The sequence below is a fragment of the Macrotis lagotis genome, chromosome 1 (assembly GCF_037893015.1).
Source record: "Macrotis lagotis isolate mMagLag1 chromosome 1, bilby.v1.9.chrom.fasta, whole genome shotgun sequence".
NCBI classification, from domain to species: domain Eukaryota; kingdom Metazoa; phylum Chordata; class Mammalia; order Peramelemorphia; family Peramelidae; genus Macrotis; species Macrotis lagotis.
The window spans coordinates 826405076-826477164 of NC_133658.1; the positions used below are offsets into that span (position 1 = coordinate 826405076).

Sequence of the window (72089 nt, forward strand, 5' to 3'; positions counted from 1 at the left end):
TTCCCTGCCACCAATTTCCATCCCTTTTTGGTGGAGAGGCTGAGGATAAAAGCTGAGAGCAAATAGTGAAGAGGTCATTGGGGAAAGAAGAAGCTGTCTAATCCATCCCTGAATAATCAGAAATTAAATCCCCTATAAGTGAATTTCATTTTCCCCCATATAAAAGATTATCCACAATGCAGGTTGACTGTAAAGAGGACTTATAAAGTAGTTCTTAACTAGGTGTTCTAGAGCAATGGGGAACAATAAATAATTTAGGACCATTGGAGGCTAAGGCTCAGACTGTTCTGTAAGTTCAGTTGGTCTTGGGAAGTAGGTGTGAAAAGATTTCCATTGCTTTCAGTATAGTCTATGAAAACTATACTCTGCCTGGATCCTCTTCATCTCCCATAATACACTTACCCTGTGTTAATTTCACAATCTGTTTTACTCTTTTTGATTTGAAATAAGGATTTCAGAAAATATTTCCCCATATACAACTGTAATCTTTGTCCTATCTTTTTATATGAAACTCCATAAAAGTATACTTAAAATTATCCAAAAACCAATAATCCACATTAAAGGGAGCCAGCTTCCAATTTTTTATTCCAAAAAAGGGAGAAAAATTTTTGAAAGTATATATTTATTCTTTAAATTGGGACAGAACTACTATATGTGAATTTTCTTCACATTAGGACATATCTAGTAGAGGATCTTATAAGCAATGTTTCAGACCCTCAAAATGTTTTATGGTCCAGTTGTGAGCACCAGGAATATACTTTATAAGTGAAAAGGCTGATGTTGCCTTTGTTCTAGCTAGGTCAGTGTCATCACTATAATATTTTAAGGGGTCTCATGTGAACATAAAATATGGGAAATCACTTAAAAGGACAAAGTCACATTTGGAAATACTGAGATCATGATGTATGTGATATTACTTGGGAAAGAGAAATTCACATGTGGAAATGCACTCTTTTGGACCAAAGTAAAAAGAGAGAGAGAGAGAGAGAGAGAGAGAGAGAGAGAGAGAGAGAGAGAACTATCATTTGTGTTTTCATTCATTCAGTTTCAAAAAACAGGATTTTGCAGAAATTATTTTTGTGCCATGGAATGATTCAATAGTAGGGATGAGAGGGATTATACATTATCTCAGAGAATATCTACTCTAGTCCCTTCATTTTACAGATGAAGAAACTGAGGCCCAGAGAAGAATAGTAGCTTGTTCAAGGTCATCAATCAAGACAGCTAGTAAGTGGAAGAACTAGGTCTCTTACCATTTTCTAATTCCAAATCTGGATCTGTTTTCATTCTGTAACACTTCATTCGGCTAGAGTATTTATCCTTCTCTTCAGTTTTCCACTTCAACAAAAAGTACACTCAAAATGGTAACTAGCAGAAATTTTACCCGGGGTAAATTCAGTTCAGGGTTGAGGATGGCAGAGACTCAACATTATCTGAAGTGGCAGATGGGGGCAGTTAAATCTCATACTTCATGGGCCTCAAAGATGAAGCCTGAGGATAACAGTGACTTCAAGGAGGAACTATATCTGCCCCAGGGAGGAAAGGCTTCTCTCATTCCCACTCCTGAATGTTTGTATCAAGGGGATAAAGCCAATATTCTTCCCATTTGTTAAAGGAATCAAAACTTTGAAGAGAATAAAAATAAATGATGGTTTACTCTTGGTCCTTCCCAGTTCTTCCCATCTCCCAAACCAATCTCATTTCAATACAACCCAAGATACAAAATGAAAGAGACCTAGTCGAGTCAGGCTTATATCTGATGGACCAGAAAGAAGATTCTCTGAGCCTAAGTGGAAGGTGGGTTCATTCAAGAGGCAAATCTGTGACTGCTTGATAGATGTCAATAAAACAAAATCACGTATTAGTGATTTCTACTTTCTCAAAATATGTTTTATTTACCTGTCTATGTAAACAGTGTAATCTCTCTTCCCCTTTCCCATTTCCTTTAAGACATGGAAACATTTTTTTTTGCTTTTTTTTTGGAGGGGGGCTTGGTTTCTATATCCCTAGCTCCTAGCATAGTGCTTTGCAAACAGTTTAATAGATGTTTATAGAATTGGATTGTAATCAGTCTTTATGGCAAATGTGTAGGACAGATAGAAATGTCTCCAATTTACAGATAATAAAATTGAGTACAGAGAGACTGCCTTGCCTAAAGTTATGCAGTTGGTCTGAGAAGAAGCTCAAATTCATCCTACTCTAAAGACCCAAATTATTTCTCTTCTAATTGTGAAGTCACCAGGTTTTTCGTCAGCCAGGTTTTGGTCTTCAGCAATGCACTGCTTCCCCAACAGATTCTCTGTCTCACCCACTCTAGTTTGCTACTGGGGAGAAAAAAAAATTAATTATTTTTTTTTAATTTTAAAAAGAAAAGAATTGGAAATTGAGGGGATGCCCATCAATTGGGGGAATGGTTGAATAAAGTACAAATAAGAATTGTTCTGGAGTACTACTGGTCTATAAGAAATGACAAGCAAGATTGTTTTAGAAAAATCAGGGAAGGCTTTTATGAACTTAGGTAAATTGAAATAAGCAGAATCAGGAGAACACTGTACACAGTAAATAGCAATATAGTACAATGATCAACTGTGAATGATTTAGTTATTCTCAGCAGTACAATGATCCAGTATAATTCCAAAGGTCTTGTGATGAAAAATGCTATTCTCCAGAGAAAGAACTGGAGTCTGAATGAAAGTTGATGTATATACTTTTAAAATTTTTCTTTACTTTCTGGGTTGGGGAGTTGTTCTGTTTTCTTTTGTAACATGTATGACATAAATATATTTTGCATGACTTTACATGTATAATTTTTATCAAATGGTTTACCTTCTTGCCGGGGGGGGGGAGAGAATTTGGAATGAAAATTCAAAATAACAAATGTTCAGAATCGTTTTTACAAGTAATTAAGAAAAATAATTTTAAAAAAGAACAAAAAGGTAATAAGGGAACAAAAGCAAGGGCAGTCTTGTGATGCCCATGATAAATATAATATGCAGAAGTTCATAGTTTCACATACAATCTCATTTTTGTTATTTTTGTATAATGAAACACTCATATTTGTTCACAAATGTTAAATTCACAATTAAAAGAAAATTTAAATGGAAGTGAAAAAAAGTGCCTTACCAGGATGAATTGGAACTTATTCCAATAAATGTATTCAATGAAGCTCAAGTCCTCTCCCCTCCCAATCTATTTCCCACAAAAGCCAGAAGTCATAACATCTTAGATATGGTCTGGAAAAACCTTGAGGATTTTAGTTTAACTCGAGCTCAATAGAAGTCATCAGTGCAATACAGCAGCCAAAAAACCAAGACAAAACAAGACCAACAAACAAACAAACAAAAAAAAAAAACAGCAACCTATTGGAATTTTGGACTGCATTAAGAGAGACATTGCTTCCAGGAAGGAGATTATGATAGTATCTTTGTAGCCTGTCCCAGTCAAACCCCTTATGGAGCACTGCTCAGTTCTGTATGTCATAAATAGGATAAGGAGGACACTGCTAAGTTGAACAGCATCCAGAGGACATCAGCCGGGATAGCTGGGACTTGGAGTCTGTCTTAGAAAGATCAGTTATAAGAATTTGCCCATCTGTTCCTACTGTTGTATTAAGTAGCTATAATATCCAGGGCAGATAGGTGGTACAGCAGATAAGAGTGCCCAACCTGGCATCAGGAAGACCTACATTCAAATCCTTTGGCTAAGTCACTGTTACCCTTTGCCTCAGTTTCTCCATCTGTAAAAATGAGCTGGAGAAGGAAAAGGCAATCCACTCCAATAACTTTAACAAGACAACTTCAAATATTTTCTCATGGGTTTTTTCCCCTTATTTCTAATTTGTCTTTCACAATACAGCTAATATGGAAATATGTAAAACAAAATTGTTCAAACACAAATGTTACCAGATTGTTTGCCATCATGGGAAGGAAAGGGAGGGTAGAAGAAAAATGATGGAACTTATAAACTTGCAAATAGATGAACATTATAAACTACTTTTGCATGTAATTAGGAAAAGTAAATAAAATTAAAAAAACTAAACCTCATACAGGCTCACAAAGGATCAGATATAATTGAACAATGAAAATAACAATAAGGGTAAGGCACTAAGTTCTGAGACTAGGAGAAATATGACATATGCATGCATACGAAAGATTTTATAACTCAAAACATGTATAACAAGGAGAGAATGCTACTTGGATAAACATAGTATGGTGACAGTAATTAGGGTTTTCTCCCTTTTGAAAATACTGTAAATAATTTCATAGCTATTTTGTATTTACTTTTCTCCCCATTGTCCCTGACCCCCAAATTGAGGACAAAGAATGGTTTCTTTTGGGGTTTTGTGTTTCCAAGATCTAGCATGGTGTCATGATAGCCATTTAACTGCCTACTGAGCTAAGGATCATACTTGGGGATGTTGTCAAAATCAAAATGCACTTGTCCCACTAAAAAATGGGAGCTGTGGATTATTTAACACATTAAAATCCATAAAAGACCATAAAAGAAGGATCACAAAACCTTGTATAGTTCTACAGCCCGTGTCTTCCTCATTTGCAGTTTGTCATTTTTGATAAAGCAAAGTTGATCATGCAACACGGTTCTCTTTAAGAGGAACCTGAATAAAAAATGATTATGCCCTCCTAGTTGAGGTTAAGAAACTCCTATTTGTGGGGCAGCTAGGTGGTGCAGTGGATAGAGCACCAGCCCTAGAGTCAGGAGTACCTGAGTTCAAATTCGGCCTTAATAATTATCCCTTTGTGTGACCTTGGGCAAGCCACTTAACCCCATTACCTTGCAAAAACCTAAAAAAACCCAAAAAAACTCCTATTTGAAGCAAATCTGGCTGTGCTTTCGCTGTAGTCCAGTTGTATTGGCCTATCTATTGTTCCTCACAGGTGACCTCCCTCATCTTATCTCTGTCTTTGTGGAATGAGTGAATAAACAAAAAGAATTTACTAAACATTTTATTTGTTCTAGGTAAGCAAGATGGTATAGTGGATAGAGTGCCAGGTCTAGAGTCAGGAAGATCCCAGTTCAGATCCAGTCTCAGACACCTTGGGCAAGTCAACTTTTTCTTTTGCTTCAGTTCTCCCATAGGTAAAAATGAGTTGAAGAAGAACATTTGAATGATACCCTAGAAAATTCCAATTGGAGTCATGAAGAGTTAGGCAAGAATGAAATAACCAAACAATTCTAAGTGCTGGGGAAAAAAAAGAAAAAACTAAAATAAATGCCTGCTCCTAGGAACTTTTATTCTATTGAAGGGGATAACGGAGAATAGCACTCATGAATGATAGGCAGGGAAAGGAGTTACGATCAGGGAAATCACAAAGATGGTGACTGGGAGAATAGTAAAGAATAGTGTTTGTTAAGAATCCTTACCCACACTTGTATAAAAATATTCATAGCAGCCCTGTTTGTGGTGGCAAAGAACTGGAAATTAAGTGAATGTCTTTCAATTGGGTAATGGCTTAGCAAACTGTGGTATATGTATGTCATGGAACACTATTGTTCTATTAGAAACCAGGAGGGATGAGAATTCAGGGAAGCCTGGAGGGATTTGTATGAACTGATGCTGAGTGAGATGAGCAGAACCAGAGAAACACTATACACCCTAAAAGCAACATGCGGGTGATATTCAACCTTGATGGACTTGTTCATTCCATCAGTGCAACAACCAGGGACAATTTTGGCATTTCTGTGATGGAGAATACCATCTGTATCCAAGGAAAGAATTGTGGAGCTTGAACAAAGACCAAAGACTATTACCTTCAATTTAGGGAGGGAAAATTATCTTATTTTGTAATTTTGCTCTTATACTTTATTTTTCTTCCTTAAGGATATGATATATCTCTCAACACATTCAACTTAGATCAATGTATACCATGGAAACAATGTAAAGACTAACAGACTGCCTTCTGGGGGGGGGGGAGCAAGAATAGGGGGAAAATTGTAAAACTCAGTTAACTAAAATCTTTCTTAAAAAAAAAAAAACCGCAGGGGTGGCTAGGTGGCATAGTGGATAAAGCACCGGCCTTGGAGTCAAGAGTACCTGGGTTCAAATCTGACCTCAGACACTTATTAATTCACTTATTAATTACCTAGCTGTGTGGCCTTGGGCAAGTCACTTAACCCCATTTGCCTTGCAAAAATCTAAAAAAAAAAGAGAGGCCCCTAGATGACACAATGGATAAGAGCCCTGGCCCTGGAGTCAGGAGGACCTGAGTTCAAATCGGGCCTCAGAGACCTCAGACACTTAATAATGACCTAGCTGTGTGACCTTGGGCAAGCCACTTAACCCTATTGCCTTGCAAAAGAAAAAAACGAACCTAAAAAAAAAAGATTCCTTTCCCAAAGGTGACAACCATGACATCATTTTCTCAGAAAAGGGGCCAGGGTGAGGGGTTTGGTGGGAGGGGTGGGGAAGAACTGAAGGACAATAGAAGGCAAAAAATAATTGAATGACAGTAAGACCTCAAACTCCCAAAAAGCTCAAAGTCCTCCAACAAGAAGCCTCTTGAGAACAGGGCCTAGTTTCACTTTTTTCTTTGTATCACCAGGGTTTAGCCTATTCCTGGCACAGTCTTAAGAACTTTATAAATGTTTTCTGAGTAATTTATTCCAGCTGTTCATGAATGGTATTTATTCTAGGTTGACATTTTTGAATATTTTACAGTGTCAACTGCTTACCAAGTGGTGCTTTTATTATTTACTTGGCAAACTTGATTCTTTATGATGAACCCATTCTAGTAGTATAGAGGAGACAAGTGAATTTTGGGGGGGGGGAATGAACAATGCATTTAATGATCTCATGTTGCATGTTGACACTAAAATCCATTCTTTTTATGTGTTCTCATGACAATGTTATATGTTTATGACTTGGATCCCTGACCAAAGTTGTAGGTGACCCAAAGGACAATCCTATGATAATCAAGTGGTCAAGATGAATTGTGTTATATGCAATCCTAGGGAATCATACTAATATTCTCTGTTGGGGGGGTACCCAAAATCATCTCCAGAATTCCTTCTGTTCTACTTACATTATGTTATCCACAACATTTGAATGATACCCTAATGGAAATACTCAGGAAAGAGGAAAAGTAGATATATGGTGATGATATGTCCCAGATTTTCCAGGAAAGAAAGATTGCATGAAAAAAAGTACTTTCTTTGTGAAAGGAATAGTCTTTCTTAAATACTCTAAAAACCTTGCTTTAGTATTTGGAAAACAAAGTCACTATAAATTAAAATATACCTTAGAACCACACATTTATAGTGACCTTATGATTAAGATCAAGAATCTCTGTATCTCTGAAAACAACTGGATTTTTATCATTCTTCTTCAGTTGCCTTAATTTAGCTAAAATACCACCTTCAGCAGTTAAGAAAGGAGAGGATTCAATTAGCAAGATTACTAGATATCAATTGTGATAATTTTCCCATTGGTTATTTTTATTATATAGCTAATGGGTGGCTAGAGTAGGTAGACTTGAGTTTTGTGGGTACATAGATTCTCTAACACTGTCCAAGAGCATCTGTCCCCCTAAACCATGAGGCTGAGCTTAGGGTTGTGAACCCACTTGACCCGGGATGCTGTAACATTTTGCAGGAAAATTTGCAACAAAAACAAAAACATTTTGCAACAAAACTGCACCAAAAAAATTTGCAGCAAAAACAAAAGTGGTAAAGAGGATAATCAACTCCAATACTTTCCTATTTGTTCCAAAGACCACAATACCACTGAATAATGACCTTGACCACAGCTTCTCATGGAAAAGTCAGCAACTAAGTTAAGGGAGATATGTGCTTAATTGAAGGACCTGGAAATATTCCTGGGGCTGCTGCAATAATTGTGAATTCCCATAATAAAGGGTCACTGAGACACCACAGAGGCAATTTAATTTAATTAAATTGAAGGGCGAGTTCAATTGTATCAAAAATATTATTGTCATCATCTTCCAGGGATTACTAGCTAAAAAGCTGGATGGGAAAGAAGAAAATGTCTTAACTGTCCATCAGATTCCTGCTAAAGACTAAACTGAACTAAGTTACGGAGGAAATATAATTCTAAAAAAGGATCAACTCACACTGTATTAATTGAGGTCAATAAGTCTAGAATATTTAGTATATATATACATATATATGTACGTATATATATATATATGTATATGTCTAGAATAGATTAAAAAAATAACCAAAATTTGGAAAAGTTAAATTAAAAAGTACTGTAATGAAATTAATGGTCTTAATAAATTCAGTAATCAAAAGGGAGCAAAAGGGGAGGGAAGAAGAGACAGAGGAAGAGAAGAGGGGTGAGTGGGTAAGGGAAAGAAGGGGGGGAGGTCTTTCAGCAATTTTGCCTAATGCTAATTCATCTCCCTTCATTCCAGATAATCATTTGGAGACAATTCATAGACTCATAGAATTCCTAATTTGAAAGGGACGGTAGAGATCATTTATTCCAGCTCTCTCACATTTTCATTTTCTTCCTCCAAGAAATAATCTTCCAAGAAGGAAGTTGCCAACATCAAGATTTCCAAATAAACTGAAAACTGAGGTATGGTGTCTAAGAAACATTTCAACTTCATGTACAAAATATAACGTAAACTTTTGCAATTTGAGAACAGTGAAGAAGTAGCTGACAATATAACCATTTGAGGGCTGCCTACAAAACCAAGGAGCACATCTCCCAGCCAAGCACTGGAGCTGTGATAATGGTAATAATAATTACAAAAATAATAACAATTTGTTGTTGGTACTGTTGTCCAATCACTTTTCAATGTCTGATTGTTCATGACCCCATCTGGGGTTTTCTTGGCAAAAGAAACTGTCATGGTTTCCCATTTCCTTCTCCAGCTCATCTTACATATGAGAAAACTGAGGCAAATAGGTTAAAGGTGACTTAATCAAGGTCATATAGCTAATAAGTGTCTGAGGCCAAATTCTAAGTGTTCAAAATAATAATAGCTAATATTTATTTAGCATTTACTGTGAGTTAGTCACTGTGTCAAGGACGTTACAATTATTTTCTCATTTGATCCCCATGAAAACCCTGAGAAGTATGTGCTATTTTTATTCTCATTTTACAGATGAGGAAATTGAGGCAAAAACAGAGGTGAAGTGACTTGCTCAGAGTCAAATGGCTAGTGTCTGAGATCAGATTTTTTAAAATTCATTTCATATTTATTCTCATTTTGTACAAATGTTTTTTTAACATTACTAAAATATTCTTGTTTAAGACTAAATGAAATACCCCCTCCCCCATAAATATAGACTTGCTTGAGCGATAAAGGGGAGAAAAAAATTGAAATAAAAAATAATAGTAATAATTGTAGTTACAGGTGGCACAATGGATGGAGCACCAGCTCTGGAGCCACGAGCACCTGAGCCTACATCTGGCCCCATACACCCAACGATCACCCAGCCATGTGATATACAAGCCACCCAAACCCCACTGCCCTACAAAAAACAAAAAAAAAAAAGAAAAAAAGACCCAAAAATAAAATAAAATAGTAATAATAGTAGGCGTGACTGGGTGGCAGACAGAGCATTGGCCCTTGAGCCAGGAGCACCCAGGTCCAAATCCAGCCTCAGACACCCAAAGATCACCCTACTATGCAGCTCCAGGCAGGCCACCCAGTCCCATTTGCCCTGCACCCTCCCCAAAATAATAATTATAAAAAATGTGCTTGAGTCTTTGTTCCAACACCAACAACTGTCACGGGTGGATCTCATTCTTTATGGTAAGTCCATCACAAAAGTTACTTGATATTTTTCCACTGTTGCCATTGCTGATCGCAACTCCCTCCATTCGTACTTCTCCACTACCATGTACGATGTTTTCTCTCTCCTTTCACTCTGACTCTGCTGTAGGGTCACTGAGTGGCACAGCAGACAGATCCCTGGTCCTGGGGCCAAGAAGCTCTGAGCCCCCATACCACCCCTTAGGCCCAGCATCCACCTGGCCCTGTGGTCCTGGACAAGCCTTCCAATCCCAGCCCCTTGCAAGAAGTAAAAAAGAAAATGTGTTACATCTGGCCACTCTCCCCCCATGGTCCATCCTCTCCTCCATCACTCATGTACCCCCCTTCCCCCTGTCCCCCCCCTTCTTACTCCAGATGCCTATACCCCATTGAGTATATTTGCTGTTTCCTCTCCTAGCCACCTCTGATGAAAGGGAAGTTTCCCTATTTCCCCCCTCTCCTCCACTCTCCATGCTTCACCTGAGTCCTGTATCTGAAGATCAAACCTTCTGTTCAGCTCTGGCCATTCCAAAAGGAACATTTGAAATTCCCCTGGTTCATTGAAAGTCCATCTTTTTCCCTGGAAGAGGACATTCAGCCTTGCTGGGTAGTTCATTCTTGGCTGCATTCTAAGCTCTTTTGCCTTCCGGTATATTGTATTCTAAGCCCTATGAGCTTCCAATGTAGCTGCTACTAAGTCCTGTGTGATCCTGACTGCAGCTCCACGATATTTGAACTGTGTTCTTCTGGTTCCTTGTAATATTTTCTCTTTGACTTGGGAGTTCTGGAACTTGGCTATAATATTCCTGGGGGTTGGTTTTTTGGGATCTCTTTCTCAGGGGGATCGGTGGATTCTCTCCATGTCTATTTTGCCCTCTGCTTCTAGAATATCAGGGCAATTTTCCTGTAGTAAGTCTTTGAAAATGATGTCAAGGCTCTTTTCCTAATCATGACTTTCAGGCATTCCAATAATTTTTAAATTATCTTTCCTAAGTCTGTTTTCCATATCAGTTGCTTTTTCAATGACATATTTCACATTTTCTTCTAATTTTTCATTTGTTTGGTTTTGAAGTAATGAGTCCTGATTTCTTGTAAATTCATCAATCTCCTTGAATTCTATTCTTTGTCTGAAGGATTTGTTCTCCTCAGAGAGTTTTCTTATCTCTTTTTCCATCTGGCCAATTTTGCTTTTTAAAGCATTCTTCTCCTCAATACCTTTTTGAACTGTTTTATCCATTTGACCTAAGCTGGTTTTTAGCATGCTATTTTATTCAGCATTTTTTTGGATTTCCTTGACTAGGCTGCTGACTTCATTTTCATGTTTTTCATGCATCTCTCTCATTTCTTTTCCCAGTTTTTCTTCTATCTCCCTCATTTGATTTTCAAAGTCTTTTTTGAGCTCTGTCATAGCCTGAGCCCAATTTCTGTTTTTCTTGGAGTCTTTAGATGCAGGAGCTTGTGGAAGCCAAGATGGCAACAAGAAGGGATCGAGTCTTAGGAGCTCTATGATAAAATTCATCAGCTAAGGACTCTAACTAAACTTTCGAGAGACAGAACCCACAAAGGGACCCAGTGAGGCAGTTCTCCTACTCAAGGTAACCTGGAAAAGAGCAGAAAGGCTCTGCTCCCTGGGGTCGGAGGGGCAGCACGGCAGAGTGAAAGAACTTCAGCCTCCTGGAGGCAGCCCCCAGGGCACTAGGAGCCTCAGCTCACAGCAGCAGGGGAGTCTCCTGAGCTGCACCCCAAGGAGCACCGGGCACAAAGTGGGGGAGCAGTGGGGGACCTCTGCCAGAGCAAGCACGTGGAGCCCAGCCCTCAGGGCACACAGCAAGCAGCTTGGTCTTTCCCCAGCCCTGATCCAGGAACCAGAAGCAGGCGAGCAGGTAAGCAGGAGCCCCCAGGGCATGAGCCCATGGAGCTGAGGGAGGGGAGTGAAGAGAGACTGCCTAGCTCCGTCCTCTGCCCCTGAAACAGGACTCTGGGGCTCTGACCACATTCAGATCCTGATCCCAGTCTAGGCTCCCCCAAAGAACAGCAGGGCCCCCCCACCTTGGCCGCGTGGCAGAGGGGGGCATTTATGTTTATTCACAGACCAGGAGGGAGGACAGAGCCTCACACACTGAGACCCTTGTGGGAGTGTCCCAAAAGCTCAGGAAGCACCCCAAACCAGGCCCAGGCTGGGAAAGAAAATGAGCAAGCAAAGAAACAAAAGGAAGACTATTGAGAAATATTTTGCAAATGAGCCCAAGAAGGATCAAAATACTCAGTCTGAAGATGAGGAAGCACAAGCTCCTGCATCTAAAGACTCCAAGAAAAACAGAAATTGGGCTCAGGCTATGACAGAGCTCAAAAAAAGACTTTGAAAATCAAATGAGGGAGTTGGAAGAAAAACTGGGAAAAGAAAGGAGAGAGATGCAGGAAAAACATGAAAATGAAGTCAGCAGCCTAGTCAAGGAAATCCAAAAAAATGCTGAATAAAATAGCATGCTAAAAACCAGCTTAGGTCAAATGGATAAAACAGTTCAAAAAGTTATGGAGGAGAAGAATGCTTTAAAAAGCAAAATTGGCCAGATGGAAAAAGAGATAAGAAAACTCTCTGAGGAGAACAAATCCTTCAGACAAAGAACAGAACTCAAGGAGATTGATGAATTTACAAGAAATCAGGACTCATTACTTCAAAACCAAACAAATGAAAAATTAGAAGAAAATGTGAAATATGTCATTGAAAAAGCAACTGATATGGAAAACAGACTTAGGAAAGATAATTTAAAAATTATTGGAATACCTGAAAGTCATGATCAGGAAAAGAGTCTTGACATCATTTTCAAAGACTTACTACAGGAAAATTGCCCTGATATTCTAGAAGCAGAGGGCAAAATAGACATGGAGAGAATCCACCGATCCCCCTGAGAAAGAGATCCCAAAAAACCAACCCCCAAGAATATTATAGCCAAGTTCCAGAACTCCCAAGTCAAAGAGAAAATATTACAAGCAGCCAGAAGGACACAGTTCAAATATCGTGGAGCTGCAGTCAGGATCACACAGGACTTAGCAGCAGCTACATTGGAAGCTCATAGGGCTTAGAATACAATATACCGGAAGGCAAAAGAGCTTAGAATGCAGCCAAGAATGAACTACCCAGCAAGGCTGAATGTCCTCTTCCAGGGAAAAAGATGGACTTTCAATGAACCAGGGGAATTTCAAATGTTCCTTTTGGAATGGCCAGAGCTGAATAGAAGGTTTGATCTTCAGATACAGGACTCAGGTGAAGCATGGAGATTGGAGGAGAGGGGGGAAATATGAGGGACTTAATGAAGATGAACTGCATGTATAGAAAAATGATACTGATAATATTCATATGAGCCTTCTCAGTTACTAGAGCAGGTAGAGGGAGCTTTTATAGTTGAAGCACAGGAGAAAGTTGAATTCGAAGATAAAATATGGTGTAAAAATGGAGTCAATAGAAAAAAAAGGGAAATGGAATGGGAGAAAGAAAAAGGACAGGGGGAATAGGCCAAGATATTTCACATAAGATTTTTTTTTATTACAATGAGCTATTGCAATGATATGGAAGTGGGGAGGCAAGGGGGAATGAAGGAACCTTTGCTCTCATCAGAGATGGCTAGGAGAGGAAACAGCAAATATACTCAATGGGGTATAGACATCTGGAGTAAGAAGGAGGGGGGAGCAGGGGGAAGGGTGGGGATGTGAATAAAGGAGAGGATGGACCATGGGGGGACAGTGGCCAGATATAACACATTTTCTTTCTTACTTCTTGCAAGGGGCTGGGATTGGATGGCCTGTCCAGGACCACAGGGCCAGGTGGATTCTGGGCCCAAGGGGTGGTATGGGGGCTCAGGGCTTCTTGGCCCCAGGACCAGGGATCTGTCTGCTGTGCCACTCAGTGACCCTACAGCAGAGTCAGAGTGAAAGGAGAGAGAAAATATAGTACATGGTAGTGGAGAAATAAGGAGGCAGTTGCGGTCAGCAATGGCAACAGTGGAAAAATATGGAAGTAACTTTTGTGATGGATTTACCATAAAGAATGAGATCCACCCATGACAGAGTTGTTGGTGTTGGAACAAAGACTCAAGCACATTTTTTTGTTATTATTATTTGGGGGAGGGTGCAGGGCAAGTGGGGCTGGATGGCCTGCCTGGGGCCACATAGCAGGGTGATCTTTGGGTGTCTGCGGCCAGATTCGGACCCAGGTGCTCCTGGCTCAAGGGCCAATGCTCTGTCTGCCACCCAGCCACCCCTACTATTATTACTATTTTATTTTATTTTGGGTCTTTTTTTTTTTGGTTTTTGCAGGGCAGTGGGGATTGGGTGGCTTGCATGTCACACGGCTGGGTGATTATTGGGTTTACGAGGCTGGATATGGACTCCGGTACTCGTGGCTCCAGGGCTGATGCTTCGTCCATTGTGCCACCTGGCCATACCTACAATTATTATTATTATTTTTTTATTTTAATTTTTTCCTCTCCCCTTTACTTTTTTTGCCCAAGCAAGTCTATCTATATTCATGGGGGAGGAGGGGTATTTTGTTTACTTGTAAACAAGAATATTTTATTAATGTAAAAAAAATTGTACAAAATGAGAATTTAAAAAAAAGATGCAGGAGCTTGTGCTTCTTCATCTTCAGACTGAGCATTTTGATCCTTCTTGGGCTCATTTGCAAAATATTTCTCAATAGTGTTCCTCTTTTTTCTCTGCTTGCTCATTTTCCCAGCCTTAGCCTGGTTTTGGGGTGCTTCCTGAGCTTTTGGGACACTCCCACAAGGGTCTCAGTGTGTGAGGCTCTGTCCTCCCTCCTAGTCTGTGAATGACCATATGCGCCCCCCCTCTGCCACGGGGCCAAGGTGGGGGGGCGCCCTGATGTTCTATGGGGGGGCCTGGACTGCGATCAGGATCTGAATGTGGTCAGAGCTCTGCAGTCTCTCTTCACTCCCCTCCCTCAGGTCAATGGGCTCATGCCCTGGGCTGCTTACCGGCTCCACCTACTTCTGTTCCTGCATCTGGGCTGCAGAAAGACCAAGCTGCTGGTTGTGTGCCCCGAGGGCTGGGCTCCACGTGCTCCCTCTGGCAGAGGTCCCCCGTTGTCCCCCACTTTGTGCTCAATGCTCCCCAGGGTGCAGCTCAGGAGACTCCTCCACTGCTGTGAGCTGAGGCTCCCAGCGCCCTGGGGCTGCCTCCTGGAGGCTGAAGTTCTTCGGCTCTGGCGGGCCACCCCTCTGGTGGGCCACCCCACCGACCCCGGGGAGCAGAGCCTTTCTGCTCTTATCCAGGTTACCTTGAGTAGGAGAACTGCCTCCCTGGGTCCCTCTGTGGGTTCTGCCTCTCGAAAGTTTAGTTAGAGTTCTTAGCTTATGAGTTTTATCTGGGATCAGATTTTTACCTCAGATCTAGACCAGGTGCTCTATGGCACTGCCTAACCGCTCAATAAATTATGGAAAATTAAAAAGACAGAAGTAGTTTGCATTAATTGAAAATATAAATATGACTACATATTGAGAGAAAAGACTATGGAAGTTACCTGGGCCTAGGGAGAAAAGCTGAGGAATCAGTGAGACGTCTCTATGAAATATGGCTTTGGGGGTGACTAGACAGTGCAGTGGATAGAGCACCAGTCCTGGAGTCAGGTGGACCCAAGTTCAAATTCGGCTCAGACACTTAATAATCACCTAGTTATGGGCAAGTCATTTAATCCCATTGCTTTGTCAAAAAAAAATGATCTATGAAATATAGGATTTCCATGACAGACATGTAAGAGGGGATGAGCTGTCTCTTCTCTGCTGCTCCCACTTTGGCTATGGCTAGCATTAGCATGTCATCCATTCTTGAAATGAACCACATCAAGGAACTGATGTCATGATATGCAAGTGAATTGGATTTGAGTGATGGGGGGGAGGGGGCTCTGAAAAATCACTGCCTCACTTTCTCCTCTGGAGCCTTTACAATCCAGTGGCCAAATGTGAATCAGGACAACTGCAGATGGCCCTGGATGCAGGGGGAAATCTTGGCCATTTTTTAGCTAAGATTCTTAAAAGGTCTCAGTTTGACTGAAGCTATTTACTGAATAAGGCAGGGAAGAAGTAAATGAAGCAAAAAAATTGTCTCTTCTGTCAGTGATTAGGGGTTGGTAAAGCCCAAGATAACTGACTAGACAGAGACAGAGACAGAGCAAATGAATGGGAATGAGAAAGGAAGGAGAGAGCTGTGTTGTCCACTGGTCAGCAGTGGATCATGACATCAGAGAAGTGATGCCATGACATACAAGTGACTTGGAGTTAAGTGCTAAGTCTCCAGCCTCACTTTCTCCTCTGCAGTCATCTGGGTCCAGTGGCCTGATATGGATTAGGGACCCCTGGAGATGGTCCTGGCTGCAGTGGGAGACCTTGGCTTTTTTAAGCTAAAGTCTTTCCCAAGTCTCAATGGCAAAGCTCATTTAGTGACTAAGGTAGTTAATAAAAGAAATGAAGCAAACAATGGCCTGCTGCAAATACATATACCTATAATGTTAGAGTATTATAGACTGAGACACTATTTATTGGACTATCTCCAATAAATAGATTGGTTTCCTGAGTAAACTCCAAAATTGTCTATCACTCAAGCAAATCAACAATGTTGGCACAAAACTTTGATAAATGGAGTTTTCATTATTGTGCTGAATTCTCACAAACTTGGAAGCACACTTCTACAAAAAAACTTTCTCTGTTCCTCCCATCCACATGTTATCTATGTTACTATGTATTACAACAATACAATAACTTACCACTGAGAAGTTCAAGACCAATATCTGGCCCCTGTGGCTCCCTCCTTTCTCAGTAAGTACTTGGATCTCACTTATGAGAATCCCCAAGGACCCAGTCGAGTACATCCTCTGTGATGCTCTTAGGAATTGGCAAGGCTGGCACCTCTAAATTTAACTAGGATTGCTCTACATGTCTCAGGATTCAGAATAAATCCATCCTTTGTGTGCAAACTCAAATAGTAGCATGCAAATCACCTATTTCCACTTTAATGTCTTGTATCAAATTTCTGGGTTCCAGTGGAATTCGTATTTCCACCAGCTCTATTCTTCAGGTATTTTGTAATGCTTTTTGGAAGGGAAACAAATGAAGCCATGAGCATTACCAAAGTAGACAAGCAAAAAAAAATACAGCATTGTCTCTATGACTGGGCCAAAGTGCTATTGTCCTTGACAATCTTTATCACTATTAGCATGGGACAGATCAGATCTTGTCTTCCAAAAATGAAAGGTAACCAAGTCTAATCTAGGTATCTTTCCATCAAGTCAACCATTGTGTGAAGTAAATACACCTGGGAAAATGAAGGCAAGGGCTCTCCAGGGACAGAGGTCCACAACCTTGACACCAGGACAGAACTAAATCAAGATGATACTTTTTAGTGGTATACTGGGATTACTGATGAAGAGGACCAGAAGGCAGCATTGTCTCCACTGACGAGAACTAGCACCGAGCAGTGCTTCCTATTGGGTGTCCAATGATGATTTGAAATAGGTATCCAAATAATTCTTGTTCACTTAAGGTAGATATTTCTAGGTGTGAGGTATGTGAAAGAAATAAAAAATAAAGTCATGTAAATCAGAGAAGTCCAATCCTAATGGGTTGGATTAAAATATTGTTAGGGATGCATATACATCTATCTATATAGTGTAAGCTGTATATTTTGTGATTTTGAAGAACTAAAAACAAAGTAGATGTTTTCATTTGTTCATCAATTAGGGAAAGACAACACACACACACACACACACACACACACACACAGAAAGATCCTATGAAAGCCAATAGCTAACAGTCAAATACATTACAAATCTTGCTTCACAGAGCTTCATACGGCATTCTGGTTATTACAACTATTTTATTGAGAAAAATAGAAAATAATTAGAAAATAATTTTATTGATTTTAGAAAGAAAACAAAATTCGTAAGAGCCAAGTGATCTACCTAAAGTCACACAGCTAGGCATCTGAGACATAATTCTAAATCCAGTTTACATGACACCAAATCCAGCTTGTCATGGAATATGATTGCAAGGGAAGAAATGAAGAATATGAAAATTCAGGGTAGCATGAGAAGTCTTCTGTGCGTTGTGAGAAGTCTTCTATGTGCTGATAGAGGAAATAAGCAGAATCAAAAAGATACTACATCGATGGCTGCAATAGCATAAAGGAAAATAACAAAAACTAGGACTACATTTTTCGCTCCAAGGGAGAGATGTGATAGTGTACTACTCTTCATTCTTGGCAGAAATGGAGAATGACCAAGATATATTATCTTGGTCGATTGACTTGGCATTTGATTTTACGAAACTGCTCACCACGCATACATTTTTTTATTCTTTCTCATAGGATATAGCTTAGTGGAAACTGAGTTAGGGATATATATGGAAAGGAACTTGATGTCAAAACTTAAGATATAGAAATAAGTTGTAAATGATTGCAACAAAAAGAAAATTTAATTAAAAAAAAGAAACTGGGCTAAAATAAGAAAAGAATATTAGGGACCAACACCATCTAATTCAATTCCCGTTACAGAAAAGGAAAGAGACCTAAAAAGGGGGAAATGATTTGCTCAAGATCACAACACAAAATAATAGAGTGGACTCAAATTCGAGTCTCCTAACTCCAAAAATGTTTTCCCACTGAACTATACTGCTAATCAGGACAGAAGACTCAAATCTTCAGTTTGTAGAATTATTGAGCCTTCCTCTATACATACCAGAAAGCCCTCTCCATTCAAATGTAAATTCCTTGAGTACCTTCTTCAAGAACAAAGGACAAACATCACCATCATCATCATCATCATCATCATCATCAAATTTCTTGAGGGCAAAGAATGTTATCTTTTTTTATTCTTCAACATTTAACAAAGATTTCCTATTTTCTTGATATTCATGTTACCAGTTCTTAGCACATTGTCTAGCATATAGTAGGTTCTTAATATATTTTATTTAATTGAGTTTATTGTAGAGGGTAAGAGTCTGAGGAGCTAATCAATAACCACATCATTCCAGATCTTACAGGGAGTCTATTTCAGCATAAATTGACTAGTTAAAAAGACCAATGATGAGGCGGCTAGGTGGCGCAGTGGATAGAGCACCAGCCCTGGAATCAGGAGGACCTGAGTTCAAGTCCGACCTCAGACACTTAATAATTACCTAACTGTGTGGCCTTGGGCAAACCACTTAACCCCACTGCCTTGCAAAAAATAAAAATAAAAAGACCAAGATCAAGTGTGTTTGAAAGCTCTGAAAGCTTTCAACAAACTGAAAGAGACCATTAGGAGACATATTAAGACAAATATTTAGAACATCCTCCCTAAATCAAGGGGTTTTAGGGAACTGTTTCTCAAGGGGAAGCTAAAAGAAAGAAAAAGCATTTTAAGAAGCTTTATAAATAACTCATTTGAACCTCTCAATAATGCTGAAAGGTGTGATTATTATCCCCATTTTACCACTGTAGAAATTGAGGCAGAGATTAAGTAATTTTTCCAGGTTCATACAGATAGTTAAGTGTCTGAGGCTGGATTTGAAATCAGATCTGACTCCAGGTCCATCTCTATCCTCTGGCACCAATTTCCCTCTAAAGACTCTTTTGTGCAGTACATAGGCAAGGAAGAGAGAAAAGACAGGAACCCAATACAATCCTATGGAGAACAAAAGCATCTCAGGGTCGTGGCTTTTTTGTCAATATGTTCATTTTTCTTCTTTATAGTTTTTAAAAAAGTAAACAACAGGATTCATTGTTCAGAACTAAACAAAGTGATTTTCCCAAGCACAGGTAACCCTGGTAACTCCTCAGAAAACATCAGTGTTCCTATTACTACTGTAATTATATATATATATATATATATATGTTACTTCCATACATGTACTCTATTGCTCTGCCAAAATGGCAGGCCTTCTTTCTTTTCTCATTACAGCACTGCATCCCCTATCTCCTTAATGGCTATTCCTCATGGCAGTCCTCTCCTTACCCTTCATCCTCCTTAGAAATACTCAGTGTTTTCCCCCCAAGACTCCCTTCTTCAGGCACCATCTTCTTAGGGGAAGGCTTTTCTGATCCTCCTAGAAGCTAATGCATAGCAAGCACTTGATAACTATTTGTTTGAGCCCACTGCTATAGCTTTATAAAAGCTGTTGAACTCTGATGAGCCTCAGAGAGGGGTATATGTGGATATATGTTCTCTAAGTCTATCAAAATTTGACTGACTACAGAATGCTGAATCAGAGACATTCTCTCTGCTTTCACTATTCCTAAATTCTAAAAGAAATCATCAGCATGGCTGTGGCTAAAGTCTCGAGTTTTTATTGAATATAGAAAAGGACAGCCAACAACTACAAAGCTTTGATATTTGACTTCCTTTAAAGTTATTTTGGTTGTTTTTCCATTTAAAACTTCTTTATGTGGTCTGTTGGGCTGGGGGTGGGGGGAGAAGGGAATGAAGGCAGGAGGCATCATAGGATGGTAGGTATCCAACTAGAAAGAATCTCAGAATACACAAAATACAATCCTTTCAATTTTAGAGATGAAGAAACTGAAGGCCAAGAACATACTTGGTTAACTCTGGTTTTCTGGCTCCAGATCTAGCCAGTGTGCCACCACTGTCTTTGGAACAATGAGGATAAGGAAGGAAGAAGGCAAAACTCTGCAGGAAAAACTAGCCATGTTGAGGAATTTTTGGTTCTAGTCCAGTTTACTCCTGTTCACTTGAAAAAGATCCTTCATGGCCTTTCCTTGAAGTATGAACAATCAGGAACTTTTGATTTCCTGGAAACTCCCTCTACAGAAGCAAATCGCCACCTGTCTAAAGTGGACTGAACTTAAAGACTATTAACTATGGACACAAACTAATTTAAGTGGTAGAGACAGTACTCATCCAGAACTCTATCCCTTAAATCCCATTGCCAAAAGCTGACAGGGTTCAATCCCATCAGTTCTGGAATGGGATGACTAAGGGTTTGCTCTGCATATCATTGTCATTGAAAGAAACTCCTCCTTGAATAACTCAGTGGGATCAACTGTACATTACCAGCAGACTTCTGACTTTCACATAAGCTTTAATACCTATCCAAATGGTTATATTAAATAGGTATCACCATTGTGACAATTACGGGTTTTTTTTAAGGTTTTTGCAAGGCAAACGGGGTTAAGTGGTTTGCCCAAGGCCACACAGCTCTAGGTAATTATTAAGTGTCTGAGACCAGATTTGAAACCCAGGTACTCCTGACTCCAGGGTTGGTGCTTTATCTACTATGCCACCTAGCTGCCCCATGACAATTATATTTTAATAAATGTTTGCGGAATTGGGTTTTTAATTCCAGGGGATTAAGTTTCATATTTGAGAATATAATCAGTTTTTCCATTCAATTAGGTATAATAGTCTGAAAAAACAAAATTCTAGAAAAACTGAAAAGCGTATGTAGGAAAAAAAGTATAACAGGTCCCATATATGCCTATGAATCAACTGATCTAGCTTCTATGTATTAGAAATGCAGAGGATGTATCTCAAGAAGTATCAAAAAGTTCCTTCCTTTTGTTTTTTCCTTTCTGTCCCATCTCCATTGTTCAGACTCCATCTTTCTCTCAGAACTTAGTTTTACACAAATATTCTTTTCGGCAAATGTATGATTATCTGTAAGGGGTGAAAGTATGTACCAGGATGCTTATCTTGGACCACCCTAAGGAGAGAGAGGAATCTGGGAAACATGTCCATGTGGTAGATATACCTGCTGTAGTTTAAATGAGCTGTCCACACTCTCAGAGCCAAAATCAATAGAAAAACTAGGATTCTGGCTGTTTATTCGTGGGAATACGCAGCATTTTTCCTCACTTCTAACTATCCCAATCAAACACAATTTTCTAATTTTTTTGGAACTAAGGTACACTCTGAAGTTTTATTCCCAACTCCTAAATTTGATACTGTTTCTAGTAAAGTGTTAATGGAATGTTAGAAGTTTAGCTGACCTCTATTCTGGGCAGTGTGAATGAAAACTGCAGGAAACCTAAGAAAAATTAGCAATGTGCCTATCGGTGCTACTCAAAGTTCACAAAGACACCTTTTCTCCCTTCTCAGCTGGAAATGTTTAAGGGAAGCTGGCCCATAAACTCACTTCTCCCTCCTCTTTTTTTTCCACACGATTTCCTACTTGAGATGTACAAAAACAATTCTAAAAGGAAGCTGAAAATTTTCATCTCAGGCTGTAATAACACAATACTTTGTTTTATTTAGCATATTTTATTCCAAGTACCTTGAATGAGATTATCAACACTTCCAATTTGCAAATCAAGGTAACAAAGAAAAAAAAAAATAAGTCATTTAGTGTTGCCAAACATTCATAAACCAGAAACAAGAGTCAGAAGTATTAACAGAGTCTTCAAATATCTAGAGATTATTTCTTTACTAAGAAAACAAAATAAATGGACACTCTCTTTTATACATAGCAACAGAGAATATATATTAATTATCAAATATCACATTTAAGGCTCAGACTTTTATTCACAATAGAGCTTTAGCCACAAAAATAACCCTAATTAAACAAATAGGCTTCTATGGAGAAATATATATATATATATATATATATATATATATATATATATATATATATATCAGGTCAAAAGGAAATATCAGATATGAAAAATAATGAGTTAAATCCAAATCCAGTTATGTAACTAAAGCAGCCTATACTCCTATCCATAACAAGTCAGAAAAATGCAAAATCCCTGAGAATCCTAGCTTCCTATTACTGATTGTTATGCGGATAGAATTCTGAATGGTCTGAATTTACAGCCCTCAATTCTGCCTGTTGTAATGATGCTCAGGTCTCCTTTATCTTCTTGATTAAAGCTTATAGTCAGAACATGAACATCAGGGAGAATTATGGCTTGAATTCACATAACAATAACATTTACAGATCCAGAAGATTATGGAGAACCTGCCTCAAAGCAATACAGGACATAGCACTGGTATCAGCAGGAATGCTCATTACTGAACGGAGCAGCTTCTTGATGATGTTCTTCAGGCACTGGTAGGCTTCATTCAAGTCGCGGTCAAACAACTGTCCCTCCAGTTGTAGGGCCATATGACTGCAGATGTTTCTAAACTCCACACTATCCTTTAAAAAAAAATAAAGCAAAACCAAAAGACAATAAGTTAAAACAAGGTAAAGTAAAAAATGGATTCTATCAAATTCACATCCTGACCAGGATTAAATAAAGCAAAACCAAAGCTAGGAAGTCAATACAAGATAACAAAGTAAAACTGGATTCTACCAAATTCAAATACTGAACCACTTTGAACAGGAAAGGAGGAATATGTGTAAACTTGTATTTTTTTTTTACTATATTTCAATATAATTGATTTCCTTTGTAATCCTATATATTTTATATATTTAAAAACATTTTTCTTATAAAGATTCACAAGTTTCATCAAACTGCCAAGGGGATCCAGACATAAAAAAGGTTAAGAAACCATGACCAAGAGTGAATTTTTTCAGTGGTCTATGGAGCAATTTAATATTTCTGATTTTTTTTAATATACTATGGGGGTGCCCATCATTTGAGAAATGGCTGAACAAGTTGTGGTATATGTTTGTAATGGAATATTAATGTGTAAAGAATGACAAGCAGTATGATTTCAAAAAAAATTCTGGATTTACATAAGCAGAACCAAGAATCACTATACCAGTAAGAGCAATATTGTAGGATGAACAATTCTGAATGACTTAGCTATTCTCAGCAATACAATGATCCAAGTAATCCCAAAGGATTCATGAAAAAAATGCTATCCACTTCCAGAGAAAAACCAGATAGCATCTGAACACACACCTACAGATACTATTTTTTCACTTTTTTTTTGGTTCAAGATTTCCTCCACAAAATGATTAATGTGGAAATATGTTTTACATGATTGTATATGCATAACCTGTATCAGACAGTTTACTGTCTCAGGGAGAGAGGAAGAGAAGGGAAGGATAAATTTAGAACTTAAAACTTAAAAAAAAAAAGAAATGTTAAAAATTGTTTTTATATGTAATTGGGGGAAATCTATTTTAATTTATTATGAACATTCCAAATACTATCCCCATATATAAAGAACAGAAAGCGGGGTTGATTAAAAACTACAAACTTCTATTTTGTACAGTTTGTTTCTAAATTGTATTAATTTAACAAAGTAACAGTAAAACTAATATTGACAGTATCCTCTTCTCAATTGCTTGATTATATTTTTAAATATTTCATTGGCATTTTCTTTCTTCTTTTTTGCTTAAAAACTTACTCACAATAACAACCCCAATCTCCCATCCCTAAAGCCTTCCCTTTCCAACAAATGGGTATAAATAAGAAAAAGTTAAACACTTTTACTGTTTGGAAATTTATCTCAGTCTATACATAGAGTCTATCACTTTTCTGTCAAGAGATGGGAAACATACTTTATCATAGGTTAACTATGATTTTAGAGCTTGGAAGAATGGAGGGAAATGACTATTGCTTCATTTGCTGCTTGTGTTCCATGACCAAGAGCACAGAAATTTGTCTCCCTCAGTACTCAATGTGAAATATGCACTTATTAAAAGTGCTTTTTGACTGAATTTGACATTTTCCCCCCAATCTGCATTTGAAAAACCAAGCTTCCGTACAAAAGGAAACCAGAGTCAAGGCAACAAGTAAACAGACTTTCAGAATAGTCAGATAATAAAATGTACGGCTAACATGTGCCTAACAGCCAGGTTCTAAAAACTAAAAATACCTTTAAAAATAGATTTTACAGGCTTCACAGAACTCCTAATATAATTCAAATTTTACTTAGAAAATCTCAGAGAAAACATCTTTGGGGAAGTCTCTCTGCTCTCCCCCTCCCTCTCTCCACACTCATATGGACACAGAGGGAGACACACACACACACACTCACAGACTTCAGCTGCTAAACTATATTGGCTGCCTATACCCTCGGGAAACTTTGGTCTCTGATGAGTTCTACAAGACTCTATTTTACTATTTTGGTATTTCCTTCCAATTCCCTCTAAAATATATTAAAGGTCAAAGAAAACAAATTAATGGGGGAAGCCTTTCCATAGGATTATTAGGACCCAAGTCAGAGAAAGAAAAACAGGTGATTGTCTCTCTTCCTTTCCATAATTGAGAAAAGCCAAGTTTGGGGGGCCCCTATTCAGTAATGACCTTAAGCTGAAACCCCTACTGTTTTCATTGCAGAACAATGGAAGTCCACAGAGATATCATTTAAGGAACAAGAGTATTAACTGGCCCATATTCTTGTTAGAGACTCACATAAAAAATATTTGTGATGATTTCATTTAAAGTGTTTTCCATTCAGCCCAGGAGCATATCCCTCCCAACAGCTTTTGTTTGTCAAATCCCATATGTTCACCCAGACAAGTTAATATCCTAGATGGTGATGGGAACCTCCTTGCCAAAATTAGAACTCCCTGGTTTTTTGCTTTTTGGGTTTTTTTTTACATTTTGATGAATTAAAGCCTGGGTTCAGCCTGTCCTTAATGTTGATGACAATTTCTGAAACTGAATATGAAATGTTGAGCTGTGAGAACCATAACACATGGCCATCCTTGTTATAACATGATGAACTGGAAAGGTGTCCCTCTCGATATCTCCTCCAGCCAAGTTTTTTGGTACAAGGAAGCAAATCTTAATGTTCATCTCAGAAGACCTCTTTTTTTCTTTTTTTCCCCCTAAATACATTTTTTTGACCTTTGTTTTCTATCACCGTTTTATATCACCTACATTTCCCCAATATACTCTACTTCCCTAACAATCATCCCCTAAGAGAAAGTAACTACCAAGTCCAACCAAGACAACCAGTATCACATTACTTGCATTATTCCACAACCAAAGACTCAAAAGTCTCCACAAAATGTGGGGAGGAGTGTCTTTTGTTATTTTTTCTATGGGGTTGAACTTGATTATTCTAATTTCACAGCATTCAGTTTCAATTCTCTTATCATTATTCATTGTGTCTATTATTTTTCTGGATCTACTTATTTCACACTTTGTATCAATTCATATAGAATCTTCCTATGCTTCTCTGTATTCATCATATTCATTTCTTCTAACAGTCATATTCCATTCCATTTGTTTAGCATTCCCCAATCAGGTATCTATTTCATTTCCTTACAATACAAAAAAGTGCTTCTGTAAAATTCTGTGATAAATGAACGTCTTTTTTTTTAATCATTTAAGTACTGATTACTTTCTGCAATACTGACTCTACCTTCTGAACAGAGGCTAAAGATAATAATAGTAACTTTGGTGACTTGATAAAGAATAACTAAAAAGAGCTGTCTGTGATCAGTTCCAATACACAAAGCTGTGAATTATTTACCTGTTTCAACAAGAGTGGTAGTCAGCCCATAGTCATAAAAGCCTCTAAACCTAGTCTGGAGTCATTCTCAGATGCTCTGAATCCAGTATCCTCTTAGGTCAGGTTTGATATAACAAAAGGTAACATTTAAAAAGACAGAGGAAGCTGACAGACTGGGAGTCAAAAAATGATCTGCCTACAGTTGGCTCTTTCTGATACTCTATGGGTGTCAAGAAGCATAGGGAAGAGGAGAGAAAAGATTGAATATTTCAAGAGTGATCTTAAAAGACTAAAAGGTTTAGTATAAGGAATGAGTATATTTTGCCAGGAACTGACTGTGGCTGAATTTGATCTTGGGTCTTTCTGACTCTGGGTCAAATGCTCTATCAATTATACTGCCTCTAATGAATTTTAAATCATCTTAAATCTCCAGTTCCCTCTTCTTTCCCTAACGACTAAAAAGCAATCCTGAGACAGATAATCCTAGCATCGGCAGCTAACTCAAGAACATTAAGAGGACCTGTGGCTGGTTTTCCAATTAAAGTGCTTTCCTGTAACTTTGCCTTCCACTAGGGAGATGCCCAGAAGATTTGAACCTGAACTCAGTGTCTCAGCTCCAAGTTCAAAATGATATCCAGAGTGTTCCATAGTCTCCCATGAATCTTCATGCCCTAAAAAATTATCATAAGATGATGGGATTCTTTGAGTACCTCATTTATTTCTATATCTGATATTTGGGCTTCTGTAAGTACATTGCAATGAGTTATTGTTTGATTTTTTAAAAAATATTTTCCAACATTCTTATAAAGCACTTTTTTGGTAGAGAAATAAATAGCTGCCCTATACTCAGTGTGTTGGTAAACAACTAGCTCTTTTGGGGGGGGGGAGTATGAATGTACAATTTCATGTTCAATCTGTATTATTACCATTTTCTCCACCACTTTCTTAAGTCTAGATAATCAAGAAAACAATAAATCAAGTCTTAACTTGTACCATATGCAAATTTGTGAGAGGTAGGTGTTCAAACTGAAAATTGGTTCTTGAGGGTTGGTTAGAGCAGGCTCCAGTAAACTCTTGCACAAGGAGAGCAATTCTAAAAAGTTTTATTAATCCCTTTGACAAAGAACCTAGACATGAGCCAAGCTTTGTCTCTAAGAGTGAGAGAAGAGTCAGGTTCCCTAATAGACTGCTTTTTGTTAGCCCAAAGCAGAAGTCCAATAATAGGGAAAGGGTGGCCCTATTGGATATATGATTTAAGTAAGTCAGATGGGCCCTGCTCTTAAATGAATTTATATTCTATAGGGGAAGGAAGGAGAGGTTGAGGAGAGAAGCTGCTGTAAAATGTGGCTAATGAGTGGAAGAGAAGAATAGGATTTCAAGAATATATTCAATTCAGCGAACACTTACTTAAACATCTATTTTTGTGAAAAGCACCATTCAGAGTGCTGGTCTTGGGATAACAAGACTCATTTTCCTGACTTCAAAACTGACTTCAGACCCTTACTAGCTGGGTGACCCTGGGCCAGCCAATTAATCCTACTTGTCTCAGTTTCCTCATCTGTAAATTGAGCTGAAGAAGTAAATGGCAAACCACTCCAGTAGTTTTGCCAAGAAAACCCCAAATGGTGTCATGAAGAGTCAGACACAATGCAAAACTCCTGAACAATATTTGATGCTAGGGACACAAAAGTTGAAAAATAACAACAGTTTCTATCCTCAAAGAGCCTAAACTATTCAACCGCATGCATGAGTTCTTAGTCTTCTGTGTGTCACAGACCCTCTCGGACAATCTGGTGAAACCAGTGGACTCCTTGGAATATTTTTAATTGTCTCCAATAAAAAGCACTAAGAATGAAATCAATTATAATGAAATACAGGCATCAAGACAGTTTTTAAAAACAAGTTCATAGGGAGAGCCAGGTTGTACAGTAAATAGAGCACTTGCCCTGGTGTCAGGATGATCTGAGTTCAAATCTGACCTCAGACACTTAATAATTACCTAGCTGTGTGTAACCTTGGGCAAGTAAGATTGCCGAGCAAAAAAAAACAAAAAAAAAAGTTCACTGGTCCAAGTTATTATATAAGGATATGGCATATTCCAGATAAGTTTAATTGTTAAGAAAGTGGGAGAATCAAACATAGTGATCTAGGAGAGTGGTATCAAACTCAAATAGAAACTTGGCTAACTAATCCATACATTAAAAATGCAGGGTTCAGGGGCAGCTAGGTGGCACTGGCCCTGGGAGGAGGACCTGAGTTCAAATCTGATACTTAATATTTATTAGCTATGTGATCTTGAGCAAGTCACTTAATTCCATCGCCCCACAAAAACAAAAAAAATTAAATTAAAAAAGTTTTTTTTAATTTAAAAATGCCGTGTTCTGTTTTGTGGTGCAGAGGGTAGAGCACAAGCCCTAGAGTCAGTGGGGCCTGAATTCAAATTTAACCTCAAGACACTCCACACTAGCTGTGTGACCTTGGAAGTCAATTAACCTGAATGCCTCATATTTAGACCCATCTCCAGTCATCCCGATCCATCTCTGTCCACTGGACCCAGATGCCTCTGGAAGAGAAAAATGAGGCTAGGGAATTGGCACTGCACCCCCACACTCAAATCCAATTCATTTGTATGTCGTGGCATCATCTTCCTAATGTCATGCTCTTCTTTGAGACAAAGGACAACTATCCTCATCTTATTTTATTTTGCTCCATTTTTCCCCAATACATTCTAATCTAGTTTGGGCAATTCTGGGAAGTGATGTGTGCTTTGGGTTTGAGCCCTCTGCTCTAGGAGAATGTGAGGAGGGATGGATTACTTTCAGCTAAGGGGATGAAGAAAGGCTAAGCTAAACTCCTTAAAAAAGGATCTCAGTCAACAATGAAATTAGGAAGGAGTATTTTCAAGACAAAGAAAATAGGCTATGTGATGAGCAGAGAGATGGGTATGTGAGATCAAGGAAAGACTATCCTACTTGGCTAGGATGTAAAAAGAATAAAGAATCATATGAAATAAGACTGGCAAGGTAGGTCTCAGGTGAACTCTAGGGCAGTCTTAAATGCGCAACATGGGCAGAGAAAATTCTCAAAGGTTTTTTCCTCACTAAGATATTCAACTTCTCTTCTAGAAGAGCTCTCACTTCACTGTCCTCTCTTCCCAACCTTGTTTCATATCTTGCTGATTAGTTCAAGTTTGGACCACTCTCTGCTCTCAAACCCCTATCCCACTTGTCTTTCTGACAAACCCCAACCCCAATCCTGGCTTATATCCCTATCAGCAGCCAGAGAAATCCCAAATTTCTGTTATCTAATTTCACCTATGCCTTCACTGCCTCCAGGCAATCCTTCCATGATTGACCATGGCATTCTTACAACATCCATTAATTCAAACCTCTCAATAGCCTCCATTTTCCTTCTTAACACACTCATACTACTCTTCTCAACAACACCAACCTTTGTGTTTTTACTAGACCCTCTGCTCTTCAAACCCAACCCCTCTACCAATTATACCCTAAATCAAAGTCTCCCTTATTTGCTGGTATTTTTTTTTTTTGCAAGGCAATAGGGTTAAGAGGCTTGCTCAAGGCCACACAGCTGGGTCATTATTAAGTGTCTGGGGCCAGAATTTAACTCAGGTCCTCCTGACTCCAAGGTCGGTGCTCTATCCACTGCGCCACCTAGCTGCCCCTATTTGTTGGTATTCTTGATAACTAAACATGCTTCAGTCTATTCTTTTTAGGTTTTTTTTGGTAAGGCAAACAGGGTTAAGTGACTTGCCCAAGACCACACAGCTAGGTAATTATTAAGTGCCTGAGACTGGATTTGAGCTCAGGTATTCCTGACTCCAGGGCCGGTGCTTTATCCACTATGCCACCTAGCCGCCCCTCAATCTATTCTTTCAAGCTATCATCCTCCCTTTCTTTTCCTCTTCCACTCCTGTCTCCCCACACAAATTCCTTAAAAAAAAATAAGGCAATCTACAGTGATTTTCTCTAACGCCATCCTAATTCAGGTAATATTTTTTTTTGCTTGTAGTAACATTTGCTTGTAGTAACCAGGGCACTTGTTACTACTCGCAAGGTGGTATAGCCTGAAAAAATAGTTGCATCAAAAGAAAGTTTTGTTTGGTTGCCCCCCAAAAAAAGTCACAAATAAAATCAATGTTAAGAAATAAGGTACTCCCAATTAATGGGTCTAAGACTCAAAGAGATTCATCCTTCCAAACAGGTCAGAGCTGCAGGTGTCATTCTTCCAAAGTATACGGTAAGGAAGGGTTTCTAGCCCGTTCACCCTTTCTGTCTGATCCAATCTGATCAGTTGTGCTTCCAACCCCTTAGGATACAAATTCCCTAGGAAATAAATTATACTCAGCTAAGGCTACTTGAATCAGAACTCAGGATAATATAGGGGTGAAAGGGAGACAAATGAGGGTACCACCAGTTAACTATGCTCCATTGGTCTATCAATGTGTACGTTATGTAGACTTTTAGGATTTTAATACATAAAATGCCCATGGAAAGAATATATGTGTGGAAGCTTGCCTTAGAAATGGACCTGAAAATACATACACACACACACACACACACACACACAAAATCAATTAAAGAATATGGACAAAATGAACTGAAAGTTATTGGCTGTGACTCTGGGCAAGCCACTAACTATATGTCTGCTGCAGTTTATAAAATGCAAATAAAAATGACACTTCCTGGTTTATTTGTGGAAATCAACTGAGATAATATTTTCAAACCATTTTGCCAACCTTAAGGTTTTACATAAATGATTGCTAACATATATAAGAAATGTGTATAAATAAATACATTTATTTCCTATACATACTGTGTGTGTGTGTGTGTGTGTGTGTATTTCCAGCTGTCTATTCCAAAGGCAATATTCAGTCTGATTATCTGTTGGATCTAAGTTCAGGTCTATCTATGAAAGTCTTTTTATTCATTTTACTGTGTTAACCACTATTTTGGGGGGCTCATTCTACTTTTATTTTAAAGACAACCCTAGAAATACAGTAGATTTCAGGAAAGCAAAACCACTGGCACTTACATCTTCACCAAATCAACATGAAAAGTCAGGTTTTTGTTTTTTAAACAAATAAACCAAAGCCTATGCTTTTAAAAATGTTTCTCTCCCTATAACCTATGTCTCTGGGTTTTAAATAAAGGTGTCCTAGCCTGCTGCTCACTGCCTGCACCCTTTTCTGGGAATTTTGGCCATGAACTCAATTACTATCCAATATGTGACCTCAAGACAAAAAAAGGACCCGAATATGTACACCCAAACGATAATAGAGAAGCTAAAACGACATCTGGCTAATATTGACCAAAGAAACAAGAAAAAGTATCAAATCCCTTAGGAAAGGCTATTTAAACTCTCCAAAGAGTCTTAGTTGCCCTTTTGTCCCACATTCCCTATAAGTTATTTGTATGGTGAATGTTCCAAAGATCTGCCAGCTCATATATCTCTACACCAGCAGTACTGCAGAGTCGATCTTGCTTAATTATAATTTCATGTTTAATCTAAGTGTATGATTGACCCCAACTGTGCTCTTCAGCCTATCCACTCAAATCTTAGTAGGTATTTATTATAGGGAGCCCACTCATTTTCTTTAGCCCACTGAGTCTCAGATGGAAAACTGGAAAACTGATAAGGGTTCAATTCCTTTTCTCTTGATCATTTTCCCCCCAATGTTAAGAAACTCATATAAATGATGGAGCTTGAATTATCATGAAATCTCACCCAAATTTAACAATCAGCATATGGGCCAACCTTTGTCTTGGCAGTATAACTTGTAGGGCTTGGTTAATTGGAAAGAATTTAAATGATAGGCACCCAAAGAAGCAAAGCCCCAAGAAAACTCTACCCAATCTGAGAGACCTTCCAATTTGAATTCTCCCATCTGAGACCTAAATGAACCCTCATTTCAGCTGAGCTTTTCAGGCACCTATTTGACATGCAAGTCATTTCTTGACATTTCTTTTATAGGTTGATACTTGTGGCATGATTCATGCGTTTTATGAAGATATTTCTAGAATTCATGTGCAGCAAAATATATAAGGCACTCCTTATAGCTGAACTATCAAGTTCAGAAGAAAGGTCAGGGTAAGGGAAGGTACCCTATTGAAAGCAGTTTGTGTCTACTCAGAGAGGTTGCCTAAAGAAAACAATATCAACAGAACCAGTTTTAAGGTTGAATCACTGAAACCAGCATAATCTATGTTAGTAACAACACCCTTATTTACAATTTTATTTCAAAATTAAGAGTCCCATCATTAACCAAAACAATGCAATTAGACATAGAAATGGGTTTTTGTGCTATAAAAGAGCAGGATCACAGAATCAATATGGCAGAAAGGATGAATGGGAGCTGTAAGAAAACATTTCCAAGGATGACTACAGAAGAGGGACAGCACTGTATGAAAAAAAAGAGCTAATCATTGAGTCAAGAAAGAACTGATTCAAATACTATCTCTCACATGTATGAGTAGAGACAGCAATTTGCCCCGATTCTGAGTCCTATGTAAATTGAAGTCATTATATGTAATAGTAATATAAATTATTATAAATATATAAATTAGAATAAAGTTATATATCATATAATAGTTATATAAAGTGATATACACCACATATTAGTGGCACAACAGCTCAGAACCATAAACTTAAGAGCTGGAAAGAACATTAAAATCCAACTTCCTTTATTTTACAGATGAGGAAACTGAGGCCTAAAAGGATTACGTGATTTGCCTAAGGTGATACAAGTAGTAAGTAGCAGAGTCAAAATTCAAACCCAGGACCTCTTTTGCCAAATCCAGTTCCCTTTCTACTATACGCAATACCTCGAGCATACCAAAATAGTAAAGGACAACAGAGACTTTCTCCTGGAATTAGCAGGGTATCTATTAAAAAAAAATAAGCCAGAGGAAAGCCTCCAGATCTTGGATAGACTCTCTCAATAGAAGCTAAGCTTGAAGTAATCATTTCATTTTTTGTCTCTTTATTTCCAGTGTCTGGTACAATGTCTGGTATTTGTTGATTATGAAAGATTTACAGAAAACATGGAAGGCACAAGTATTCTATGATTGTCAATTCAGAAGAATTCACACCAATAAAATCATGACTCCATCTAAAGAATCCATGGAGATGGCACTTGATTCTGGAACCAGGGGACATGAGTTCAAATTACACTTCTGACACTCATGTGATAGCTAAGGAATTGACCCTAACTACTTAACTATTATTATCTCATGTGATCGTCATAACAGTATGTGAGAGGTATTACCCCCATTTTGCAGATGAGGAAACTGAGGCAAACAGGTTAAGTGACTCACCCAGGGTCTCAAATCTAAAAATTTGATGCCAAATTTGAACTTAGGTTGACTCCAGGCCTGGCTCTCTAACCACAGTGCCATCTAGTTGTTTGTCCTAATTTCTTGGTGCCTCAATTTCCTCCCTAGATAGTCAGTATTTTGAACTCCCCCCCCCCCAAAAATGAACGTTACCCCATCTCGGATATATTCGGAGAAATTTAAAGAATGAAAAATTTCTTCCACGGGCCCCTACAACAACCAAAGTCATCACCCTCTGTAGTCAAAGAGAAATAAGGGAGAAAAAAATTGTTTTTAAATCAATTATGGAATATGAATTCTACAAGTCTCCCTCAGACTATATAGAATCTATAATTGACATATCTGAAGATTAAAGGCCAAAGTCTAGCATATCAACACTATGACTGAAATAGATCAAAAATGTATGTTCTGGAGTCACAGGACCTGGGTTCAAATTCCAACTCTATTTAAAACCTTCCCAGTGCAAGTTTCAGTTTCCTCATAAATATTACAAAAGCACTGGACTAGATAACTGCTAAGGTCGTTTAAAGCTCCCAACCTGGAACTTACAATATTTGCCTTCCGTAGGAGTTGAACACTGTGCATGGGAAAAAAGGTCAGCCTCAAGACTGGGTTATGGCCATGCAAAAAATGAGGCTCCATGATATTGCCTGCTGGGGCGACCCCAAATTACAAGGAAAAGGGGCCACAGCCCTGGAGTCAGGAGTACCTGAGTTCAAAACCAGCCTCAGACACTTAATAATTAATTACCTAACTGTGTGGCCTTGGGCAAGACACTTAACCCCACTGCCTTGCAAAAAAAAAAAAAATACAAGGAGAAAACCAAGCCTGGGGCAATTCCCCGAGAACAGCAAAGGGAGGAATCTGCCTGTTCAAGATTGAGACTCAAGCCTCTAGGGAGAAGCTGCTCATCCCAGAGTGTCCTTAAGATCGATTTTACTGTACAAAGTTCTATTTCATTTTCTTTCTGTCAATAGAACTTGGTGATATGAATGCTGGAAAGGGGGACAGTAAAATATGCTTCCAAACTATCATGATGGGATCAGAGAACTCAGATCCCCCTAGAACCCTCTGGGGTCAAGAGAGCCTCTAAAGGAAGGAGCACATGTAGCTAAAATTAGCACAAAGAACTAAATATTAGATTATTTCAAATATCAATTAGCAGGGCCCATATATCTCTTTTGGATCTGGGTCCTGAGAATCTTTTTTCAATTCCCTTCTCCCCCCTCCCCCACCAAGGGGAAAGGCTAAATTAAATAAATAAACAATAATTTAGTCCAATGTTTTAGTCAATTCCAAAGAACTTTAAAAAATTCTTAAGAATCAGAACTTCAGTCATTAGGTAGAAGTTACCTGAATGGTAGGAGGAAAAATTCCATTTCAAAGGACAGGTAATACTAACCCTTAAAGAAAATCAAAGGCAAAGCCTAAAGCTTTTTAAAAACATTAATAAAAAAATCTAGTTCGACACTTCCAGTTAGATAGTTTCACTACAACCTAGAAGAAAAGCACAGCTAATGTGATTGCTTAATAGCCAAATCCCAAGGACTCCAAGAGAACATCCAATGAATAAAAATGAGATGTGTACATGTGTACTATATCTCAAGCAGGGTATTTTTAAAAAAAATAAAAGTAAAAGATCATCTGAATCTATTGTCTAACTAAAATCTCGAAAAGATCAGAAGAATTATTAAAAATACAGAGACTACAAGTTGACAAAGGCAGAATTCTCACTGAAGTTAATTTTAGGATTTCAAAATTTGATTGTGACTTTGGGTTGGTGGCAAAAAAAATTTTCCGTGGGAACATATCTCAAATTATAATGTCAATGATATAATATGATTCAAATATTTTGTACAAACATTCATGCACAGGTTGAGGAATTTACAAGTCTCCCCCACCACCACTATTCTTGATTCCATTTTTAAGATCATTCCTTGAGTTGCCTCCATAATAAATCAGTCTGAACTTTATTTTTAACAACTCAATTTAGTAAATATTTATTGAGAACCTACAAATTCCAAGTATTATGTTAGGTATTGGAGGATACAAACATATATAACACATGGTTCCTATTCCCTTGGAATTTAAAGTTTCTCTTGCACATAAGAACTTTATCCATGTGGAATTCCAAAAAATCCAATTAGTTGCTCACCATAGGTATAACCATTTAATTTTTAGGGTAAGAAGGGACCTTACAGACCATCTCATGTCTAGTCCAAACCCTTTATTCTATGGATGAAGAAATGAAGAGATTTGTGATTTGACAGCCTCACCCAGAAAGTCAATGAGAGTCAGGAGAAGGTACAATTTTTCTGAATCATTTTGGGTCATTAAAAGGAAAAACATGCTCTATATCAGAGGCTGATATTGACGACCATTGTCTAATAATTATAAGTGTCACGTTTAATACTCAATATTCATGTCACCATTTAGGGAAAAGTCATAAACCAAGGGATGGAAAAGACAAATAACATTCTGAAATATTTCTCCCAAAGAAGAATGATGCAACTGGCACGGCAAATTATCACAGTAAAATCAAAATCCAGATAAACTTCACTGAATTTGAATGATGTTCCTTATTGATTAACATTATCAATTGTCCTAAAATATTGTGGTTTCCCCAGGAAATTCAAAGGCTTGTCAGGTCATTTTTGTCAAAAAAAAATGTTGTAAGGAATTAGAACTTATTTTTTGTCACCAAATATTATCCAAGGTATGTCTGAGTAAAAGATTCAGGAGATGAAATAATTTCCCTTGACTTCTATAAATCATGAACAGCTTTCTTTCCCCTACATTTTCTTGTGATAGGTGAATATCCTGCATGATTCACTTTACTCTCTGAGAGATTCTTTTTATTTAGTTTTATCCCTTGATCTTACTCACTCTGGGAAATTTTTTTGAACAGTTTCTTGAAGGAAAAAAGGGTTAGATTTTCTTCACATTTCTTTAGTAATCCAATGATTCTTAGGTTCTCTTTCCAAATTCTATCTTCTAGCTCCATCATCAATGCTTATAAGGTTTTCAAAAGTCTTTTTCCAATTGAGTTGTTTTTTGGTCTGATTTTCTGCCACTTTTTGCCAACTGGCGTTCCAGTTTGAGAATTTTATTTCCCATTCCTTCTACTCCTTTATTCAAATTTTCCATTGCTTTCTCCATGTTATTGACTTTTATCATTTTGTTTTATTCTACTTTTATTGATGACAAATGATGATATCATGATAGATGCCAGATCTTTCTTTACTGATGTCATTTCAAGTTAAAGTGTTTACCATTCAAATTCATGTGTCTTAGGTTGTTAGATGCAGCTTCATTTTGGGGGCTGAAACAGTTTTTATTATTTTCCTCCCCATTCTTGGAATTCTACCATCTCTGCCTCCTGACCTCTTTCAAGTTCTATCTTCAACAAAAAGTCTACAAGAAGGCATGCCAATGTCTATCCCCTGAGACCACTGACAATTTGTCTTGTATAAAACTTGCTTGTACCCAATTGCTTGCATCTTGTCTTTCCCATTGACACTGAGCTTCTTGAGATCAGGGAATTTTTTTTTTTGCCTTTATTTGGGTCCTTAGTACATAGCAAGCATTAATACTTGTTGATTTGACTACTTTATAAAAGGCATAATTTGTGTGGTTTTTTTGCTCATTTCCTTGATCTTTCCTTATCTCTGAGGCTTTCTTGAAGAGTTCCTGGGTTGTCCCCCTCTTTTTAGTTTATCTTTAAAGTATTTGACATTGGGGAGGCTAGGTGGCACAGTGGATAGAGCACCAGCCCTGGAGTCAGGAGTACCTGGGTTCAAATCTGGCCTCAGACATTTAATAATTAACCTAGCTGTGTGACCTTGGGTAAGCCACTTAACCCCATTTGCCTTACAAAAATCTAAAAAATAAATAAATATATAAAAAATAAAGTGTTTGACATTTTATCTCATTTATATAAGAGAGAGAGAGAAGTGAGTTCTTCACAATGTCTTACTCCCTCCCCTTCAACTTGGCAGAACTAAATTAGTTTGCACTGTCTTGACAGTAGACAATTTCTCCCCTGAAATACTCACATTCTGATTGTTATTCTTCTGTTGTTTCTGTGTTCGCTATCTTTCACCAATAAATCCAACTCCTCTCCCCAGACTATCTCTCAAATCTGATAATCCAGAGGATCAGGAGTGGGGAAAGGAAAATCTCAATTTTCAGCAATTGTAAAAGCACCAATTTACTCATTAGAACATCTTCTCTGAAGCTGCTTTAGCAAAGTTAAGACTAATCTAATCTTGGACTGAGGCAAGATACTCTAGAATCCTCATACAGTGTGGGAACATAAATGGAAAAGAATGCTTCTATCTTAGAGGGACAATGGAAAACAAATCATACTCTCAAACATATTACACTATAACCTTGCATAATTCATAAAATTTTCACAGGATCAGGAGTTCAGAGCATAAAGCAGTCACCAGTTATGTTCCTTGAAGCCAAGGACTGTCCTATATAGATAAGTAACAGTGTGTTAATAAAACACCCAATGAAGAGCCCCCCCCATCTGCCAGTCACCATAAAAAAAAAAATCATTATCTACAGGAAATTAAACATTTTTTACTTGGGATACATACAATGTAAACTCTCCCATAACTTCTCTATGCTTCCATATATTTGCTTAGGGGACGGTATCAATTTTAATTGAAAAAGCTCAATGGAAAAGCAATTTGTGATGGGTCTCTATATGATGACAAGGGACCCCATTCAGGGACATTTGGCGGGCAGCAGGCCTACTCCTAGAATATGATGTTGTAGCAGTTCCCCCAAGATCCAGTTGTCAGAAATGTTTTTAGGGCTTTTTTATAATAAGCTTTTCCAATCATTTGTATTTTGGAAAGCTGTTTTGGGGTTGGGTTTTTTTTTTTGGTACTGCTTTTCATATCATTCATGTCATAGGGAATTATAGAGCTATAAACGAGTTTCTTGTAAAAGTCAGTGCATACATGGAAAAAAACACACCAGGCAGTCTGTGGTTAGCCACCGAGCCTCTTTCTAATACAGAAAACACAAGTTTGTCCCAAGTACAGAGCAGTCCTCGGGGTTCGGATAGCATAACCATGAGCGTTGATTTCCTCCATGGCTTCATAATGATTTTTTTGGAGACACAATTGCCAAATTTAGAGAAATTGGCCTTACTCCTGAGGAATAAAAACTCACCACACTTGTTATCAATGTCTGAATTTCTCCAGGCAACAGAAGGTTCACTCTCACAATGTGCAAATAACATTAGCAGTGAACTTGGAAGCCAGAGTCCAGAACTGATGATCACACTGAAGCAGAAGGAAAGCAAAGACTATCATACAAGATGGATGGAAGGATGATTGGGGTCAGAGTGAGGTGACCTATGTGAGATCATAGAGGATGGATATATAATGAACAGTTAAAACTTCTGCCTACTCGGGACACTTCTTTAGCACTATCTTTCATAAAACTGGTTTCAGAACACTTAGAAACTTTGGGATTGGAAAAAGGTGTAAAAATCACAAAGAAAAGATCTTTTGAAGTGAATTTATAGTCTATCTTTTGTTATTGGTGGATCATGTAAATCATATCTGACTTTCTATGACCCCATTTGGGGTTTTGTTGGCAAAGATACTGCCATTTCCTTCTCAAGCTCATTTTATGAGGCAACTAAAGCTAACAGGGTTAAGTGACTTGCCCAAGGTCACACAAATAGCAAATGTCTGAGGCCAGATTTGAACTCATGAAGAGGAGGCTTCCTGATTGCACATTCATGTTCTATCCATTACATCACCTAGTTGCCCCAATATTTACTCCATTACCCAAGAACAGACTTGTCACTAGGGGCAATTATCAAAAGAACAAATTAGCTTCCTTCTATCATCTTGCACAATCTAGGTTAGATCTAATTTTGTAAATCCTTAGTAAACAGATTTACTGTTACTAAATAAATCAGTTTTCTTTTTTTCTTCTTGGGCCTGGGTCTTTCATTGGCATACATGGGTGAAAAATGTCCACTACCAATAAAGGTCAGCACCTTGTCTGCAACTCAGAAAGTGACCTCGAATATGATTGTTACTATTTGTCTTTCACCCTCAAAGGAGACCATGACATCAGGGAGATGATGTCAGTGAACTGAATTTGGGTGAAGGGGTGCTGTCTTAAATCACAAGCCTCATTTTTTCATCCAGAGGAATCTGGGTACAGTGGTCAGTGATGAATCAGGATTAACTGGAGATGGCCCGGGATGTGAGACTATCAGGCTAAGTGACTTGTTCAAGGTCACAGTAAGTACCAAAATATCTGAGAACAGATTAGAACTCAGGTCTCCTGACTCTGCTCTATCCACTGTGTCTGCAGTAGAGAAAATATTATACTGAGAAAAATATGAAAAATGTTATTTCCTTCTGTTCAGATCTTGCATATCCTATGAGCATCTGATTTCCAAGCCATCATTATCTAGATAAAAAGTTCCCATTTGGGGCCACCTGGAACCTATACACTGATAGCCATCTTACTAGAGGGGGAAACTGGGGTTCCTATCTAGTATATTTTGATATTCAGATAAAGATACTTGAAACTGGATGCCAAAGGTTATCTCATCAAAAAGGGGTACTGAGATACAAATACCCTAAATTCTTTCTTTACTGCTTTCCCAGCACATATCCTGTTCCCCTATTCCTGCCCTTATTCCCTGCTGCTGATGATTAGCCCAGTTGCAATCTCCTTGTAACTATCCCTAAACTTCTTTCTTTACTAAACTTCCCTAGTTGATTCGGTCCAGTTGTAATCCTTTACTTCTTTATGCTACTTACTCTCCGCTGGCTACTGCCAATCACATAACTGTATTAACTGTCCCTAATCATTTTATTAAACTTACATTAATATTTAATCTCTTTACTTTTCTACCTTAACAAACTAAAACTTTTTGGACCTTTAAAACTTCTGAGTCAGGTTGGTAGTCCTTTCAATGAATTCATTCATACCTTCTCAAATCCTAGACCAAACCTCCTCAACATTTTTTCCTTCATCAACAGGACCTAAACCTAACTCTTCCTGATTCTAAGGCAAGTTCTCTATCCACTGTGCCAAAGAATTTTGTAAGGATTAAAAAAAATAACATAAAACTAGAATGCATCTTTATCTACTCTGGGAACTACCCAGAAAGGCTTCAAAGAAATGGAAAAATAAACCAAACTTTAAAAATACAGGTAGGAATTCAATAGGACAAAAGTAGACAGACATACTATGAGCAAAATTATGATAATAGAAGCCTTTTCCATCCATAAATAACCTCTTATAAGGAATTTTTTTTTTTTTTTACTACTTTAGAGAGGGAAAGAGAATGTTGTTGTTTGGGAGATTTCTCAGTGATTAAGGTAGGTAAGAAAGAAATGAAGCAAAAAATAACCTTATCACAGTCAAAAAACATCAATCTGGGCAGGGAAGATCCTTAGGGTTTCTGACCAAAGCAGCAAGAATTGCTATTTACATTCACAGTAAATGAATGGAATTGAATGGGCTTAGATTGAGAAGGATTGTTGGCCAATCACAAAGAAAGCCAGGGTGATTCAGGGCCTGTCAACCCCAAGAAATCTAATGAGGCCTTTGGGCCAAGATCTCCCACTCCATCCAGGGCTATCAATCTCTAGTCATCCTGATTGACAACTGGCCACGGAACTGTAATGTCTCCAGGAGAAAGTGAGGCACCCCTTCACTTAAATCCTATTCACTTCATGAGGCATCACTTTCCCTGATGTCATCAGTCTTCTTGAAGATGGAAGGCCAAACAACGTGGAGCAAATTGGCCTACACAGCTCTTTTCTTTTCTCTTTTTTGTTCTATACTTTTGCGAAAGAGGATAGAGTCTCACTAGCAGAAGGCATTCTAGAAAAGAGTCCAAGTTGCATTATGAAAAAAAGGTAAAAACATCACTTGTACAAAAATATAGCAGCCCTGTTTGTGATGGCAAAAAACTGGAAATTAAGTGAAAGTCTTTCAATTGGGGAATGGCTTAACAAACTGTGGTATATGTATGTCATGGAACACTATTGTTCTCTTAGAAACCAGGAGGGATGGGAATTCAGGAAAGCCTGGAAGGATTTGCATGAAGTGATGCTGAGCAAGATGAGCAGAACCAGAAAAACATTGTACACCCTAACAGCAACATGGGGGTGATGATAAACCCTGATGGACTTGCTCATTCCATCAGTGCAACAATCAGGGACAACTTGGGGCTCTCTGAAATGGAGAATACCATCTGTACCAGAGAAAGAATTATGGACTTTGAACAAAGACCAAAGACTATTACTGTCAAATTAGAAAAAAAAAGTTATATTATGTGATTTTACTATCTCATACTTTATTTTTCTTCCTTAAGGATATGATTTCTCTGCCATCACATTCAACTGAGCTCAATGTATAACATGGAATCAATGTGAAGACTAAAAGAATGCCTTCTGTGGAGGGTGGGGGAAGGGAAGCAAGACTGGAGGAATAATTGTAAAACTCAAAATAAATAAAATCTTAAAAAAAAAAGAGTCCAACTTGTACCATGGATGCTGCTCTGCCCTTCAAAACAGAAAATAACAGAAGAAAAAAATAAATAGGAAGATTTGGGGCTGAGAAGCTGCCTCTGCCCACTAAGAAAAAGACAGGAAGAGAAAGAGTGCTGTGACTTCTGAGAGGGAACAGAGAAAATAGCAGCAATGCAGCCCCTGGACCTGGTCACCAAAAGAAAAAGAGAAGTTCTACTGTCTCATTTCCTTACAGCTTTCCCCTCTTAATTTGGAAAAAAGTTCTTAATCTGGGGCTCATTAACAACCATATATTTTTCCATTGTAGTCATATTTTATTTTCTGCCTTTAAAAACCTTATTCTAAGAAGGGGTTCAAGACACAAAAAAAACGGTAAAGTACTCCAAAACTATGGATCTACTAGAACTGATCCTCAGCATTCCCTTGGGGATTAGGAAAGAAAATCGTATCTCTGACACTGATGTTCTACACCAATTTCAATCATCAGGGATATTGCCCCCCCCCCTTTAAAGGTACAGGCAAATTTTGACTCAATTTCAGTGTTAATAGAAAACGTCTCCTTAATCCAACAACACTAACATGGCTCTTCATTTCCCCTCTTTTTTTTTTTTGCAAGGCAGTGGGGTTGAGTGGCTTACCCAAGGCCACACAGCTAGGCAATTATTAAGTGTCTGAGACCGTATTTGAACTCAGATACCCCTGACTCCAAGGCTGGTGCTCTATCCACTGTGCCACCTAGCCACCCCTATTTCCCCTCCTTTAAAAAAAATTATTTTTAAAGCCCTGGTGCTATGTATCAGGCTCCTGTTCCAAAACTCTAAAAATAATCAGTGTCCATTAACAATGATAAATAATGGCAAGGATCTCTAGACAAGTAGGCTTCTAAGAGGGGTCAGAGAGGTATGATTAAATGAATCCATCCTCTTTAAAAAACAAAGCAATTCTGAGTCACTTGGAGATGGAAGGAAGGACACAGTGAAGGTAGAGCTCTGAACAGCCCAAGAAAATGACAAACCCAAGATTGGCGTTTGAGAGGTTACAACCATCCTCACTCAGTGATAAAGGAAAAAAGGAAGTCTTGGATTGGCATGCTTCAAAGCAGCTGCAAGATCACAGTCAAATTCAAATGACAGACATGTTCCTTGTTGCTTCCCAAGAACATCCTATTTACATCAATAACCCTTCCTAAAGGTCCTTGTTTCCCTTTCTTCCCCAAATTGAAATATAAAGTGCTAACCCAGTGGGATTCAAAATATCACTAAAAAAAAGAAAAAAACCTAGGGTCAAAACTCATTGATACACAAGGAATAAAGTGGCTCATTTCTAATTCACAGCACTTCACAATTTACAAAAGACTTGTCACAACCTGAAGATAGGACAATGACAGGACCATTTCAAAGTTGTTACATGACTTGTACACAGTCATATATGGTTAATAAGTTTAAGGCTCAACTCTTTTGACTCTTGGTTCCATAAATCTTTCCTTTATACCAGTCTTCTCTGATAAAGATAGAAATCAAACACCAAAGCTAATTAAAGTAGATCTTCTACATTCAAAATTCTAATCCAATCCAATGAATCCTGGATCTATTAGAATGGCTTAATATATATATAAAAATCTCACTTCCTCAGACCTAAACTGACCAACAGAATGATCACCGGCTTCAGGCCAAGTCTAGTGTTTCCTTAAATAATAAAGCTATGACTTCATATGTACAATGGGTATATTTCTTGCCTTCTCGATGAGTGGGGGAGGGAATGAAGAAAGAGAAAGAATTTGGAAATTATCGTTTTTTAATATTTTAAATACATAACTACTTAGGCAATTATTGGAAGCCATGATCTCCAATATCTAGCCAGTAGCTAAAAGTGTGGTGGTGGATCCCTACCCCACCCCACCCCACCTCCAGTAGAAACCCTACCTTACAAGCTAGCTATCATCAAGGAATATTGCCCCAGTCACTATGTTAGCTAGAGAAAAACTGTCTCTGTTTATATACTTCCCTCAACCTCTACCCACTTTGCTGATCTTGAAAATACAATTCTAATCTTTTTGTTTGGTTTGATTTGGTTTTTATGAGGCAACAGGGTTAAGTGAATTATCCACAGTCATACAGCTAGTAAGCATCAAGTTTGAGGGCATATTTGAACTAAGGTTCTCCTCTTCCTTCCTGGGTTCCACAGGGTCCACTTCACCACCTAGCTACCCCCAATTCTATTCTTTTGCTGCCATTATTTGTTATTTCCCCATCTAATGCAAAGGCTATGGTCTTGTTCTTTCTCCCATTACAATAAGTATTCTTGCCTTGAAAAGGAGCATGGTATATAGATGGTGTTAGGGATGCCCTGGTAAATATTTAATCTGCATCATTAACATTTTATAAGTATAGACAACCAACAAAACAGTAACTCAGGACCTGATTTATAGCATTTGCCAATTACAAGGGGTAAATATTCACACTAAAAATTTAACAATCAGCTCCCCAGAGCTGGCTCCAGTGCATCCTTGAATACAGGTAAGACAGGTCTTAAATCCTTATTCTCTATGTGATCCTCAGCATAGTCTCATTTTCCTCATCTGTACAATTAAATGATCAGACTTAATAAAGAGCTTCCAAGGTCTCTTCCAGAGCCATATTTGTGATTTGTCAAACAATTCCCCCTCATTTCTGCAAGGTACATATTGTCCAAGGGCTCCCAGCTTTCTTATCCTACTTACTAAGAGCAGAGTAAGTAGGCTGTGACAAGAAAGAAGGTATGAGTATGAACAATAAAATGAACAGTATGAACAATATGAATCAAATAACATTACTGGTGGTTAAATAACTAATATTTATCATATATAATTACCCTATTACAGCTGTAATAGCTATTTATTAAATAATTCAGCATTGCTCTGTAAAGTCCAATACAATTCCACAAAGTAGACAGTCTGGGTTTTCGAATCACGGAAGAACAGATCTCATCTTGTCCATCTTTCTATTTTATAAATGAGATCATTCACTTAATAAAGCTGAGATGGTTAAGTGACTTGCCCAAGATCATACAAGTAATAGACTCAGAATTTAAATTCAGATTTTCTGACTCCAAATCCACTCCTCTTACACTCTGTCTCTTATTAGTTTACCTAATAGGAAGATATGGAAACTGAGGTTCAGAGAGATTTAGTGACTGGCTAAGGTCAAAAAGTCAAGAAGTGGCAAAGCTGGGACTCAAACCCAGGTCTTGTGCTTTGCATGCAACACAATGATTCTCTCATAATACTTATATGGATGTAGGTTTCAATGTGGTTTTTATTACATTTTCTATTTATGGAATGAAATATAGCTTTTAAAAACCTATCAGTTGACAAAGTCACACACAATACATAACAGTTTTCCTTCTGAAGTACAAGAATGGAAACTCCTAGCTATTACAAAATCTAAAGTATAAGAATGCAATCCCAGGGTATCACAAAATTCAGCTCCTACCATCATTTGGCTTTCTGTTGTCACACACATATTATTTTTAAAGTCCTTTGGTTAAAAATCCCTGAGCTATTGCATACCTTGGAAACTATTTAGCTGAAGTCTTTTATTTTGCCTAAACCCTTTCAATTTACTGGTAGGGAAACCAAGGCCCAAAGAAACTGCCTCTCCAAGGGCTGCAAAGTAAATTAGTAGCAGGACTGAGACTGACTTTTAAATCAAAGTTCTTTCCTTTATGGAGAGATTGCCTTGTACATGACTGCTCTGCCAATTGGCAATATTTGTTTAAGCAGTTTGCAACCTTAAGAGGGAACAGGTGCCATACAAATATAAGCTCTTTTACTTAGCAGGCATTTAATATTAATATTCACACTTCAACACTTTTGGCTCAGTTCTTTTCAGACTGCTTATTAAGCATTTAGATTATTGACTTGGTAGGTCTCTGAGTCCAGTGGTGAACCAGACTAGTAGTGAAAATAAATGTAATTCATGGGAGTGGAAAAAAAACTTTAAAGAAATAAAGATCATTTACTGTGGAAAACATTTGTGCAATTTACTAATCCCTCCTGTACCATAGGAAGGTATTTATTAAATCACAGAATGATGAAGCTGAAAGAGGCTTTTGAAATCAGAAAGCAACCTGCTGTTCTGGAAGATGAGGAAACTGAGGCAAAGTAAAAGGAATCCTCTTGCCCAAGATCACAGTTTTAATTAGGAGAACCAAAGCTTGATCCATCAGAAAATATAATGCCTAAATGATTTTATTATTATATCAAGTGATGACCTTGGCCAACTGTTTTCACATCCAAAAGTGCACAGCAAGAAATGATGGACAATTGTTTAATATATAATGTATAAGGTTAATTGGTATAGAAATGTAAATAATTATCATATTGTTTTTGTTTTTAAATGGTAAGACTGACCAACTGTTTTCATACTCATAAGTATTCAGCAGGGGTGTTCATTTCAAAATTTGAACCCCAAACATGTTCCAATTTACCAGAAAATTAGGCTCTTTATAAATGTAAATTATTATCATTAAATTATGAGTTATGAATTGTTTTCATATGCAAAAGCATTCAACAAAGGTGTTCATTTCAAAATCTGAATTCAGGATTTTTAATCTACCAGAAGACTGAGTGCTTTATAAATGTCTATTACTATTATTATAAAATTATGAGCTTGGCTATTTTCATATTTAGAAGCATACAGCAGGAGTGTTCATTTCAAAATTTGAACCCAGGGCCCTTTCCAATCATCCCAAAATTAATTGCTCCACACCCAGCAAGTGCTATAGAAATGTTAATTACCATTATCATTGCTGTTTTTATTGTTATTAAATGTTAAGATTGGCTGACTGTCTTCATATCTGGGAGCACAAAGTAGGAGTGTAGATTTCAAAATTTGAACTCAGACCCTTTGTAATCCAACCCAAAACTAATAGCTTGGCACAAAGCAGAAGCTACATAAATTATTGTTAGTAGACTGGGTCTATACCCTGAAGAGATGATGAAAATGGGTAAAAACATCACTTGTACAAAAAATATTCATAGCAGCCCTGTTTGTGGTGGCAAAGAATTGGAAATCAAGTAAATGTCCTTCAGTTGGGGAACGGCTTAGCAAACTGTGGTATATGTATGTCACAGAACGCTATTGTTCTATTAGAAACCAGAAGGGGGGTGGCTAGGTGGCACAGTGGATAGAGCACTGGTGCTGGAGTCAGGAGTATCTGAATTCAAATCCAGCCTCAGACATTTAATAATTACCTAGCTGTGTGGCCTTGGGCAAGCCATTTAACCTCATTGCCTAGCAAAATCGTAAAAAAAAAAAAAAAAAAAAACGAACAAAAGGGATGGGAATTCAGGGAAGCCTGGAGGGATTTGCATGAACTGATGCAGAGTGAGATGAGCAGAACCAGAAAAATACTGTACTGTACGCCCTTACAGCAACATGAGGGTGATGATTAACCTTGATGGACCTGCTTGTTCCATCAGTGCAACACTCAGGGGCAATTTTGGGCTGTCTGCAATGGAGAAAACCATCTGTATCCAGAGAAAGAACCATGGAGTTTGAATAAAGTTCAAGGGCAATTCCTTTTAATTTAGAAAAAAAACAGATATCTTATTGTCTGATCTTGTTATCTCTTATACTTTTTGTTTCTTCCTTAAGGATATGATTTCTCTCTTATCACACTCAATTTGGATCAATGTACAACAAGGAAAAAAAGACTGACAGGCTTTCTATGGGGGGGAGGGAATAAGATTGAGGGGGTAATTGTAAAGCTCAAATAAAATCTTTAATAAAAAAGCAAAGAAAAAACTACAAAAAAATTTTAAAGATAGTTAGTAGTAATAATAATAATAAAGTTTGTCTATAATTCTCGAAGACAGACCATGCCATCAGAGAGGCGACGCCATGGCAAGCGCATGAATTGGATTTGAGCGAAGGGGGATGTGCTAAGTCATCAGCCTCACTTTGTCCTCCCTCAGAAATGAATCAGGAGGAATAAAATAAAAAAAGAAATGAAATGAAATCAGGAGGCCTGGATGTGAGGCAAGCCCAAAGTCACGCAGCTATTTAAGTATCCATTACCTGAGGCTGAATTGGAACTCTGATCCCCCTCAGTCCTCGGCCAGAACTCTCTCCCCCGCCCCACCTAGCTGCCTAATATTATTAAAGACCACAACACCACGAAGCGCCGGCCCCGAAGGTAAATGCTTACGGTTGTCCTAGCTATCATCACCGTGCGGCGAGCTTGGCCAACCACAAATAGGCAGGGAAAATAGATTACGTTACATTATTATTACGTGATAAGCTGGGCCAACTTCCCGCGGCAGAGATAATAACGGATATCATCATTACGGTGCTGAGCTGGGACAACTATTCTCCCGGGCACGAGGAGGTCATTTGCATTACTATTAGTATTACTGTGACACGCCGGGACAACTCTTCCCGCAGCAGGTGCCCGGCCCCGCGGAGGACTGGGCCCCGCACGCTTCTGCCCCCGGGCCTGGCCGGGCCGGCCTGGGCTCCGGGGCCCGGCCTGGGCTCCGGGGCCCGGCGGGCGGGCGGGGAGGGGAGGGGCGGGGGCTCACTTTCAGGTAGACCGGGAAGTTCTCCAGTTGGTGCAGGGGCTTCAGAATGGTCTGCTCCACCCGGATCAGCTGCGAAGTGGACTCGACGACGCGGTTCAGCACGGTGCGCACCACCACGCGGGCCAGCTTGCAGGGGGGGCCCTCCCCGGGGTCGCGGGCGGCGGCGCCCCGCTCCCCTCCGGGCCGGGCCTCCGCCGAGCCGCCGCCCCCATCGCGGGCCTCCGCGGGGCGCTCCTCGCTCGGGCCCTCGCTCGGGCCCCCGGCCCTCTCGCGGTCCTCCGGGCGGCCCGCCGGCCCCGGGGCTCCGGACACGGGGCCGGGCCCCAGCGGCCCGTCCCGTCGGCTCCGCTGCTGCTGCAGGAAGCGCAGGGTCTGCAGGGCCACCACCTGGTGATTGATGGCGGCCTGGAGGCGGGTCCGGCCGGCCATGACCGCCCGCCTTCGGCTCCGCCACGCTCCGCCTGGCCCCGCCGTCGCGCCCGAGAGAGAGGGGGCCCGGAGCAGCGGGGGGGGGGGGGGGTTAAGGTCGAGCAGGGTCACCTCTGCCGCCACGTGCGCCCCGCCCCCGCGCCCTCTCCTCCCGCGGGGCGGCCCCGCCCCCGCCCTCCCAGCCCGCCTGGGCGGCCCCGCCCCCTCGGAGGCCCGGGCCCCGCGCTCCGGGCGCCCCTGGAACGTCGGGGGGCAGTCACCTGGAGCGTTTGTGGGGGGCGGGGCGGCGCCCCTCTTCCCCAGCCCCAAAGCTTCCCCCCGTTTTCTCCCTCCCCTGCCGCGGCCAGTTTGCTTCCAACTCGAACTCTTTGAGTTCTTTTGGGCTTGTGATGCTACGTTTGCAACTGGAAGGCGGATTGCGGAGGAGCCGCAAACCGGGGTTCGGGGAAAATGCAGCGTTTTGAGGAGGAAAGAGCCGCACCTGAACTAATTCTAGAAGAAGCCGGAGGATCCGCTCTTATTTTCCTGAGCAGCTCCCGAAGGACCCAAGACAGCAAGATTTGATACTTAAATCCATTTCTGTGCTGTGAACCCGTGGGCAGCTGTGCAAATATTTGCTGTTTTTAATGAAGTCTATCGTGGCTACTGCCTTGGTTGAAGTTGGGTCAAAGGACTGGCAATTTTATGCCTTGGTAGAGGAAGGGAACCAGTGGTGTCTCTTGGTGCGCGAGAAAGATGAGAGAAAGGCAGAGACACTTAGAGGGAAGAGAAGTGGAGCCCCAGCTGGGGTCTCCGGTTTTTTTTTTCCAACAACTTTAAGTGTTTTATTTAGAAAAGGGCCTTAATGGTCTTTGCTTGCAGCTTGCTCCCAGATTAAATTTTAAGGCATGTTTTTCATGTTCTTTGAGAAGACCAAGACTGTTTCTTGATCAGGGCTGTCGGCTCCCATGACCATTTTAATCACGTCACTGCAAAAGTCCCTTCTTGTTCCACAGAATTAGGCCGGACAGATTCCGATTTGTTGACTATGATGACAGAGAAGTTATATTTCACTGGATCTGTCTTTTGCCACAATTTTGTCTCTAGCACGTCCCAAGGACCAGATTGTGGATATAGCAGTTTTCAGAGGAGTTGCAAAAAAATGTTTCAAAGTAGTTAATTAGTCCCTACAATAAGAACCATGTGTGTAGTTTACAATCCCTTCCAGGCACAACAAGATTGGAACATAAAAACAAAATGGGGGACAAGAGAAAAAAAGATAGGATGAGCAGATTTAAGGCTTCGTGGAAGGTAAAATTTTCTTTAAAAAAAAAATTTAGAACTGGAATGAGCTGCCTCAAGGAAACATTTTGAGAGATTTTCTAAGCAGAGGCCTGGTAACTCCTTGTAGGTGGTGCTAGTTGTTCTAGGTGTGGTTTCCAGCCTTCTACTTAATTTAAAGGAGGAAAACGCAGAAAAGTCAGAGAATAAGATCTCATGTTTCCAGTAAGAATGATGACAGGGACTTCAGAAAAAAATAATGGTCTCAAATAGAGCAGAGTTGTTGTGAACAGAAGAAGCCTAGATTAATGAGTGTAATCAATCTAGAGAAAATACCATTTTATTAATAGAGGGGAGGCAGCTGTGGTGTACTGTAACAGGGAAATCAAGTCTGTCTTAACTATACACCAGCTACACAGCCTTGGCAAATAAATCTCTAAAAGCCTGTTTTCTAATCTGGAGCAGGGAGAAGGAGAGAGAATGATTCTGCTATCTGTGTGGCTCAGTTGTTACAAGGATAGTTCTGGTACCAACATGAGTTATCATGAGGTCAGGCTGTTGAACTCCACAAAGAATTCAACATGTTTCTAGTCCACTGAACATGCCAAGGCCAGTGGCTCACCAGAAGACAACATAGAGGGGAAGAATGAGTATGTGGAGAGAGAGAGAATGTGTTAATGGGGACTCTGCTTCTAGAATTATCCTTCTCTAGCACTCCCAGATATGCCACCTGGTAAAGCTACCAATTACTCTCTATGGGCTATCCCAACTAATTTCTGGGAGCTTCTAGAACCTAGCAAGAAAGAGGAAAGAGACTTCTGAGTGGTTGGAGGAAGGAGGAATGGAATACCTGAAGACTGAAAGCCCTCAAAAGTTGGGAAAACTATTCCTAGTCATTAGTAAAGTGAATACAGAGATAAGTTCCCTAGCCCTCCCTGTTTTGACAAAAGACCTTTCCCCTTGTAATCCAAAGAGATGATGTATTTAATAATTTAGGATAGTGGATCAAATATAAAAGTTTTTAAAGAAATTTATTATATATGGAAATGTTTTACATGATTGCACATGAATAATCTGTATCTGCTTACTGTTTCCCAGAAGGGGCAGGGGAGGAAAGGAGGACAAGAATTTAGGACTCAAAAGTTTTAAAGAATGTTTAAAGATTATTTTTTAACATGTAATTGGGGAAAATTTTATATATATATATATATTTATATATACATAAAAGAAATTTATATGATAGTGTGGGGCAAATTTAGTTGAGTTCAGAAGAAAGGGTTATGGTGGTAGGATAATCTGAGAAAAACTGGTCCTTCAAAGAAAGGAGGTAGAACCAGCTAATGGCCCAGACCTTTTGCTTCTCACCTCTACAGAAAGGTGAAGAGAGAGAAAAAGAAAGGAGGACGCTGAAAGAGGAAATATAATAGTGATAGTATCCTAGAGTTGACTGCCACAAGTTGGAGGACCTTGAGGTGAGATCAATAAGCAATTATTAGACAAAACTATCAGACAAAACCAAAATTAAAATCTTTTCCTTACCTCAAGAAGTCATCCAGCAAGATTACGTCCAAATAACTAAGTATGTAGCAATTTGGGGTGATACACTAGGTGTCCAAAAAAAAAATCAGTTCAAATTCTGCCCCCGAAATTTGCTAGCTGTGTGACGTTGGGCAAGTTACTTAATTGATGAAGAAAGAACCAATTAACGAAATTTTATAACGAGGTTTAAAAACGTTCTGAGTGGTCTCATTTAAGAATTCATGAAAGTACCAACTCTGGCCCACACTTATTTAGGGACAGATAGATTTATTGAAGCATTGCTGTGGTTAGCAGAAGCAAAGAGAAAGTGTAGTAGCCTTGAGAGGATAAGCAAGATTCACAAAGCCAGGCAAGCAACTCAACTGAGTAATGAGGGACATGCTGATGAGGGACTGTAGCTCCAAGCCTTAATCTTTTCAGACTAAGGCAGGGATCCTTTGTTTTGTTGATTGTGACTTGTCCTTGCCAAAGAGGGACCAGATACTTTATTAAAAGTTCATTGATCAGGGTATCTAGAGGAAGAAATGGATAGAGCACTGACCCTGGGGAGTCAGGAGGACCTGAGTTGAAACTCAGTCTCATACACTTAGCCTAGCTGTGTGACTTTGGGCAAGCCACTTAACCTCAAAGCCTTAAATAAATAATTTTTTTTAAAATTTCATTGATCTCATCTTGATAACTTGGACAGTAGGATTGCCCTTGAGTAATGTCAAATGTAAGATACAGGGTCAGTGCAGAGGGAACAAATTAATTATAAATCATATTTTCCTGTCCAATAATTCCTCTACTACAATGTCTTTTATCGTCAGTTATTTCATCTGTAAAATGGGGAGAATACTTCTTAAGGCTGCTGTAGGGATCCAGTGAACTAGATGACAGAGCAGTTAGAGAACCAGGCCGGGAATCATGAAGTCTTGACTAAAGATTGGACCTCAGACACTTAGTAGCTATATGATCCTGGGAAGTCACTTAATCTCTCTCTGCTTCGTTTTCCCCATCTGTAAAATGAAGATGATAATAATACCTACCTCCCAAGGTTGTAATAAGGAACAAATGAGATCATTTTAAAGTGCTTAGCATATCAAACATTATAAATATATATATAAATGTTAACTCTTATTCATCATCATCATTATTATTATCTATAGTACTTTGTAAACCTAAAAGTACTATAGAAATGTTAGCCATTATTAGCTCTTAAGTGACTTTTGACAGTTCTTTGGACAATAAGGAAATCAAATCAGTTAATAATTAAAGAAATTAATTCAAGTTATTCACTGGAAGGTCAAATACTAATGCTGAAGCTTCAATATTTTGGCCACATAATGAAAAGACAAGCATTGAAAAAGACCCTGATATTGAAAAAGATGGTAAAAGGAGAAGATGAGATGGATAGATAGTATCATGGAAACAATGAACATGAATTTGGACAGACTTCAAGAGATAGTAGAGGGTAGAAGGGAGTGCTATGGCCCTGGAGTTGGACACAACTGAACAACTAAATGACAACAGCAATTATAAATTATGTATGAAATAAATTCTAGGTAATTTGCACAGGGAGAAGAGCAGCAAAAAAGAAAAGCTTTATGTTTTGAAGAAAATTTAATTTTAAGAGATGATAAAGAAGAATCATTGCAGGTATAGAGGACAGCCAATACAAAAGAAGGTGGAGAGTCTGAGGAATAGGAAGAAGTCTTGTCTGGCTGTACTATAGAATATGGGAAGGGAGAGATAGATAAATATCTATTCATCTAGATATAGATGCCATTATATCTCCATATATTGCATATAATTTATTTCATATTATTTGTATAGAATATACATATACATATATGTGATATATATGCATTATTATGTAAAGATTAAAAAAGATAAATTAGGGACTGCTTTGTGAAGGACTTATTAAATGCCAAAAGCTGTCCTTTATCCTAGGCAAATAGTGAGCCACTGGAGTTTAGTGAGTAGGAGAGAGAAGTGGTGAGACCACTTTAGAAAAATAACTTTGGCAACCACTAGCCTAAGGGAAGCCTTCTTGTATAAAGTGAGATTTCAACTGAGACCTGAAGGAAATGAGAGAAGCCAGGAAATGGAGATGAGAAGGGAGCACATTTTAGGAATGAGCCACCATCGGAGAAATTTCATGAATTCAAGAAACAGTTTTCATGTGAGGAACACCAAGAAAGCCAGTCACTGGATCACAATTGAAATGGACTGTGAAATTACAAAGAACAAGCATGATCCTAAAAAGAAGATTTGTAAAAAAGAAAGTTCTTCCAATTTCTTCTTAGGTGGAGTCTACAGATGTGGACAATGCATATGATGTCAGTTGTTTTGGGTTTTTTGTTTTGATGTGCTGATTTTTTTTCCTGAATTTTTTTCCTCTTCTTTTTAGTCATATTCTTTGTGGTAAGGAATGATTCTCTGGGAGGAAGGAGGATATAATGGGAAAGGTAAGTCATGTTGAACAAAAAATATCAAAATCTCAGTCTTTAAAATAAAGTAACAGCTAAGATAAAGGTCACTTTTAGTTTTCTCATTCAGCTATTTTATTTTAGAAGGTAATGTTAATGGGGGTGATGTTCAACCTTGATGGACTTGCTCGTTCCATCAGTGGACAATTTTAGGCTGTCTGCAATGGAGAATGCCATCTGTATACAGAGAAAGAACTGTGGAGTTTGAACAAAGTTCAAGGACTATTCCCTTTAATTTAGAAAAAAAAATCTTATTGTCTGATCTTATTGTCTCTTATACTTTTTGTTTCTTCCTTAAGGATGTGATTTCTCTCTCATCACACTCAATTTGGATCAATGTACAACATGGAAACAAAATAAAGACTGACAGATTGCTTTCTGTGGGGGGAGGAGAGAAGTAAGATTGGGAGAAAAATTGTAAAACTCAAATAAAATCTTTAATAAAAAAAAAAGAAAGTAATGTTAAAACAATAAAAACTTGACCTAGTGGATGTATTCAGGCTCTGTGGGTCATTGTAACCTTGAGTACTTTATAGTCTTAGAGAAATACCATCAACCAAAACAAATGCCTCATCAGTGGCCTACAAGAACTCAGAATAATGCTTGGGAATCCTATTAGCTGTGAAATATGTACTTGATTTTGATCCATGAGCACAATTCTGCTAGGAATATCCTAAATTTTATTCCATATTTATGTAGGAAAATATATAATTCAGATTATATAAATTACAGTGCTGGAAAAACCTTAAACCTCTATCTAAGACTTAAGTCATATAGTGAATGCCTTAATCTTTATAGGGAGTTTTTCAAAATGACCTTCTCAAATCTACCATATACTACCTGTGAAGAAAATTGTTCAATGGCAATTAATCCCCTATTCCCCTCTGACAGATGAAGAAACTAAGGTCAGAGAAACTGTGACTTGAAGAATATATGGTTATATGTCTTGACCCTATAGGTATCTATGACTACCCATCTTGAGTTAAGGTAAAATAAAAGAAAGTATTATTGATAGACTAGGGATGTGGAAAGAAGAAAAAAAAATTGTCAGTTGTGACATTCATCTGCTATTCTAACCCATGATTATCATTTCTCTGATGCCATATGTTTGCCAATTAATAAATTGGGAACATGGGATGCTATAATACAAAATAAATATTTACTGTGCACAGAAACCATTTTACTTGGCACTGATGTGACAACACAGAAAAATTGGCTCCAAAGGAAAATGTCAGGGCTGCCAGAAGATAATTCCAATTTGGACTGAATTGTTCTGATGGTTGAAGTTTTAGAAAATGGTTGAACTTAGCATGTATATATCCTGTCAAAAGTTTTCCAGGTCTTTCAACTTAACCATGATGCAATTCAGCAAGTTTACTAAGTCTCTACTGTGTGTACAGCACTGAACTAGACTAAATGTACAAAGATAGACATGGCACAAACCTTGTTCTCAAAGAGCTTACACTCTAGTAATTGTACAAGACAAGGATATAAATAGCTAGTGGAAAATAGCAAGGAAAAGAAATGCCATATATGAACACAATAATAAAATCAGAGAAAGGAGAAATTGTTTTCAGGAGAGAGTAAATTGACACTTTTTTTTTTTTGCAAGAAAAATGGGGTTAAGTGACTTTGCCCAAGGCCACACAGCTAGGTAATTATTAAGTGTCTGAGACTGGATTTGAACTGTGCCACTGTGCCACCTAGCTGCCCCTAAATTGACACTATCTTAAAGGATAACTCCTCAATAAATGGAGACTGAACTTGGGATGAGGTTCCTGAATACATGCCTAATAGAATAGCAAAGACCATTAATTAGAAGAGAACATTTTGAGAATGAAACCTGGGAATAGAGTGCAATCCAGTTTGGTTAACTTTAATTTTGTTTATCTGACTTTAAATAGGAAGATTTCAATCTGAGGTGGTTAGACAATCAAAATTTTCATCCATTTCACTTTTTAAGACTATATAACTGTCTAAAGATTCTTGCTTTAGGGAGCAGTGGAGTTTGATTTGAAACCTTTGACATTTCATTGCTTTTTGTGGATATGGTCATAGAATTGAGTGGGAAAAGGCAAGTTATAGAAATAAAATGGAGAGAGACTGGAAGAAAAAGAAAATTTCTGTGTCTCCCCTTTCACATCCAATGAGTTATAAAGTCCTGTCAATTCTCCCTCTGAAATACTTCTCTTCTCACACTACCATTCACCCTAGTTCAGGCTTTCATCAACTCTCCCCTAGACTAATGAAATAACTTTATAATTACTTGAAATCCCTCCCTCTTAGCCTAGATCTTACATCTGCCCTAATCATAGTATTATATCACAGCTGTGTAGTAATCATTCACATTTATATGTCACTATAAAATATGCAAAACTCTTTTTTTCCCACAACCCTACAAAGTAGTCCGTGTTCATTTTGCAAGGGTAGGAGTTTCTTCTTCCAAATTATTATAATCATATAAGATACAGACAACTTCAATGAACCAAATATCAATCAATCAAAAGAGTAAGCTAGGAATTAAGAAATACTGTTTCTCCCATTCCCCTCCATCTGTTTCCCTCTCCTTTTTTCTCCTCTCTTTCTCCCCATTTTTCCCTTTCTCCTTACACCCTTCTCTGTCTCACTCTCTCCCCTTCCTTCCTTCCCTCCCATTCCATTCCCTCCCCCCCCTCCCCTTTTCTCTCTCCTCTCTTCTCTTTCTCTCTGGAAACAAAGCATCCAACTAAGAACAGAAATAGCTAGAGCAAAAATGGTTACCCAAGAAAGGACGGGATAAATCTAGGAATAGAGAGATGAACTGTTGACAAGCACAAACAAATAACCAAGTAGAAAGTAGCTTCTACAAGGTGGTCTTTTGTACTAGAAGAGAATTTTGACTGCAGACTAGAGATGCACTGGTAAATGTTTAACAATCTGTTCATTATGGATGCATGATGCATTTTAAAATTTTATCTACATCATTTTAAAATTTTATCTACATTACTAACATTTTCTTTATTATTTTTTAAAGTCTAGATTGGAGATCCCAAGCTGCTGTAAATTTCCCAAGGACAAAATAGATGAAAATAAAATTGGGAAATTGTTAAACAAAACATATAAAAATATAATAAAAATAATATTAATTGGTGGTTTTTCTAAGTGACCAGTGATCTGTTTCCTTTTTAATTTGATACCACTGGTCTAGACAATAAAACTAGTGAAGCCCTGATAAAATTTGCTGATTTCTAAATTGTAGATGCTCAATTTAACAACTGACTTTAACCTGCTTTGGACCCTAAAAATGTAATATGTCTTCTGAGCCTAGTAGAGAGCTGCCCTAAGGGGAACTCTGTGAGCACTTCACAAAAGGAGGAAAGGACTTCTAGTAAGCAAGGAGTTGTGCTCATCAAACCTGGCTGCAGACATTTACTGGCTGACCCTGAGCAAGTCACTTAACTGCATTTGCTTCAGTTTCTTCATTGGTAAAATGAACTGGAGAAGGAAATTTCAAACCCCTCTAATTTCTTTGCCAAGAAAATCATAAAATCAGGTCACAAATAATGAGACACAATTGAAACAATTGAGCAATAGCAAACTCTCATAAGATATCACGATCTTCCCTTTCAGTTCTTTTTTTTTCCAGGTTTTTGTGAGGCAGTAGGGTTAAGTGACTTGTCTAAGGCACAGTTAGGTAATTATTAAGTTTCTGAGGTTGGATTTGAACTCAGGTCCTCTTGTTTCCAGGGCCTGGTGCTCTATTCACTGTGCCATCTAGCTGTCTCCTTCAGTTCTACTGGTGTCCTTTCTGCTTGCATGTTCTCCTCAGCACCATTTTAATAGTGTCAATGGAAGAAAAGATTATTTGGATCGTATCCAGACACTTAAAGACCATTTTCCTATTCCCTTTTCTTCCTTTCATCCTTTTTTTCTTTTTTTCCTAAGAAAATGTCTTCTCATGCTACAGTGTAAGTCTCCTCTGTCAATCTGTGCTGACTGAACAGACGTGGATTTTATCTACCCTCTCATTATAGGAATTATCTGCCTCCCCTCCTCCCCCTGATTTCCCTGAGTCCTTCTCTGTAGCAGTGGTAATGAGAGATGGGCACATGGCTCCTTTGTTTAGTTTCTGCCACAAGGCCATAACAGGGAGTGATTCTACAAGGTCCAAATTTCATACTGAGGGATTCAATAGACACCTTTTATAAGTTTCTGGCTCTTAAACACTGTTTGCACAGAAGGAGAACTAAATCAGTTTTGAAAACTGGATTAGTTCCTCCACACCAGCTCATGGTGCTAGGAAAACAAGAAAGTGAGAAAAGAATGCTTATTTCTTTTGTCTGATCATTTTAATCACTTTTTTATGAAAATATTACTAAGGGCTTAAAAGAGTTGAAATCCGGGAAATAACACATTTTGAGAATAAATGTGTTTGTAGAAAAAGATAATGATTACCCTCTATTTTATTAGAAGAGTAATATAAGATATTCGAAAATGTAAGAAGTAAAAAAATCATAAATGATGACAGTTTTCTCATAAAAATTAAAGTTTCTCTAACATTCTCCTTAGTAACAACTTATTGTTTACTAATATACCATTTTAATCCTTACAGAGACTAGGCTGCCAATCAAGGTTCACCAGAGAAAAGACCATATAGCAAATGCTGGTAAAAGAAATTATATAATATGAATCTCTTTTGTGCTGATGCCTCCTATCTAAAACTAAAATTTTAGCCAAAAAGTTTAAGCATTTATATTTGCCTCAATTCATTTTATATGGTTTCTCATTCCTAGCTAATGATAGAAAATAGCCATTCATTAATTGAATATTAAATGTTCTTCTCAGGTTAGGAAAGAATAGACACTATCTTTTTGGGGGGGTAGTTGTTGCAAGGCAATAAGATTAAGTGGCTTTCCCAAGGTCAAACAGCTAGGTAATCATTAAGTGTCTGAGGCTGGACTTAAACTCAAGTCCTCTTGACTCCAGGGCCTGTGCTCTAGCCACTATGCCACCTACCTGCCCCAACTTTACCATTCTATTTAGAAGTATGCTTTGCTGAGTATTTTTAGAATAAATAACTTTTAAATTGTAATATTGAATTTATAATAAGAAATATAGAGGATAAAAATCTCAGGTATTGAAATTATTAAAATTCTTTGAATGTATATCTCCCTCAATTTTAAACTTTTTCTTGACCCTATCATATTTTCTTTTGTTGCTGATGTTCTTATATTCCCACAATTTACACTCATTTCTCTTAAATATTTTGCAAATACACAAATTGTTTACAGAGGCATTAGCAATAAAGAAAATGGTTTCACTTACATTTATAAAAGCAATATATAAGCATTATTCAGTGCTTTACTTAAAGATGTAGATGCAATTTTTTCTACACAAAATATTAAATTGTTCTCAAGTTCTATAGAAGATATATTTATATAATGTTACCCGGAGTTCTGGGAAAGCTTTTAGCTTATTCAAAGAGGGACCTAGATTCCCAGAACAAGGGTTTGATCAACTTCAAGTGGACTAATTATCAAGTTCCCATTCTCACTCAAGTAACAGGCAAAGAATCCAAGTTAAGAAGAACGTAGGAAATCTTTATCAGTTTCCAGGCCCAAAATATCTTCAGAAACAGAAGCACATAGCAGATTGGATTAAAAATCAGAATCCTACAACTAGAAATAGAAAGACACACAAAGTAAAGATAAGGGGAAGAAGGTTACAGAAGGCATAGTCAAACTATACCAGTGGGAGACCTTAATTTTCCATTCTCAAAACTAGATTAATCTAACCACAAAAAAATAAGAAAAAAGTTAAGCAGGTAAATTTAGAAAATTTAAGATATGAAAAATTTCTGGAGAGAATGGAATGGGAATAGAAAGGAATATACCTTTTCACTGTTGTACAGGACCCACACAAAAATTGACCATGAAGAATTGACATTAAAACCTCATAACCAAATGCAGAAAACCAAATATTAAATGTATCCTTTTCAACTCATAAAGCAATTGCTACAGCTAGGTGGCACAGTGGATAGAGCACCAACCCTGGAGTCAGTAGGACCTGAATTCAAATCCTATCTCAGATACTTAATGATTACCTAGATGTGTGACCTTGGGCAAGTCACTTAACCCTACTGCCTTATAAAAATAAAATAACAAATCATAAAGCAAGAAAATTGTATACAACAAAGTGGAAAGATATGTTAAAATTTAATTAGAAGTTAAATATTTTAATCCCAAAGAATGTCAAATAAGTCCTAAAAAACAATCAATTTCACTGAAGATAATGACAACATACGAAAATTCATGGGATATATAGTCAAAGCAATACTTAATGCTTACATCAGTGAAATAGAGAAAGAATAGATCAATGAATTATACAAGTAACTTTAAAAAATAAAAAATTTAAATCTCCACTTAAACATCAAATTGGAAATCCTGAAAAATCAAAGGAGAGATTTAAAAAATTGAATTTAATAAACCATTGATTTAATAAATAAAGCAAAAAGCTGATTTTATGGTGGGAAAATTAATAGATAAATCATTAATTTTATTTTTAAAAGGAAAAACAAAACCAAATGACCAGTATCAAAAAATAAAAGAGCTGAGTTCACCACCAATAAAGAGGAAATTAAAGGAATTATTAGGAGCCCAATTATGTATCAATCTAAGTAAAATGAATAAATATTTACAAAAATGTAAATTTCCCATATTAGCAGATGAGAAAATAGAATACTTAAATAGCTCCATCTTAGAATATGTGTACTTAGCAGGTTATACATATAGCTTATATTAGATTGTTTTCTGTCATGGGAGGAGAGAAGAAAGGGAGGGAGAAAAATGTAACATTCAAAACCTAACCAAAAATAATTGTTGAATTAATCCCATTACTATGTAAGCTATTTGGAGAAATAAGTGAAGAAGGAATCCTACCAAATTCCTTTTATGATACTCAAACCAGGAAGATGAACATTGATACAAAATTTTTAAATAAAATACTAGCAGGAAGATTAAAGTAATTTATCATAAGGATTACACTCTAATGATCCACCTCAGATTGATTAATAAGGCAGAAAAGGAAAATATTGTAGAGCAGATAGGAAAATTACAGAATAGTTGAACAAGTTGTAGCATATGATTGTGATGTAATACTATTTGTATGATGAAAATGCAGATCTCTGAAAACTGCCCACTCTTTTTCTGCTCCACTGTTTCCAACTGTGTGTTGGCTCAGTTTTCCCTCCAAGTTAGCAACAAATTATTCCTACTAGAGAGACACCAATTTCTTGACCTTAATTTTTCTAGTATTCAGTTCAGCACTGTCATTTGATCCTTACCACAACTCTCATTATCCTCATTTTCCAGTGGAAGACACCGAGGCAGACCTTGCCCAAGGTCACACAGATAATAAATGTATGAGGCCAGATTTGAACTCAGGTCTTTAAGACTTCTGACCCAGGACCCCAACCAACTGCTTAAATCTTGGATAATTCAATTTCCCACATCATACTTTTCCAATTTTTGTAATATCTCTTCCACTTCAATCCTCAGAAAAGCATAAGAGACTTTTAACTGTAGATCTTCCCCAATATGAAAGTATGAAACCAAAGAACAAAGATTTGCTGAAAGAAATTTGGAATCTCAGAATGTGAGAGTTGAATCTGAGGTCCTTCACTGGTCTGGTTGCCTTCTTTTGAAAACTCTAAAGCTTATCAATGCTTTTCTTAAACTGTGATACCCAGAGCTCAGCAAAATATACCAGGCAAAGGTAGTAAGAGTGAGGTTCACCTCCCCATTCTTGGAAGCTGTGCCTCTCTTAATACAACCTGAGATCACATTAATTTTCTTTATTTTCTCTGCCATATTGTACTGATCATTCTTATTACATTTTCAATCCACTAAAATGCCTAGGTATTTTTCAAATAAGCTACTACCTAACCATGCCAACTCCATCTTGCTATGAAATTGACTTCTTGTACCTGAGTTCAAAACTTTACATTTATCTCCATTCATAATTTCATTAGATTCATCCCACTGTTCTAGCTTACCAAGATCTTTTTGGGAGCAGCTAGGTGACTCAGTGTATAGAGCATCATCCTGGAATCAGGAGGACCTGAGTTCAAATGTGGCCTCAGACACTTAATAATTGCCTAGCTGTGTGACCTTGGGCAAATCACTTAACCCCATTGCCTCTTAAATAAATATTTTTAGGGTTTTTTTTTTGTAAGGCACTGCGTTAAGTGGCTTGCCCAAGGCCGCAGAGTTAGGTAATTAAGTGTCTGAGTTCAAATTTGAACTCAGGTCCTCCTGACTCCAGGGCCAGTACTCTATCCACTGTTCCACCTAGCCACCCCTTAAATAAATTTTTTTTAAAAAGATAATTTTGGATTCTAACTCCATCATCCTTCGTGTTATAAAATACAAGGCCAAGCACAGATCTTTTAGGAATTCCACTGGAGACCTCCATCCAATTTGACATTAAATGAATACTTTCTGAGACTGACCATCTAACCAGTGCTGAATCCATTTAAATTAGGAGTTTTTGATTGGGATCCATGTATCTCCAAAAGGTCCTTGAACAGATTTTAGGTGATTCATAGACAAAAAAAAAAATTGCATCTTCATTTCAATATAATTGTTTTCTTTTGTAATCCTATGAAGTTTATTTTGTGCTTTTAAAAATACTCTTCTGAGAAGGGGTTCATAGTTTTTTGCAAGAGTTCCAGTCATTCATTTAGTCAAGAGACATTCATTAATTACTTTCTATGTGCTAAACACAGTGCTCACCTCTGGGAATACAAATACCAAAAGAAAGATAATAGAAAGCCCTTTTCTCAAGGAGTTTACAATCTAATGGGTGAAGACAACACAATGAAGAATGCTGAAGAGTGGGGGGAGGACAGGAGCACCCAGTGCAGCAGACTGAAGTCCAGTTTAGAGGACAGCATCTGGTGGGAAAGGGAGAGATGCCTAGCCTGAGAGTCCTCTTCTTGCCACTGTGCCACCAAGTTGCTCATATTCTTATGGAGAAAATAGAAGAGGGATAAATGACAATATAATTTAAAGAGGATTCTCAGGCTAGGCATCACCTCCCTGATGTCATGGTCTTCTTCAAGAATGAAGGACTGGGGGCGGCTAGGTGGTGCAGTGGATAGAGCACTGGATCTGGAGTCAGGAGTACCTGGGTTCAAATTCAGCCTCAGACACTTAATAATTACCCAACTGTGTGGCCTTGGGCAAGCCACTTAACCCTATTGCCTCGCAAAAAATCTAAAAAAAAAATTAAAAGGACAAAAAGTCATCACCTTAGGAATAGTATGAGATATTTATCAAAAACTTTGCTAACATCTAAGTAAAATACAGCTTCCACATTTCCCTCTTCTACCACTTTAGTAACCTGATCAAAAATGGAAATAGCATTACACTGACATAGCCTGTTCTTGATAAGACCACTTGAGTTTGTTATTATCTCTTCTCTTTCTAGATAATCAAAAACCATCTCTTTAATGGTCCATGATCAGTAACCTATACCATGCAAAATAACCTGATGTGTATACACAGTAAGGTGAAAAACATTGATTATAGACATTAACTATTTGACTTTTGAGCAAGTTAAAAGTATTCTGGTCCTCAATTTTCTCATCTTTAAAGGGAGGAAATTAAACTACAGGTCTTTCTAGCTCTAAAATTCTCTGAGAATAGACTTCCGTGATTATTATTGCTTTAAGATCATGGCTATTGTTGTCATTGGTATTTAATTGAATATAAGACTGAGTACAAGTCATATCCATGTGCCTCCATAGGATGGAAGCCTTAATATTGTTCAGCATAAGTGAAACACGGAGTAATCTACTTTGATATGGCCAAGAAAACTAGAAGGACCATCAATATGTTAAAGCTAAGAACTGAAGATGCAGCAGCTTCCCTTAACTAAATCCCCAACTAAAATCCCAATTTTTATAGAAAGACTTTACTAAGCCCTCTCAATTCTAGTGCCTTCCCTCAGTTATTTCCTATTTATATTATTTACATAACTTGTTTGTGTATATTTGTTTGTGTGTTGTCTCCCCCATTAGACTGTAAGCTCCTTGAGGGCAGACATTGTCTTTTGTCTCTTTTTGTAGACCAGAGTCAATTAATTGTTTTAATTAATTAATTAAATTAATCAAAGTAACTCACTGCATTCCTTTACTCCAATGGATCTGTGTTCTTATCCATGAGACTATTATCCCCACTGAGGCAGACTGTAACCCATTAATGTCTGTCCTTTTCTTGCAGTTTCCAATAGTGTCTCCCATTAGTCCACCAAAGGAAATCTTCTCAGGATATTGAAGGCCATTATCACATTCTCTTGATATCAAGAGAATACCAACAGGAGAAAGGGCCATCTACTAATTTTTCTCTCACTGTGACATTATTGATCACCTCATCTTCAAACACAGCCATATGCTGTAGATTAACTTCAAAGAACCAAAGTCAAGACTATGAGAAACAAAAAACCAACTTTTCCAGACAGGTGGTGAGATGATCAACAGCAGTCTTGTTCCTCCCCTTGCAAACATTGCTTGAAAACCGACCTTAGAAGTATTCTAGCCTCTCTTTAGAAAAACTCAACTTCTATGCCTCTTCCTGCACTTATTCTTCCATGTGTTCTAATGAATGAAAAAGCTTAATAGTTATTCTGATTCCTTAGAACCAGATCTATATCTTTAAACACTAATAAAAGAGTACCCTGGTTACTACATTAGCTAGTTCCAATTCAATAAAATAATATTTCTGGTTACTTTTTTAAATAAAAAAATACTTTATTTGTTTCAACTACATGCAAAGATAGTTTTCAACAATCATTTTAGTAAGGTTTTGAGTTTCATATTTTTCTCCCTCTCTCCTTCTTCCCCATCCTCCTGACCAAGAATAATCTGATATAGGTTATACATGTATAACTATATTAAACATATTTCAATATTAATCACATTATGAAAGAAGAATCAGAACAAAAAGGAAAATAAATCATGAGAGGGGAAAAAGTCATAAACCAAAACAAATTTTTGCATTTGGGCTCCATATTTCCTTTTGTAGCTGTGGATGATTAGAATGTTTCTTGATTTTTTTTGGGGGGGGCAGTGATGCTTACCCAAAGTCACTCAGCTTGTAAGTATTAAGTGTCTTGATGTCAGATTTGAACTCAGGTCCCTATGACTTCAAGGCTGATGCTCTATCCACTGAGCCACCTATCTGTCCCTAAAATAACATTTCTTGTTGCAGCCCACAGCCTCAAAGTTATCATCAACCTACTGAGGTTTTCTGAATCCCACCAAACTAATTAAGACCACATCCTCCTTCAATGACTGTCTCTCTCTGTATGTGTGTCTGTTTCTTTGTCTCTATATTTCTATCTTTCTTTCTTTCTTTCAGTATCTCTGAATCTGGATCTCTGAGTCTGGGCAAATTAGTTCAACCCTATGGGATTCAGTTCCCTCATCTAGAAAGTCAAGAGACCTCACTGACTGATCTTTAAGATCCCTTTAAGCTTAAAAATCTGATTCCCAAATACTTGACCACTGGAGTAACTTAAGTCTTTTAGGATGTCATATGGTTATGCCAATGAAATCACAGACCTAGACTTTATCTTATCCTATCCCTATTCCCCTTAAAACTACAGACCACCTATTCTTAGGTGAGTGAAAGTCTATGTTATTAAATGTAATTGTAGTCTGAAACTAAATCCTGCTCACTCTGCATATCCGCCCTATCCCTTCAGAGCCAACACCCAGTATGTACATGTTGCTGAGAAACAAATGTTCATGTTGCTCCTGTGGGGCTTTCAATGTTATCAGAGTTGTTAAAAAAAAAAAAAAAAGCCCACAGCTGTTATTTTTCCTGGCACGTGAAGTCACAGTGGGTGTTCCTGCAATATTTATAAGTACTCACCAATAAACCTCAAAATAACCCTAAGAATGCAATTACCCACAAAGGAACTAGTTTCTAAGCAAGTTCCTTTAATGATACCTTTTATGATGTAAAGAAAAGAGTGTTGATTATATTTTTGGAATGTTATCTATTCTAGATGATTATCAATGCAGATTGCTACCTGCTCTGTATTTTATTATCTCAGAGAGTTGTCGAGTTACTTTTGCCCAAGTAATTTTAATACCCTGTGAATATGCTTCAGTAGGATGATCCCATATTCCAAACAGCATTTCCCTAGTTTACAGAATCTAGGACTAGGGAGAGCCTAGAATTATTGAATATATCTAGATAGAAATGAGGAAGTAAAGGGAGATTCTGTTGTTCCTCTTGCCAACCTTTAGAATACAGGATCTGGAATTGGAATTGAAAGGTACATTAGGAAGCATTTGATTTTACTTCTTCATTTTACAAATGTGAAAACTAAGGCTTGGAGAGTTTGGCTTGTTGAAAGCCATATCACTGAATTAAAGGAAATGAGGGTGTGAGGGGGAAAGAGAACTCAGGAGCAGAGAAAGTTACTGTCTTCTGCCTTTAAGTTTCCTAATTTTCATAGGAAAGACCAGTAACCAAGGAGTAGTATCTTTGTCTATGTATCCCTAGCACCTAGTACTAGTGCCTTATGATCAAAAATCTTCAATTTTTAATTAGGGATCATCAGGCATGAGATGGAAGACAAGACTATCAACTATGTCATTGTTTGTTTTCTTTTAATAGATTGATTTTTCCAAATACATACAAGGATAGTTTTGAACATTCTTTTTTTGTAAGATTTTAAGTACCACAATTTTCTCCCTCCCTTCTCTCCCTCCTCTCTTTGACAGCAAGTAATCTGATATATGTTATACATATATATCCATGTTAAATCTATTTCCATATTTCATCCACCTTCTTCCCTTCCTTTCCTGCTCCCCTGACAGCAAACAATCTGATATAGGTTATACATACATAACCATGTGAAACATATTTCTATATTTCTATTATATCACTGTAAAATGGGTTTAATAACACCTGCTGATCTACCTCAGAGGACCATTATAAAGTTCAAATGAAATAATTTGGTCTTTTGTCTCTTAGCATAAGGTATTCCCTCTTCTTAAATATATACCTTCATCATCTCCACTTCTTGAAATTTCTAGATTCCTTTAAAATTCAACCTATATCCATTTTCTCTTCTTAGGTATCCTTGTTCTCTCACTCCAAGACATTTACTTTGTATTTACTTGGCTGTGTATGGGTTGCATCCCTGATAAAAAAAAAATTCTTTGGGAAAAAGGACTATTTTGTATTTGTCCTTATTTCCCAACTATATAACACAACTCCTTGTATTAAATAGAATCTTGATAAAATGTACATTGTTACTGACTTGTTGGCTTTTAGAGATATTGGACTGGGAACTCCAAGCCTTAAATTCTAGCACTCTGCCACCAATTAACTGTATAACTTTGGAACTTAGCATAGAATCTCTTTAAACTTCACTTCTCCCATTCAAACAATGATAAGAGGCTATGACACCTATGGAGGAAGAGCTATGATAATCATATGATAAAGTTAATGATGTGAACTCTCAAAGGAAAAAATGGTTGGCATATCTATATTTACAAGTAATTTTATCAGATATTTCAAAGGTGAATAAACTAATCACACATATGGAGAAAGAAGGTGTCTTTTTTTTTTGCAAGGCAAATGGGGTTAAGTGGCTTACCCAAGGAATACAAGACATACAGCTAGGTAATTATTAATAAGTAATTATTAGGGAGGTAATTATTAATAAGTGCCTGAGACCAGATTTGAACTCAGGTACTCCTGACTCCAAGACACTGCAGTGCTCTATCCACTTCGCCACCTAGCCACCCCGAAAGAAGGTGTCTTACCAAACTTCTTATGTAGGACAAATGTGGTTCTGCTGTCCCAAAGAGGAAGGAATGAACCTATAGTCCAATATCACCAATATCCAACAATATTAAGTAATATATTAACAAAGAAGTGATAGTAATATGTTCAAAATTATTCACTCTTACTAGATTTGATTTAAACTAGGAATTGAAAAATAATTCCTCATTAGGAAAATATCAACAAAATAAAATAACAAAATAAATAACAAGAAAATTAAAATTGCATGATTATTTAATGATAGAAAAGGCCTTTGATAATGTTAGCATTTATTTACATTAAAAATGGAAGACATAAGGAAAAAAATTGTCTCTCCTTAGTATGATTAAAAGTATATTTCTTTAAACAGTATCTTGCATTCTTTATCAACAGAGAAATATTAGAAGTTTTATTGTTAAGAAGAAGAGTCAACCATCGATGCCCACTGTCTTCCCAATTATTGGACATCATGATGAAAATGCTAGCAATAGCTACAAAACACGAAAAGGAAATTGAAGAATAGGCAATGAAGGAGTAGAAAGCCTCTATTTTCAAGTGAAAAAGTAATAATTGAAAGTCTTAGAAAGTAAATGAAAAAATTGAAATAATTAATATTAAGAATAATAAGAAAGCAGTAGAATACCACAAAACACACTTGAAAATTATCAGCCTTTCTCCATTTTTTTCAAACAAAATCTAACTATAAGATATGGAAAAAGAAATCCAATTTACAATATAATTATTTATTTTGGTTCTTTTCCTTATCTCTACTGACATCAAAAATCTGTTTCTCATATATGTTATCAGTTTTTAAAAGATTTGATAAAATTTCTTAAGGATTCATCTGGAGTTTGGAAACTTCAAACAATATTTACAGAAATAAAAAAGAACTTATTGGATTAATATTCAAGGCTCATGGTTAGGCCAAACCAACCTAATAAAAATTATTTTCTTTCCTCAATGTAGGGGATTTCCTGATGTGGAAACACCACCCATCAACACAGATTGGTAATTTAATTCACATCATAAAGAGGGGCCTGGGACACTGACAAGTTAAATGAATGGACTGGAATCATATATCTAATATGTGCTAAAGGCAGAACTTGAACCAACATCTTGACTCAAACTGACTTTTTTCTCCACTGGCTCATGCTGATGCTCTTCCCTCCCCCTGAAAAAAAGATGATAGAACCTGAATTACTCCACCAATTTCATGTTATATTAATTAAATTAACAAAAGAATACTTTATAAATTATATAAGATGATTATAAATTGCTTTTGGAGAAACAGAAGATAAACAATATTAAGGAATATAATGGAAAAGTAAGGGAAAAGAACTGGCACTATCAAATTTCAAACTATATACAGAGTAGTAATGATCTATCTGGTACTGAATTTTTAAAAAATTCTTCGACAAGAGAAAGAGATTAGTTTAATAATCTTTAAAAACAAATGTGCATTGCAGCCTTGCATGGTATAATCCCAAAAGGATAAACTTCTGAGAAGAGAATATTTTATTCAACTATAATTATTAGGAGAACTTTCTAAATATAAAGTTATTCCATAAAAAAATCAAAGAATGAAACATTATATTTTTCACAATTGTGCCAGAGGAAAGTTTGAAATTAGTCAAAGGACAGCAAATATTTTGAAAGAAAAATCAAATAGATTACTTTGATCATATAAAATTGAAAGACATACAAATAAAATCAATACATGTGAAATTAGAAGAAAAGAGAGATTAGAGAGAAAACCTTTTCATTAGATAACTGATAAAAGTCTGGCATCAAGAATCTGAAGGGAATTGACATAAATATATAAAATTAAAAATAGTTCTCAATGTGACCAGCAAGATATATTGCAGCTGTCTCCATAGGACAAGAAACCAAGCCCTACAAGGTAACAACCTTAAGAATAAACAGTGACGAATTATAATCCTTCCTATTCTTATTCAGCAGCACATCTTCACCACCCTCCACATTCTAGCAGGCACAAGACCCACTTAGAAGATTTCCAGTTCCTATAACTATTCCAACAAACATCACCTGTCTTTACATTTGTATTCTGTTATAATAAGCAGGGGACTTCGACTCTGCTCAGGCACATACAGAAGGAGTGAGAAGTCCAATAAACAGCAAAGGAACATGACCAGAGTGAGGGGTAGGTAGGGTGATAGAACTCTCCCTGGAAAATCTACTCTACTCTCACCCAATCGAAAAAAAATAGCATCCCCAGGTCAGAAAATTGTAGAATTCAGACCAGGGGAGCAGAAATTAGACTTTATCATCAATCAGACCATTTTTGGAACACTGAAAGCTTGCAAATCCCAAATTTATTTCTGAGATTCTAGAATAATGCAGTACTCAATATCAATAGAAAGCAGCCACAGAACTAGCCCAGACCTTCCTTCTCGAAGTGCCAAAGAACCCAGTTCTTCTTTTAAAATAAGCTGAAAAACAGTGAGGGAAAAAAATTCCCCCACTAAGAGTAGCAAGGATGCTCGATACAAACTCAAAAGAGAAGTAAAGTCTCAAAGGAAAACTCCATTTAGACACATAAACTCAACTAGAACTCCTAGAAGAGATAAAACAATTTTTTGAGTTAAAAAATGTTCTTTACAAATGGAATGAGAGTGCTTGAGGAGAAAAACTTGGAAAAAAAGAGAAAAAAAGAACTGGAAAGGAAATTAACAGATTGGCACAAGAGGTACAAAACCTTGCCCAGGCAAAAAAAAAAAAAAACCCTAAAAATTTGAATAGATAAAATAGAAGCCAATAACTTGAAAATGTAATAAGAAATAAAACAAAGTCAAAAGGCTAAAGAATGAAAGAAAGGGTAAAGTCTCTTAGCAAAAACAATTGACCCGGAAATCAAGGGGAAATCACTAGGAAATCATTGGGCTACTTGAACACCATGATTTAAAAAAATCTTTGACATTGTTTTTCAGCAAATTTGAAAAGAAATCCAGATTTCTTAAAACCAGATAGTAAAAAGGAAATTGAAGGAATTCATCGGTCTCCTTAAAAGAAGTCTCAATAGACAATTTTAGGGAATTTGTGATGGAGAATACAATCTGTATACAGAGAAGGAATTGTGGTGTTTAAATGAAGACCAAATTTTTTAAAGTTGTCTTATGTAATATGTAATTTTACCTCTCTAATATTTTTTTCCCCTTTTGGATCTGATTCTTCTCTCACAAGTTCAATCTTGATCTTTGTTTATCATGGATAGAAATGTAAAGCCTATATTAGATTGCCTTCTGTTGGGGGAAGGAGGGAGGGAAGGGAGGGAGGGAAAAAAAATTGTAAAATTCAAAACCTCGCTAAAAAAATGACTGGTAGAAACTACCATTGTATGTAACTGGAGAACAAATAAAAGATTTGTACAATAAAAATAAAATAAAATTACTGTATACAATTAAAAAAAGAAGTCCAATTTGTATACTGAAGAGATCATGAAAAAGGGTAAAGATCCCACATATACAAAAATATTCATATTCAAATATTCTTTCTGTAGTGGCAAAGAATTGGAAATAGAGGAAATTCCCATCAAGGGAATGGCTGAACAAACTGTGGTATATGAATGTGATATAAGAAGTCATGAAGGACAGGATTTCAGAAAAGCCTGGAAAGAATTGTATGAACTATTGCTGAGTGAAGTGAGCAGACATTATACACATTAACAACAACATGGAGTCATGATCAACTATAATGGACTTGTTCATTTCAGCAGTACAATAATCAAAAACAATTTTAAAAGATTTGTGATGGAAAATGCCATCCATATCCAGAGAAGGAATTGTGGAATTTAAATGAAGACCAAAACTTATTATCTTCGATTTTTAAAAGTTGTCATGTGTTGTGTCATTTTTTTCTCTGTTCTTTTTTCTTCTGTTTGGATCTGATTCTTTTGTCACATATTCAATATTGATCCATATTTAGCATAGCATCATAATTATAGTCTATATCAGATTTCTTTCTGTCAGAGGGATGGAGGGAGAAAAACTGTGAAACTCAAG

At 37.6% G+C, this 72089-nt stretch overlaps 1 protein-coding gene and 2 long non-coding RNA genes across 3 annotated transcripts; 2 read left to right on the forward strand and 1 right to left on the reverse strand.

Annotated features, from left to right (window-relative positions):
• Window positions 1-21966: 21966 nt before the first annotated feature.
• DLEU7 (deleted in lymphocytic leukemia 7) lies at window positions 21967-49147 on the reverse strand. Its single transcript, XM_074217166.1, has 2 exons — window positions 48549-49147; window positions 21967-22882 (listed from the first exon to the last, which is right to left on the reverse strand). The coding sequence occupies exons 1-2, from the start codon at window positions 48975-48977 to the stop codon at window positions 22676-22678; spliced, it is 636 nt and encodes a 211-aa protein (XP_074073267.1). The 5' UTR covers window positions 48978-49147; the 3' UTR covers window positions 21967-22675.
• On the forward strand, window positions 39622-42304 carry LOC141508497 (uncharacterized). The gene is made up of 3 exons (XR_012474447.1): window positions 39622-39736; window positions 40487-41371; window positions 41830-42304. It is a non-coding gene; the product is annotated as an uncharacterized LOC141508497 (long non-coding RNA).
• On the forward strand, window positions 48209-54798 carry LOC141508496 (uncharacterized). Its single transcript, XR_012474446.1, has 3 exons — window positions 48209-48651; window positions 49325-54226; window positions 54547-54798. It is a non-coding gene; the product is annotated as an uncharacterized LOC141508496 (long non-coding RNA).
• The last annotated feature ends 17291 nt before the right edge of the window (window positions 54799-72089 follow it).

Coding starts and splice junctions, on each gene's coding strand:
- DLEU7 (XM_074217166.1), bottom strand. CDS start 48,977: ATGGCCGGCCGGACCCGCCTCCAGGCCGCCATCAATCACCAGGTGGTG. Junction 22,883..48,548: donor ACTTCCCGGTCTACCTGAAA/GTGAGCCCCCGC, acceptor TTTTTTTTAAAG/GATAGTGTGGAGTTTAGAAA.